Genomic DNA, 72089 nt, shown 5'->3' with positions numbered 1-72089 from the left:
TGTAGTAAGTTTTGAGAGGACCCATGAGCGTCTTATATAGAGTCCGTAGTTTGTGGGAGGGGGCAGAGTGATGATAGTCACATGGTGCTCTTTCGCCAAGTGAATCGCATCTGGATTTCGAACGTGGCGATAATGACCATCCAAGTTGAGCAGAAGAGGCGTTTGTTCAGTGAAGTGAACGAACCAGGTTCTAGAGATTACATTAGATTCAGTTTTAGTTCCAATGACCCAAAAGATGAGATGATTCTCGTTGGTATGGGACATGTCAGAAAGTATAACATAAAAAACATAAAGCATTTGAGTATAATACATATTACCCTGAAAATTTGTCAGGAGATTGTCGAAATTGGTGAACACAATACAGTATGGAATAGCTAATATTTACAGAATTAATATTGTGTCAGAATGAAACATTGTAATGCACTATTAATAAATTTATCATACACAAAATACCTAACCTTCACTGTTATGACCAAGTAATGTCAAAACCGACATATAATAGACATTTTTACTTAAGCTGGTCTCTCTTAAGATATTCATCTATAGAGTAGAAGGAGTTGCCTGTCAAAAAAATCTTTCAGACTTTGTTTAAGCAGTGCTTTACCTGAAAACAAGTTTTTAATGGTTGCTGGCAATTTATTGAAAATGCGTGTTCATGAATATTCGACCGCTTTTTGGACCAAGGTATGTGATTTTCGGTCTTTGTGTAGGTTGTTCTTACTCCTAGTATTGATACTATGTATTGAGCTATTGGTTGGAAACAGAGATATATTACTTGCAACAAATTTCATTAAGAAATAAATATACTGAGAAGCAGTGGTTATAATACAAAGTTCCTTGAACAGGTTTCTACATGACGTTCTTGAATTTACACCACAAATGATACTTATTAGACGCTTTTCCACGCTAAAAACTTTTGCCCAGTTTGATGAGTTCCCTCAGAATAAGATTGCTTATGACATAGTAGAATGAAAGTAAGCAAAGTATGAAAGTTTTTTTATATTTATGACTGCTACACCTAACATCATTCTCACTGCAAATACAGACGTATTTAGGTCTTAAGCAGTTATGTGGTATGTCCTTCCCAACTGAATTTATTATCGAGTTGTAATCCCAGAAATTTAACACTGCCAACCTCTTCGATCTGCATGTCCTCATATGTTATACACATGCTGGATGTAAATCTCTTACAGGTTTTGAACTGCATATAGTGGGTCTTTTCAAAGTTTAATGACAGTGAATTAGCTTTGAAGCATTTATTAATGTCAGTGAAAATTTGATTAGCAGCTATTTCTAAATCTGTACTTGACTTGCTGCTTACTGCAATGTTTGTATCATCTGCAAACAAAACAAACTTAGTATTTGCCACTGTAACAAACGAGAGGTCATTAATGTGCACAAGAAAAAGCAATGGAACCGAGATGGAATCTTGAGGAACACCACATGTAATTAATTCCCAATCAGAGAAAGACTGACTGCTTACTGCACAGGTATTTTGTAACGACACTCTTTGTTCCCTCGTAGTTACAGAAGACTCAAACCATTTCACAGCACTGCCGTTGACACCACAATATTCTAATTTACTTAAGAGAATGCTGTGATTCACACAGTTGGTTGGTTGGTTTTGGGGAAGGAGACCAGACAGCGTGGTCATCGGTCTCATCGGATTAGGGAAGGATTGGGAAGGAAGACGGCCGTGCCCTTTCAGAGGAACCATCCGGGCATTTGCCTGGAGTGATTTAGGGAAATCACGGAAAACCTAAATCAGGATGGCCGGACGCGGGATTGAACCGTCGTCCTCCCGAATGCGAGTCCAGTGTCTAACCACTGCGCCACCCCGCTCGGTGATTCACACAGTCAAAGGCTTTCGACAGGACACAGAAAATGCCAGTAGCCTATAACTTGTTTTCTAATGAATTAAGTACATTCTCACTGTACATGTAAATAGCCTTCTGTATATCATAACTCTTAAGAAATCCAAACTTATTTGCAGTCAGATGGTCAAGGATACGCTTGAACACAACCTTTTCAAATATTTTTTGAGAAATCCGGTAAAAGTGATATTTGGTCAATTGCTTGATGGTATCTCTTTATCCCCCTTCTTGTAAAGAGGCTTGACTTTAGCATATTTTAGCCAGTCTGGAAATATTCCACTGATAAGAGGTTGATTACACAAATAGCTTAAGATAGAAGTCAACTCGCATGAACACCGTTTGATTAAGTTCGTTGATATGTTTTCATGTCCACTGCAATACGTAGACTTTAAGGATTTAAGATAATATTATTACTGGATGGACATAATGCCCTGAAGCACTCTGGCATGCGATAATTGTGATTGTAGCCCCTCTTTCTGTGGCCGTTAGACGTGAACTATTTTTTCCTTTCATCCATGTCACTTTAGGATTTTTGCTCTGTACACTGGACAGGCCTGTCCACGTTATACACTCGGTCTGCTGGGTATGAGTGTTTGCTGAAAGCGTATGCCAATAAATGAAAGAAAGTCATCACATTCTCTAGCCTCTAGCATATGATATTCCATAGGGTTTGCGAACTGACTACAGATCCTGGTGTCTATCAAGAAAAATGGCAGCCCAAGCTCGTCCTTGTCGTCCTTCTTTGGACGAGGATGTCAAGCTATATCTCTGCCATTCTTCTCAAATCCAACAGCTTGTAACCGAAGAATGTTTGCTCCCTGTCTCTGAAGTGAGAAACTAAGAGATTTTTGAGCACTGCATTCAAAAACGGTTTCGTTGAAAATATTGTTTCTTGAACCGCTTGCTCGGGAGTATAATAAAGTTCAAGAAATTGCAAAGTGGTTTGAGGAACTCAGAACGTTTTTGCAGCACTTTGCTTTCACAGTTGCTGTGACACGTATCAGCTGAGATTTATCATGCTGATGTTTCTGGTTCTTGCGTTGATAATGCTTGTCCGTTCTCGGAATTCTGCAAGTATCAGGAAAACATTGTTAGTGCAGTTTGAAAAAATCTATTCTTTTGTTGTTGTGTGAGTTGTAAATATCAAGTTCAAACAAAATTCGACTAGCCATATGCCTATAAAAATTACTGAAATGTTTAGTGTTGTTCAAGAGAAATGACAGTGTGATTATAGACTCCCCTTTAAATAAGTACCCAACCACACAGGTCCACATTTACATCAACCAAACTTAAAGAGCATGGTCACTACCACAACCAACCTAAAGGGATGTGTGACTAAAAACGTGCTTCTAAACGTCTCTTAAGATTAAGTTTTTCTGGCTATCACTGAGAGTATATTTAAAACTAATGGCAAGAACGTGAAAAAAAAAGAAAAACAATTTTACATATCTGTCAAACGTTTGAACTCCAGAACCAATACCAGTTCGCACGATAACCGGCGCAGTAACCACGCAGCTTGAAACAATGGTTGCAACTGCTCGCTGCTGTCTTGTGTCACTAGGCACCATTTATAGCACTTATTACCAAACTGTAGCACTTCGCATATCCTTTTGGTGAGTGCGATAGTACTTAACGGTTACTGCTGAGTGCAGTTGGTCTTCCAAACGGCAGTCCATACAAGCAAACCAGTTGTGTCTGAGCAATGCGCGGCTAGCGGTTATGCCGTTTATTGCTCGTCATTTGTGTGGTTCTGTCGCCTCGTTTTTCGTTTAATTCGGTTTACTGGCGTCACTGGGTTTTGCTGGTTTGCTTGCCCGTGAGTGGCAGCAGCAGCGCTTATTGATAAGTGCGCGCTCGTACCATCTCTGGAGCGACCGCTAGTATTTCCGGCTCGTCGTGTGTCGGGAGTTCAGTCGGGGACGGAGCGCCAGGGAGGCGCGGACAGCCAGTACTTGCCGACCGCTGGCCACACACATGGACTGTCCGACGGAAAGAGATTGGAGCGGGAACGACCGCTGGTTGGTAGTCTCATTGGGCGACGTGTATTTGGTCTTTTGACCGTTTCTGGGCATCGTCAGTTGGTCATCTTGCCGGACGTGGGTCGATTCCTTCCTTCTGCAGAGATTTCGTGGCCAATGCGCAACAGTTACCTCTGCATAGTTGGGTCCGACCCAGTGTGCCCGGGTCGCTGTCTCTCCGAGTTCCGAATGGACATAGAGTTGAGTTGGGTTGGAGCGACAGTCAGCTCCGGACAGCCAAGACATGCCCGACCGTTGCCGACACGCATAATTTGTTTGGGGACGACCTTGGTTGGTCGTTCGGTCAGTCGTCTCATCGGACGATGTGTATTTGGTCGCCGACCGCTTGTGGAAACTCTGCGCGTGTCGACTTGTCATACTGATCTCCGATCGGTGTTACGCCGTCGGGTCTTTGGGATGTGGGCAGACGAATGGCGCACTCTGTCTGTACCCAACAAGTTGCGGCGTGTAAAGGAGACCACGACCGTGTGGGGTTCCTCCATGCGGGCCTCTCGCAGGGATTCTGTTATTCTCTGTAGGCTCCGCATTGGTCACTCTTGGCTGACGCATGGTCATCTGCTGCGTCGGGAGGACCCCCCTCATTGTCGCTGTGGTGAAACCATGACGGTGGCCCATATATTGTTGGAATGTCCTCTTTTAACCGCCCTCAGGCGAACTTTTAACCTCCTGGGTGATTTGTCGCGTCTTTTAGCTGACGATGTCTCTATGGCAGATCGTGTTTTAGGTTTTCTTCGAGCAAGTGGCTGTTATAGGTCCCTCTAATTTTATTGCGTCACCCTCTTTTGTGCTGTATCTTTTACTTTGTTTTGTGTTGTAATTCGACTCCACCCTAATCTTTTAGGCTGGAGGTTTTAACGTGTTGCACAGTGGCTGGCTCGTCCTATTATTTTCGTGATCGGCCAGCCACAGTCCTCTGCTGTGCAGTTTTAATTCCTTCTGCCTTTGTTCTCTGTGTTGTTTTTGTTGCTGTGCTCCGTTTTCCGTGTTGTCTTACCATTGACCATGGGGCTTTTCTTCCCCCGGAATTATAATTTTAGTGCTTCGCTTGACTGGTGGATGGTTTCACTGTGCTGTGTGTGTTTATGAAACAAGGGACCGATGACCTCTGCAGTTTGGTCCCTTTAATCCTCAAACCAACCAACCAACCTCGACTTTTCATTTTCCTCTGTTGTTCCTCGGTGATTGGTTTGAGGATTGTCGGAGTTCTTGGTGGAAGTGTTTACGTGGAACTGTTTGTAGCTTCTGTGATTTCCTCTGTTGGTTGTTGGCTGGTTCTTCGGCCGTCCCTAGGTCGTGCTACCACTCGATTACTTAGTGATACGCATGGCTGTCCTTCTCCTCCCCAGGCCGACCCTTGGAACACTTCTGAGTACCACTGTTCTGTTCTTTGTGATTGTGATTTTTTTTTGTCACAAGTACTGTGCCGGGCCTTTAGCCGTGTATTAATTTTTGTGTTCAGTATATGGCCTTCAGCCGAACCTTATGTGAAGTATTTTAAGATTAGGCCTTCAGCCGTGTTTCATTTAAAATTCTTGTTTGCTCTGTATTTAGGCCTTCAGCCGCGTTTGTTTTAAAATCTGAGGCTTTCAGCCGTAATGTGTAAATTTATGTCTGTAAGGTTTGTCTTTAATTATCTTGAGTTCTTAAAATGTCCTTCAGCCACACTGTGTAAATGCTTATCGTAAGGTTTGTCTTTAATTATTTTGAATAATTGTTTGGGCCTTCAGCCGTCAAGATATTTAAAGTTTTCTTAAGATGGTTTTCTGTTGGACTGTGTAAATGCTTGTCTTTAAAGGATACCTTTTACTATGTTAAAAAAATGTTGGGCTTCCAGCCGAGGAATTAATTTAAATTTTCCTTAATATGGCTTATAGCCGGGATTTGTAAATCCTTGTCTTTTAAAGAATTTCCTTTGCTGATCTGAAATATTATTATGCCTTTAGCTGAGAAGATATTTTAATTTTACTTAAGGCTTTCAGCCGTTTGTCTAAATTCTGGTGCTTTAAAAGGAATTATTTAAGGATATTTTAATTTTGCTTAAGTAAGGTCTTTAGCCGTTTCTCTAAATCGTTGTGTTTTAAAAGGAATTATTTAAACTTTATTATTGAGAAGTTACTTGGGCCCTCAGCCGTGAATTGATCCTTGTTGTTTTAAAGACAAAACTGTGCATTGATTTTCGAGCAATAAAGTTGTGTGTTCTTGTGCAATTAACAGTAACTGGTCTTGGCCCCTTTCCACAGCCTGACCCGCGCTGTCCTGCGAAACCACATTCCAGTGTCCTTACCTAAAGCTACTCGTAATTTACGTACTGGGGTTATGCACGGGTCTGTTTAAAAAGATGATGATGATGATGATGATTGGTTTGTGGGGCGCTCAACAGCGTGGTTATCAGCGCCCGTACAATTACCCAATCTTTGCTCAGTCCAATTGCGCCACTTTCCTGGATGATGATGAAATGATGAGGACAACACAAACACCCAGTCATCTCGAGGCAGGTGAAAATCCCTGACCCCGCCGGGAATCGAACCCGGGACCCCGTGCTCGGGAAGCGAGAACGCTACCGCGAGACCACGAGCTGTTTAAAAAGAATAGCTCGATGTAGTCATAGGGTAGAGCTGCGCACGTCTACTTTCATGCCCCCCACAGCTAATTCGCTGCAAATAGTAACACGTAGCTGTGATCTCGCAGTGAGATAGCCTTTGCATTGGCTAGAATTGCGGATTAATAAAATAAACAGAAATATAACAGATAAACAAATAATTTAATAAAAAGGTTTCTATTATAACGTCTATAATTGATGAAGACGACAGAGAATTATGCTGAATAATGTTTATCCGCGAAAGGACATCTCAGATAAATGGGAAGTAGTCCTATGATATTCACAACATGATGATTCACAAATTAACACACACTATAGACAGAATGTCAGCGGGTTGGCTTGAACATGAACCTTTCCAAAACAAAAGTAATATCCAACAAATGGGTCCCAGTTGGAGATGTGAAAGTCAAGGACAGTCTACTAGAAGAGGTCAGTGAATATGTCTACCTTGGCCAGATTATAAATATGAAGGGAGACATAAGACCAGAAATCTATCGACGCATCAAGCTTGGTTGGCAAGCATTTGGGAAGAATTCAAAAGTATTCAGATCAAAAATGCCAGTAAATCTGAAGAAAGCAGTATTTGATCAATGCATTCTTCCTGTGATGACGTACGGATGCGAGACATGGACACTGAACTCATTCACAAAAGGGAAACTTAGGACAGCACAGACAGCTATGGAGAGATCAATGCTGGGCTATACAAGAAAGGACAGGAAAAGGGCAGATGACATCCGGTCTGTGACGAAGGTTTATGACATCTTAGAGAGAGTAGGTTCCTTGAAATGGCAGTGGGCTGGCCACGTCGCAAGAAGAAAAGACAACAGATGGACGAAGCTAGTACTGGAGTGGAGTCCGAGAGAGCACCGGAGGCCTAGAGGAAGGCCACCAGACAGATGGGACAAAGATATCAAGGAGACCGCTGGTAACACCTGGCAGAGAACTGCCCAAGACCGTCCCACTTGGAGAAGACTTCTGAAAGCCTACCTGAATCCACGACTCGAAGAGGCCACATCATTTAATGATTGAATTGGCTGATGATGATGATGATGATGATAGACAGAATAGCTCTGGAGCACATTCAGACCTCTCGAAATATAAAGTCCCTCGAAAAATTACAGTATGGTAGCGGCAGTTCACTTCCCACAATTTCAGTTAGAAGTCCGAACGACGCATGTTACACAGGCAGGTCTGTCTTCTTCCACCTCAAGTGTCCAGAATCGCTATCTTGAGCTCTTCACTCCAAAAGTCACAGTCTCCACTTGACTCCTGCAGTGTTCAGATATTGACTGGTTTTCCATTGGCTGAAGACCAAACCCATCAAAAATACAGCGTTCTTATGTGCTACATACATAATTAATTAATGTCGTGTGACGAGGGCCTCCCGTCGGGTAGACCGTTCGCCTGGTGCAGGTCTTTTGATTTGACGCCACTTCGGCGACTTGTGCGTCGATGGGGATGAAATGATGATGACTAGGACAACACAACACCCAGTCTCGGAGCGGAGAAAATCTCCGACCCAGCCGGGAATCGAACCCGTGCCCTTAGGATTGACATTGTGTCACGCTGACCACTCTTTTTTTTTTTTTTTTTCATTTTGTTCGTTGTTAAACTTTGTGTTCGGTCGTTCGTTGCGGACGTCACATGACATCCGTTAAAGTTCGTTTGCTGATCGTCCCACTCAGTTTTTTTTATTACAGAGGCCAACCAGCTCTCTGACCATCTACATCCATACTCCGCAAGCCACCTGACGGTGTGTGGCGGAGGGTACCTTGAGTACCTCTATCGGTTCTCCCTTCTATTCCAGTCTCGTATTGTTCGTGGAAAGAAGGATTGTCGGTATGCCTCTGTGTGGGCTCTAATCTCTCTGATTTTATCCTCATGGTCTCTTCGCGAGATATACGTAGGAGGGAGCAATATACTGCTTGACTCTTCGGTGAAGGTATGTTCTCGAAACTTTGACAAAAGCCCGTACCGAGCTACTGAGCGTCTCTCCTGCAGACTGTTCCACTGGAGTTTATCTATCATCTCCGTAACGCTTTCGCGATTACTAAATGATCCTGTAACGAAGCGCGCTGCTCTCCGTTGGATCTTCTCTATATCTTCTATCAACCCTATCTGGTACGGATCCCACACTGCTGAGCAGTATTCAAGCAGTGGGCGAACAAGCATACTGTAACCTACTTCCTTTGTTTTCGGATTGCATTTCCTTAGGATTCTTCCAATGAATCTGTCTGGCATTGCTTTACCGACGATCAACATTATATGATCATTCCATTTTAAATCACTCTTAATGCGTACTCCCAGATAATTTATGGTATTAACTGCTTCCAGTTGCTGACCTGCTATTTTGTAGCTAAATGATAAAGGACCTATCCTTCTGTGTATTCTCAGCACATTACACTTGTCTACATTGAGATTCAATTGCCATTCCCTGCACCATGCGTCAATTCGCTGCAGATCCTCCTGCATTTCAGTACAATTTTCCATTGTTACAACCTCTCGATACACCACAGCATCATCTGCAAAAAGCCTCAGTGAACTTCCGATGTCATCGACCAGGTCATTTATGTATATTGTGAATAGCAACGGTCCTATCACACTCCCCTGCGGCACACCTGAAATCACTCTTACTTCGGAAGACTTCTCTCCATTGAGAAACACGCTGAGCTACGGTGTCGGCAGCACTGAGCTACCGGGGGCGGACGTGCTACATACATGATTTGACTCAATCTTGAAAGTCTCCTCGGGTTTGCTACCGGATCTTAGAACCAACTCGATTCGATATTTCGGCGATCCAACTGGTCGCCATCTTCAGGAGAATGCTGCATCTGCTGATGAGTCCCGCTAAGAACTGACGCCAGACTGCAAATCGACGTCCTATATAGACCACCGTACCGTACACGGCGCATGCGCCGTCCATTACGATTGCTGCCGTCCAAAAGTGGACAAGCGCCGCCTCCCTTAGTAGAACACTGGCGGCAACGGTTCATATGTTTGAATGCTTACACAGGTGACTACAGAAGCACGAGGAGGGTATATCCATTGCCTACCTGAAGTCAGGAGCAAATTTGGCAACGGTTGAGGACTAGAAGAGGAATCAGAGATAGACGCGAGGTTAGAATTTTGTTGTACGATAGCTGGTCAGGCCAAATGCGTCCTTTCCCGCAAGCACTCTTTCTAAAAAGGAGGCGTTTCTCAGTGTCTGTAGTGATCCTCCTCCGGCTGTCATGTGGCAAGTTGACAGACATACTCTGTAGGGCTGTCGTGTCTAAGCTACAGACACCGATATTAGTAGTAGAATAACCTAATTCTTTTGCTTTCAATACAGGGCATTTCCAAGGCGACTTTACAACTTTAAAAACTCGTATAAATTTATTGAAAAAAAGATACAGAGCTGGGTTTAGCGCTATTTTGTAGGGAAGCACATGTCGTTTTACCTTAAACTAAAGATGTTTTATGTGGCTTCCGTTGGTTACCCTGCACACACACCCCATCGAAAGTCAGTTCCTTCCCAAACTCGATGTAGCATTGCACGCCTAACTTGCTCAATGGCGGCGTAAAGTCTTGCTCTAAGTTCAGGTAGAGAAGCCTGCACAGGAAGTACAGACACGATATCCTTGACGAATCCCTATAAAAAAAAATCGAATGATGTTAGGTATGGTGAACGTGGGGTTCACGCAAATGGCGCATCATGGCCAATCTATTGACCTGCAGAACGGTCACTGAGAAAATACCGGACGTCAGCCCAGCCACCTAGCTGGGTGGTGCACCATCTTGCATGGAGTAGACACTTCATTCTTGGTCATCCTCATCTATCTGTGGTATCAAAAATTGTTGTAACCTATCCAGGTACACTAGCCCATTGATGCTTCTCTCACCGAAAAAAGGGCCGTACACTTTGTTCCTGCTCAGTACACAGAAAACGTTCTGTTTAAGGCTATCAGGAACATGTTGCAATGTTTGATGTGGATTTTTACTGCCCAAATCCTACTATTATGTGTGTTAACCTTGCCACATAAGTGAAAAGTCGACTCGCCAGAAAAGATGATTTTTTCCTCATGTAATCGGTTTAACATATCCGTAAGTTCTTGCGAGTCAGTTGGAGGCGGTGTAGGTAAGGTAAGCGGTCTACATATTGCACTTCAGTGATCAGATCTCGGAATCTTTCTGAAAGTACAGAGTATCCGTAAAATATAAATTTTAATAGTTTCAGCTGCAATCATTGTATAGTGTTGGTTCTAGATCACGATTAAACCGTAACTGAGAGTTTTAGATAAGCGCAAGTTCTGCTTTGTTGTTTTCCCGCGTGCAGTGCCTCATACGGAAATGTCGACTCCTGAGCGTAAAGCGTTTTGCGTTCTATTTGCTAAGCTAGAATCTGTAACTACATTTCAACGTGCTTTTCGGTTAATGTTTGATTGTGATCCCTCGTGTGGCAAAAACATCCGTCGATGGTACAGTCAGTTCGAAACGACTGGTTGTGTGTGTAAAGGGAAAAGCATTGGACGTCCAAAAGCGGTTGAATGATGTTGATCGTGTCTTAGCATCTTACCTTCGTAGTCCTAACAAGTCAATTCGGAAAACAGGTCTTTAACTTCAGTTTGCAAAAACGATACTGTGGAAGGTTTTAAGAAAACGCTGACCAGGTGCAGGGTGCTGTGTCTAACGTTAATCAAAGAATGTATAAGGTAGCACGTAAGACGTCTGGTAAAGCGCAACAAATCGTGAAGAGCTTACTGTCAGAAAACGTGTCACGCGAGCCGCATTAAAACGATTAGACACACGCATTGAAAACAGTCTCGAAAAAAATCAGAAACAGTATGAAGACCTTCGTACACAATTCAAACAGTGTATCGAGAATCGTACAGAAAACAGTAGCGATGTGACGGGGTCGGTGGTATCATCCGACATAGTGATGGACAGAAATGCAGAAGTAAACAAGTCAGTTGTGCAATCTTCCGTAGTAATAGCGGGAACACAAAAAAGGAATTAAATTCCAGTCATATATCCCCAAGAGGTTGCGTCCTCAATTACGGACGCGAAACAAAATCAAATAGGAAAAGAACAGCTAACACACGTGAGCGAAGCAGATAATGTGCGGTCACAGCAGACAAGGGAGCGAGGAACGGTAAACGCACGCGTTCCACCATAGCGGCAGCCGACCCTCCGAACGTACGCGAGTGACGCGAGGACAGAGCAAGTTGCGGCGACACATGTACCACTTCTGCAATTTCCAAATTACAGCACAACAGGTTATAGACCCCAAGACAATATGAACCTAATAGAAAGGCAAAACAGTGAACCATTAACGGGAAATGTAAACGAGTCCTTCAGTCCGATACACGAGGAACGGTACGGTGTAGATAACTGCACACCACTGCGTAGATACGTTGCCAAATGGACATAAATATGTCGTCTCAAGACCCAAATGTGGTAGAAAGAGTACAAGAAAATACGAGGGGAGTTCAATAAGTAGTGCAACACATTTTTTTTCTCGGCCAATTTTGGTTGAAAAAACCGGAAATTTCTTGTGGAATATTTTCAAACATTCCCGCTTCGTCTCGTATAGTTTCATTGACTTCCGACAGGTGGCAGCGCTGTACGGAGCTGTTAAAATGGCGTCTGTAACGGATGTGCGTTGCAAACAACGGGCAGTGATAGAGTTTCTTTTGGCGGAAAACCAGGGCATCTCAGATATTCATAGGTGCTTGCAGAATGTCTACGGTGATCTGGCAGTGGACAAAAGCACGGTGAGTCGTTGGGCAAAGCGTGTGTCATCATCGCCGCAAGGTCAAGCGAGACTGTCTGATCTCCCGCGTGCGGACCGGCCGTGCACAGCTGTGACTCCTGCAATGGCGGAACGTGCGAACACACTCGTTCGAGATGATCGACGGATCACCATCAAACAACTCAGTGCTCAACTTGACATCTCTGTGTCTTCACTTCACCGTGTTCGTAGGCACAAAAATCAGAACGAACTTCTCCTTCTTCATGACAACGCAAGACCTCACACAAGTCTTCGCACCCGAGAGGAGCTCACAAAACTTCAGTGGACTGTTCTTCCTCATGCACCCTACAGCCCCGATCTCGCACCGTCGGATTTCCATATGTTTGGCCCAATGAAGGACGCAATCCGTGGGAGGCACTACGCGGATGATGAAGTTATTGATGCAGTACGACGTTGGCTCCGACATCGACCAGTGGAATGGTACCGTGCAGGCATACAGGCCATCATTTCAAGGTGGCGTAAGGCCGTAGCATTGAATGGAGATTACGTTGAAAAATAGTGTTGTGTAGCTAAAAGATTGGGGAATAACATGGTGTATTTCAATGCTGAATAAAACAACCCCTGTTTCAGAAAAAAAATGTGTTGCATTACTTATTGAACTGCCCTCGTATGACACAACTAAAAGAAACGGTTCTTGTTGTGCAAACACAAACGCCGTATGGTGGAAGAGAAAAATTTGACAATGATCACGTTTTGACAGTCAGAAAATTCCAACATTACAAACAAAGCGAGAACGGCTTACATTCACGCACATTTATAAATCAATTTTAGATCGCTTTGCCAGAGCATCGTCCTCTTAGCTATAAATTCGACTTCATTTGTAGGCACATGGGCGGTGCAATAGCGGAAACCATGCAAAGAGTAGCAGCAAACTGACAATCGTATGAGCAATTTAAATCCGCATCCTTGGAGCGATACTGGTCCACAGAAACAAAATATAATAAAGTAGGAGTTATTACAAAAAGAGTGGATCGAAAATTCAGGAGAAAAGAAACCAGTTCGATTTTTCGAAGAAATGGCAAAGAAAAATCAGTTTAGATAATCCATACAGTGATGGGGAACTGATAAGGATGTGCACAATGAAGTTACCGTTACGTTATCATCAGTCATTGGTTCGTAGGACAGGAGATAATATACACTCATTTAAACAAATTCTAAGAGAACTTGAACTCGTTTTCAGTGAAGATGACGCGAAGAAACAACGTATAGTGAGAGAAAACAATAGTAGGGAGGATAACAGCTACCGATCAGGCTTTAATAATAATTACAATGACAATAGTAACGTAGAAAAGGTAATCTTTTTGGAAGGAGTGGTAATCGCCCTTGGGATAACAATAATAACGATGGTTTTAAAAACGCGCAGAAGGCAAATAACAATTATGGTTTTGGTGGGACGCGCAATTTCAATGGTGGATTTGGTACTAGAAACTACGGTGATAACTATGATCCGAGATACAATCACCGTGCAAACGAAGCAGGAAGGTTTAGAGGTTTTCAGCAACAAAATCCAAGTTATTCAGGTGGAAATGGATTGGGCAGTACACAGAAAGGTTGGAAAAATAAAGCTTCAGCGGGACAAAACACGCGAAATGAAACGGTAGAGGAGGTCGATTTGAGATCATCAAACCCAGGTAAAGGACAGAATTGACGAGATGAACTGTACGAAGACCATTCACAAGTGATTCGATCGAATAATCAAGTTAATTTTATAATCAAACATGTAAATAGTCTTAGTTTTATTAAGCAAGATTTTGAAGGAGACCGAATACAGACACCAGCATGCTGGGAGTCAATTGCCTGGGAATCGACCGACGAACATGAGGAACAGGAGTTATTAACGGAGAATGTAGACAGGAATACAAAAACTGATGACAGCCAAATGGTAAAATATGTAGCGTATTTATACGAAACGGGAGGGAGAAATATTATGCCATGAGGCTAATGCAGCATTGATAACACCTATAGTGATGCCTAAGTTAGAAGTGAAATCCCACCAGTACCTAAAGTAAAACAGCGATATTTTCTAAAATTAGCACACAGAAATTTCCGGTCGCAGGTTCGAATCCTGCCTTGGGCATGGATGTGTGTGATGTCCTTAGGTTAGTTAGGTTTAAGTAGTTCTAAGTTCTAGGGGACTGATGACCTCAGTGTTAAGTCCCATAGTGATCAGAGCCATTTTGAGAAATTTGGAAGCTGCTACGTTAAAAAGAATGAACCGAGCGGAGAGAACGGCAAACACACGAGTATTTTCACTAGGACAAAAGGTACTAGTGAAAACCCACAATCTCTCTAGCAAGAGAAAACACCAGAGCCATAAATTCTTTTCTATTTAAAAAGGCCCCATGGAAGTAACTAAAGTATTACATGATAATGCAGTCGAATTGATTAATCCAAAAACAGGGAAATCATTAGGTTTGCACCATGTGAGTCATTTAAGAGAATATCAAGGTTAAACAAAAGAAAAAAGAGTAGCTCCACACGAGAATTTAGTTGTATTATATGTCCAGAAATCAGAGCATGAAAGATAGCCAAACGCACCCAGCTGAAACTTTGAACTTACACTTATCTCTGTTAACTAAATAAAATAAATTTCGTAGGAAGGTAAAAAAATAGTGATGGTGAAAAGATAGAAAAGTAAGAACTAAAGTAACTCTTCTACAAAGGAAATGTGTTCTGGGGAAAGAGGTGAAAGTAAGGAGAAATATAAAGATCAGCATGTGGATACTTCGACGAAATAAATTTTCTCTTAAAGATCTAGTGTGAATGAGGAGGAAGTTGATTTTTGTAGACGAAAGGAAGTGACGAAGTAGGAAGGAAATAGATAATTAGGTGGGAAGGAGATAGGCATTTTTAATTTGTTCCGTCGAGGACGGTGAACAAATAATTGAGGAAATATTTTTGGGAAATACGTGAAGTATATACGATTTATGGAAGGTACCACAAACCGATATGGAAATAGAAATATGAGGGAAATAAATATAAGACGTCGTTAGGAGGTAATAATTAGGAAAGAGAATTGAAATATTAAGCTAAGCGAGAAACATGTTATTTCGTGGAAGGAGGTAAACAGTGGGAAGAAAAACTCCAGAATCATTGTCATAGAGTAGTTATGGGCAAAGTTTAAACATAAAAAGTTGTCGGTTTACTTTCCGCGTCAAATCCCGATCTTTCGATGACTACTGTAGTGTAACGACGTAAGTTTTGTATAAATGATTTTCTTTTGACATATGACCATGTGCAGACTTCGTCACCTACGTCAGTTACAAAACACTTCAAAATTATTTAAATTCTTTTTAAAGTTGTCTCTGAATGGTTCTTGAACGAAACTGTAATTAAAACATCATCATTTGAGTCGTATGCGCAGAATTACGTCACTCAGTCCAATTGGTTTGCGCAAACCTTTTTTCAATTTAGATGTCGTTTCTATTTCTCAGAAATTATATTAATGCAAGTCATCTGCTTTAATAAATATTAAAACCACATTGAATAAACTTTTAAGACTCAAACTCGCGATGAACGTTGTCAAAAATTAATAATCTTATCAAATAAATCAGTAATACTTCTTCCTTAATATAATTCTTCATAAATAAATTCTCGGAACACGTATTTAAACTTTTGTAGTATACAATAGTTTATTATCTTCATATATACTACATATAGACATGAACATGAGCCTTGAAAAGATAGGACTCAACAATTACAACATCATTAAACTTTCTATGACGTCATTGTTGTAGAAACATTAAAAATTCTTATTTTTTCGGTTTTTAGAAGCACGACGCAACAACTCGGTTTCAGGATCTTCTGTTGCTCTTTGGCTGTCGACCTGCGACGAATAGTGACCAGCAATTTTCTCTCTGCTCCCGGCAGTGAAGATGCTGTCTCCGTTCGTTGCGCCGCCCTCTCCGTACATGAAACATAAAAATAAACACAAAACTTTAGATAATTAACAAACATTCCAAATATCACACAATATATAAACAAAACACTAAATTAAACTTATATTCACCTGCAAACTGGGCTGAACTGGTGGATGGGTGACGCTTCAGTTTCGCGTCCCACTACACTTAGTATCTGCTGTTGCAGCTACAGTGTAGTTTAATTTCTCCTTTTGATTTTTTAAGTTTGGCAAATGCTGATAACGGTCATGCTTTTGACTCTCTTGTTATATATCCTCAATATTAAATTTTATATCTTTTATCTACTGGTTCTAGTGCCTTTACAGGTTGTAAAAAAATAGGTCTACAAAGTCTGAGTGTTTAGAGGATATAAAAAGAAACACTTTTCTGTGGCAAAAATGTCACTGGAGCACCGTTTCCCCACGAGGGCTCCATGCAGGTGTGAAAGTTTTGACGCTAGTGGTATTCAGACATAGTGTTCACGTGTTCATGCTGCAGTGTAATGAAAAATGTTTTAGAGGTGTTGCTGAAAACGTCATCCGTTTAAATTACGCTCAAGAATACTAAGTGTTTCGGGCAAACGGGCAGCCCCCAGCTCTTCTGGAGTGGCCTATTTCTATCTCGTACAGCAAATGCTTCATCCAGCCCCCCTCCCCCCTCCCCCCACCCCCCCAAAAAAAACAAGAAAAGAAACCAACAGGAGTTGGTGGCCACATCGTTGTCTGACTGCCAGCAGGGCATTTCCAACATTTGCGGTAGTGCTTCACTGAATGCGATACGGTAATTTGCTCAACCGCCCGTGTGAGGCAGAAGATACGGCCCAATCAGATAGCCGTGAACAATATCAGACCACACATTTGTGTGAAACTCTGTTGATGAAGGGACACAGACAAAACTATTGCGGCTGTTGAATGAATGTTACGTCTCTTGTGCAGTCACCCTCATCAGTAAACCAAACACACGTTTGGAAGTCAGGGATGTTTACAGTTTGTTGTACATACCACTGGCAGAATTTCACGCGCTTGGTAAAGTTATCTGCTGATAGGTGTTGTAACTTTTGATAAGTGAATGGATCCATGCCCGTCTAGTGCAGGACGTACCACGCTTTGGCGTTGCAGGTATTTCGCTCTTTGGCTATTGATCAACTGGTGTTGGGACTCTCCTCAGTTCGCTGTAACACAGCTTCCTGAAACTGCAAGGCCTACCAGATATCCGTCGGTCTGGTCTAAGATAACCTGTTTCGCGAATATCACCATCAAGTCTTAGTAATGTGACATCCCTGGAAATTGTTCTGCATACACGCTTCTTGCTGGTTGACTGTTGTCGTGTCTCCCCATGAATGATGTGCTTGTCAGTTGACTCGATTATAGTGTAATCAGAAACTGTAAACACAACACAATCTCAATATAACATAACAATAATAATGTCATTGCTTACCTAACGACGTGCATATTGGTAGCAGTAATGATAATTCACCCTTCCTAGCAGTAAGACGTAGTTGCGTTGCAGATGAGATTCAAATACCAACGGATACCATGCGAAGCAGCCGAAACCACCGTGACCGTTGGCCTAAGGGAAGTCCAGTGTTGAACCCTTCAAGGGCCCCTAGCCGGGGAACAGTGCTCTTGTGACCTCTGTATGAGATAACAAAAGCGTTTCTTTTTATCTCTTCTACTAACTCTACAAATTTGTAAATGTAATTTTTTACGCCCTCTACATGTTTACGTGGTTTTAGAAGTTTCACAAAAGCAGAACGATGGGTTTTTATATAGTCAGAATTTGTAGTTCATTTGCACACGGCTGCGGTAACATTCTTTTCTTGTGTACTTGGTTGATAATTTTTGGTTCCCTATACTGTTGTCTATTTCGTTGCGCGAGTGTAGTGTTTTAGACTCAACACAGCGTCCTTCTTAACTTCACAATAGAAGTGTTAATTTTACAGCTGCCCAGGGGGAAAGATATATGTGAAAGCATTATAGTCTTGATATTGTCGTTAGTTGGTCGATTATGTAGCGTTAGTTGTTTTCTACTTCATATACACTTTAAGAAAAAGAAAAAAAAGGAAAAACTGACGCACAGCGAAGCAATTGTCAGAATGGGACAGAAATTGGTAGATATTATTTACATGTACAGACAAAAAAAAATACGTACAATTTCAGAAAAATTGGATTATTTATTCAAGAGAAAGATCTTCACAAACTGAGCAAGTCAATAACACGTTGCCCACCTCTGGCCCTTCCAACCAGCTCGGGGTGTTGACGACGTCATGTGCCAGTTGGACAGAATTTGGTACAGTATTCCCCAGGAGGGCATCCATACAACTCTTTCAATCGAAGTCAAGCCGAATAATTCTCGCACAAGGACAAGACGTGGACCAACACGTTACTGAATTGCTCAAATTGTGAAGCTCTTTCTCTTGAATGCGTCACCCAATTTTTCTGAAATTGTAATCATTTGTTTGTCTTTACATTTTGCTTACATCTACCGATTTCCGTGCCATTTGGATAATTCCTTGGTGGTGTGTCGTTTCCTTTTTCTTATCTTAGAGTATACAAGGCAGGAAGGCGTGCTGTAATGTACGCGCACTATGTTACGAACAAGTATCGCTCTGCTGTGATCTGTTGGCCATATTAGTCTAGCTAGTGTTGCTCGACCTACCTGCCGCACTGGTCCAGCAAAAGTTGTGTATTCACATATAGTGGTTGCATTAGCAGACGCATGGTTCAAATGGCTCTGTGCACTATGGGACTTAACTTCTCAGGTCATCAGTCCCCTAGAACTTAGAACTACTTAAACCTAACTAACCTAAGGACATCACACACATCCATGCCCGAGGCAGGATTCGAACCTGCGACCGTAGCGGTCGCGCGGTTCCAGACTGTAGCGCCTAGAACCGCTCGGTCAACGCGGCCGGCGCGGACGCATGGAATTCTTTTATCATGCATTAGTTTAATCTTCTGAATAACGTGACCGAAGCTAATCTTAAGCCCGAGATATTTGTGTAGGTGTACCTCCAGTGTCCAAAAGCGTCTGTCATATTTAAGAGTGGTTAGCACCAGCAGAAACTGAAAACGGAAGGATCGTTCGCCACACATTGGTGGATTGCCTTCCGGGAATAGATCGGTCGTCAATTTGAGCTATGTATTGTATTGTGTATTGAACTGGAGACCTAGAAACGACGGTGAAGCTCCGTCGCGCCTTGGCCCTCAGTGCTCCGCAACCCGCAACAGGCTTCAGCAGTTCACCCACCCCACCGGAGCCCCAAACGGGGTTGGGTTGTTTGTGGGAAGAGACCAAACAGCGAGGTCATCAGTCTCATCGGATTAGGGAAGGATGGAGAAGGAAGTCGGCCGTGCCCTTTCAAAGGAACCATCCCAGCATTTGCCTGGAGCGATTTAGGGAAATCACGGGAAACCTAAAACAGGATGGCCGGACGCGGGATTGAACCGTCGTCCTCCCGAATGCGAGTTCAGTGGCCGCACCAAACGGAACCCAGGGCTATTGTGCGATTTGGCCCCCAGTGGACCCCCCCCCCCCTTCCATGGGAAAGTCTCATACCAGACGAGTGTAACCCTAATGTTTGCGTGGTAGAGCAGTTATGGTGTACGTGTACGTGGAGACGGTGTTTGTGCAGCAATCGCCGACATTGTGTAACTGAGGCGGAATAATGGGAACCAGCCCGCATATGCCGAGGCAAATGGTAAACCACCTTAAAATCCATCCACAGGCTGGCCGGCACACGGGGCCTCGACACTAATCCGCCGGGCGGATTCGTGGTGGGGATCGGCACGCCTTCCCACTCGGGAAGAAGCGTGTTGGACCGCGTGGCTAGCTGGTCGGGCAGAATTTGAGTTACTCCGAGACTTTGAACATGGAAAACGCTTTTTTTTTAAGTGCAGTGGCCAAAGAAGTATTTAAGGATGGTATTGTGGATTACTAATCAGCAATGGCGGTCGATGACTTCTGGAATAAGAAGTCGCTATCGTTCTGCCAGCGGCGTTGTCAAAGAGGGCGGAGGAGCGGACAGAGGTTCAAGGCACTCTCTTGTCCTAGGGGTGGGAAACTGCCCGTAAAAGCAGAAGAATCAGCAGTGATCAACGGCATGAGGATGCAGAAGGCAATGGAAACCACTGCATTAAAGGCACAACGAGTATCCACAGGACGTGTGACCTATAATTCAAAAGTGTCATGATCTCTCCACTGGCAAAAGATTCCGCAATAGTTCTCCATTCTGGGAGGGGACTGCCAAGAGGGAGGTGACCATGAGGAAAATATTGATTAATCAACGGAAGGATAATATTCTACGAGTCGGGGCGTGGAATGTCAGAAGCTTGAATGTGGAAGGGAAATTAGAAAATATGAAAAGTGAAATGCAAAGGCTCAATCTAGATATAGTGGGGGTCAGTGAAATAGAATGGAGAGATGGGGAGGATTTATGGTCAGATGAGTATAGGCTAATATCAACAGCAGCAGAAAATAGTATAACGGGAGTAGAATTCCTTATGAATTGGAAGGTAGGGCAGAGAGTGTGTTACTGTGAACAGTTCAGTATCAGAATCGACAGCCAACCATCACCGATAACGATAATAATAAGCGTATGGCACTGGTGGCCGGCAGACCCCACGCGGGGCGGTTCGGCAGCCACTCCACAAGTTTTTAAACACCACTACGGCGACTTGCTAGTGAATGAGGATGAAATGATGATGAAAGACACACAACACCCAGTCATCTAGAGGCAGAGAAAATCCATGCCCCCCCCCCCCTCCCCCGGGAATCGAACCCGGGACCTCGTGCTCGGGAAGTGAGAACTCTACCGTGAGACCACGAGCTGCAGACCCCGATAACGATTGTTCAGGTATATATGCCCACGTCGCAAGTTGAAGATAAAGAAATAGAGAAAGTATATGAGGATACTGAAAGGGTAATACAATACGAGGTGCATTCAAGTTCTAAGGCCTCCAATTTTTTTTTTCTGCAGACTGGAAAGTGATGGAAACATGCGCATTGCTTTAAAATGAGGCCGCGTTCATTGTCAATATGTCCCAGAGATGGCAGCACCATACGGCAGATGGAATTTTACCGCCAGCGGCGAGAATGAGAACTGTTTTAAATACTTAAAATGGCGACGTTTTCCTTACTTGAACAGCGTGCAATCATTCGTTTACTGAATTTGCGTGGTGTGAAACCAATTGAAATTCATCGACAGTTGAAGGAGACATGTGGTGATGGAGTTATGGATGTGTCGAAAGTGCGTTCGTGGGTGCGACAGTTTAATGAAGGCAGAACATCGTGTGACAACAAACCGAAACAACCTTGGGCTCGCACAAGCCGGTCTGACGACATGATCGAGAAAGTGGAGAGAATTGTTTTGGGGGATCGCCGAATGACTGTTGAACAGATCGCCTCCAGAGTTGGCATTTCTGTGGGTTCTGTGCACACAATCCTGCATGACGACCTGAAAATGCGAAAAGTGTCATCCAGGTGGGTGCCACGAATGCTGACGGACGACCACATGGCTGCCCGTGTGGCATGTTGCCAAGCAATGTTGACGCACAACGATAGCATGAATGGGACTTTCTTTTCGTCGGTTGTGACAATGGATAAGACGTGGATGCCATTTTTCAATCCAGAAACAAAGCGCCAGTCAGCTCAGTGGAAGCACTCAGATTCACCGCCACCAAAAAAATTTCGGTGTCCATGTTCTGGGACAGCGAGGGCGTAATCCTTACCCATTGCGTAGCAAAGGGCACTACGGTAACAGGTGCATCCTACGAAAATGTTTTGAAGAACAAATTCCTTCCTGCACTGCAACAAAAACGTACGGGAAGGGCTGCGCGTGTGCTGTTTCACCGAGACAACGCACCCGCACATCGAGCTAACGTTACGCAACAGTTTCTTCGTGATAACAACTTTGAAGTGATTCCTCATGCTCGCTACTCACGTGATCTGGCTCCTAGTGACTTTTGGCTTTTTCCAACAATGAAAGACACACTCCGTGGCCGCACATTCACCAGCCGTGCTGCTATTGCCTCAGCGATTTTCCAGTGGTCAAAACAGACTCCTAAAGAAGCCTTCGCCGCTGCCATGGCATCATGGCGTCAGCGTTGTGAAAAATGTGTACGTCTGAAGGGCGATTACGTCGAGAAGTAACGCCAGTTTCATCGATTTCGGGTGAGTAGTTAATTAGAAAAAACATCGGAGACCTTAGAACTTGAATGCACCTCGTATGTAAAGGGAGACGAAAATGTAAAAGTCATAGGCGATTGGAATGCAGTTGTAGGGGAAGAATTAGAAGAAAAGATTACAGGAGAATATAGGCTTGGGACAAGGAAGAGAGAAAGACTAATTGAGGTCTGTAGCAATTCAGCTAGTAATAGCGAATACTCTGTTCAAGAATCACAAGAGGAGGAGGTATACTTGGAAAAGGCCGGGTGATACGGGAAGATTTCAGTTACATTACATCATGGTCAGATAGAAGTTCCGAAATCAGATACTGGAATGTAAGGCGTATCCAGGAGCAGATATAGATTCACATCAGGATATAGTAGTGTAGAAGAATAGGTTGAAGCTTAAGACATTAGACAGGAAGAATCAATACGCAAAGAAGTGGGATACAGAAGTACTAAGCAATGACGAGATACGTTTGAAGTTCTGTAACGCTATAGACACAGCATAAGGAATAGCGCAGTAGGCAGTACAGTTGAAGAGGAATGGACATATCTAAAAAGGGCCATCAGTTGGGAAGGAAAACATAGGTACAAAGAAGGTAGCTGCGAAGAAACCATGGGTAGCAGAAGAAATACTTCAGTTGATCGATGAAAGAAGAAAGCACAAAAATGTTCCGGGGAACTCAGGAATACGGAAATACAAGTCGCTTAGGAATGAAATAAATAGGAAGTGCAGGGAAGATAAGACGAAATGGCTAGAGGAAAAACGTGAAGAAATCGAAAAAGAAATGACCATCGGAAGGACAGACTCAGCATCCAGGGAAGTGAAAACAGCCTTCGGTGATATTAATAGAAAGGGTGGTAACATTAAGAGTGCATCGGGAATTTCACTGTTAAATGCAGTGGAGAGAGTGGATAGGTGGAAAGAATACGTCGAAAGCCTTTATACCGGGGAAGATTTGTATGATGTGATGGAAGAGGAAACAGGAGTCGATTTAGAAGAGATAGGGGATCCAGTTTTACAATCAGAATTTAAAAGAGCTTTGGAGGACTTAAGATCAAATAAGGCAGATGGGATAGATAACATTCTCTCAGAATTTCTAAAATCATTGGGAGAAGTGGCAACAAAACAGCTATTCACGTTGGGGTGTAGAATATGAGTCTGCGACATACTTTCTGATTTTCGGAAAAATATCGTCCACACAATTCCGAAGACTGCGAGACCTGACAAGTGGGAAAATTATCGCACAATCAGATTAACGGCTCATGCATCCACGTTGCTGACAAGAATAATATACAGAAGAATGGAATAGAAAGTTGAGGATGCGCTAGATGACGATCAGTCTGGCTTTAGACAAGGTAAAGGAATGAGAGAGGCAATTCTGACGTTGCGGTCTTTCGCCCCTAGTGTTCAATCTATGCATCGAAGAAGCAGTGATGGAAATAAAAGAAAGGTTCAGGAGTGGAATTAAAATTGAAAGTGAAAGGATATCAATGATGCGATTCGTTTATGACATTGCTATTCTGCGTGAAAGTGAAGAAGAATTACATGATCTGCTGAACGGAACGAACAATCAAATGAGTGCAGAATATGGACTGAGAGTAAATCGAAGAAAGACGAAAGTAATGAGAAGTAGCAGCAATGAGAACAGCGAGAAACTTATTAGGATTGATGGTCACGAAGTAGATGAAGTTAAGGAATTCTGCTACCTAGGGAGCAAAATAACCAATGACGGACGGAGCAAGGAGGACATCAAAAGCAGACTAGCAATGACAAAAGCGGCATTCCTGGCCAAGAGAAGTCTACTAGTATCAAACATGGGCCTTAATTTGAGGAAGAAATTTCTGAGGATGTACGTCTGGAGTACAGCATTGTATGGTAGTGAAACATGGACTGTGGGAAAACAGGAAAAGAAGAGAATCGAAGCATTTAAGATGTGGTGCTACAGAAGAATGTTGAAAATTAGGTAGACTGATAAGGTAATGAACGAGGAGCTTCTGCGCAGAAACGGAAAGGAAAGGAATATGCGGAAAACACTGATAAGAAGAAGGGGCAGAATGATAGGACATCTGTTAAGACATGAGGGAATGATTTCCATGGTACTAAAGGGAACTGTAGAGGGCAAAAAGTGTAGAGGAACACAGTGATTGGAATACATCCAGCAAATAATTGAATACGTAGATTACAAGTGTTACTCTGAGATGAAGAGGTTGGCACAGGAGAGGAATTCGTGGCGGGCCGCATCAAAGCAGTCAGAAGACTGATGACAAAAAAAAAAAAAATATTTTCTAGAAGAGGAACAGAAGAGATCACTCGGCTGCTTGCCAAGCAGACGATATAGTATCCGTCTGCAGCTGGAACGGCACCCGAAAAGTAACGACTTGGCGTCCCAATAGAGACTGCCGAAAGAATAGACTCAGGATAAACTGGTTCACTGCGAAGTTCTTTATTTCTAGGGTACATAGCGTAGACACTAACATTAGGAGACTGTACAGTAGTCTAGCAGAATCAGTGGCAATAAAGTAACAGGAATGGTGATAGTTCTTCTTCAAGGATATTTCTAAACCTTAGTGGAGTTGTAAATGAGGTGCTGAATTGAAGTATAGTACTAAAAGAATGAAACGAACTTTTACAGTAATAACTTCTTAAGCAGAGTAAACGCTTTCCAGTGGCTGTTTATGTCTAAAAGGAAACCTGTTAAGAATGTCTGGAGAACTAATGCAGACAACAGATTGCAGAAAGATTCTACTAGTTCCTAACCACATCTTCTGCAAAGAACGCTAGGACCAAATTAGAGAAATTAAGGTTGACGTAGAGAGATAATCATTTTTACCTTGCATCTACTCGTGAGTCAGAACAGGAGAGAGAACGACAAGCATTTACACAGTACTCTCTGCACAGAGAGTTCCGGTATGTGTATAGAGATAGTGACCGTAGTACTAGCATAAGATGAAAATGTCTCCGTCTAGCACTGAGATACTCTTGATATCCATGAAATTCAGAGTAGTATTGATACACGTTGTGAACAGAAGTAGGTGTCAAATTGGTCTGAAGAATAGTTTTATTTGTAAAATGCTTGCATTTCTTCAAATGGATGGACTAGCCTACCGTATCATAATAAAATTCTTTGTTTGGATTGTTTATCGTCAATGAGAAGTATCCCAGAGTGGACGAATATTAACAGGAAGTCCGCTCATTTATTTTTTGTAGTTAAGAAATGTGTAGTTAAGTTTAAATATTTCCACTCTTGTCTTGAAGATAATGAACATTAAGCGTAGCCCAAAAGTAGTACCTTCTACCCTAAAGTTCGCCTATGTAAAAACTGAACTGTTGGCGTTGAGAGACATTGTGAAATAGTAGACGATCTAATCATATCGCGAATAAAGTACATTTTACATGAAGGATGAAGTATGACAAAGCTTTGGGCGGGATGTACGAGTATTACACATTTTTTAATACGAAAACGAAGTTCTCATCAAGGTTTGGACAGTTTTAAGAAGAATCCAGAAGATATTATGTGCTGACTGATTACTGTGAATGAGATGCGGGTACATCACGACACATCAGAAACGAAACAGCAGTCATTTCGGTGGGCTGAAAGCGGTAAGCGTACTTGTAACGAGGCTAAGTCGATTTTACCTGTCGGAAGCAGATGGCCAACGTCGTCTGGAATTGAAACGGAAGAAAAGAAATATCAACATTTCTTGAAAATCATGCTCCTGCCTACGTAACTATTCTGGCAATGGGAAAGCTAAGGAATTTGAAGTACGAATTAATGGACCAGTGTTCTGTTCAGTAGGCGTGGGAATCTTTATCTTCCATCGCTTCCCACATCTGAAGACATTTTTTGACGGAGAACAATTTGAGTTCAATGATAAGGCCATACCAGTTGTAGTTCGAAATACGAAACAATGTTATGTAACATGGAAAACTGTAAAATGAACGACCTGCTTTTTAAAATACATAATACGTCTTTCAAAATGCAATAAATGTAATGGAAAAAAATGAATGTCAGCCGTAGTTGTGTATAATGCGGACCCAACAGGTACAATCTACGGAGGTGGGGCCTAATCATTGGAAAAAGTTGTATTATTGTAAAAATGAACTAGTCGAAAACCAATTGCTAATTAAGAGAAAAGTAATTTTCCACTACCTCTTAAGGAATTTATTCTTATTAATATATATTAAGCCAATTGCTTAATCTACTCATTGCGAAGTACGGAGGACGTTTCATCGAACTTTGCAAGCTTACTTTCCTTGCTGTCTGTTTCACCTGTCCACTCTCTCTGGCAGTAGAACGGGAGTATGTAACAGTGTAACGTCCATCCGTACATTCTACGCTTCTCGCTGTAATTTTTAGAACACTCTGACTCTCTATTTTAACGAGACAAGTGACTTGCATTTCGTTAGCGTGTTACTTTTGTGTCGGCATCCGCAAAGTGCTTTAATATTTATATGAGCGATGGCAGGCCGGATAATTAAACTAAAAGCATGACGGCGTGAGCCGCGGGCAGGCGTCGGATTTGTGTGACGTAGAGAGTCCTCTAGAAAATTGCCCGGTTTTATTTCCAGCAAAAATCCACGTCCTGTCGGGAGAGGCCAGACGTTTAGAGCCGCGGCGCTGTGATGAAAATTCTGTCTTTGGCAGAGAGGGAACGGTGCTGTGCTGGCACAGAGCCAGTAGAATTCTTTAGTTCTGCAGTTGCCTCGCGTTGATTTTCCCTCTGAGCCACACAGTTTCGTGAAATACCCATCCTTCCCTCGAGGTACCACAGTGAAGCAAAACCTTCGCTTCGAGATTCCGTTTTTACTGAGAGTCTGCCTTTGCACAAATGGGTCTCAGATAGAGTCGGGGTCAACGTGACCTTAAATCTGTGTTATTATACAACCAAACCAATTATAAGGTGTTACATTAGTTAATACATGCACTGTACTTTAAACTCGCACTAAACGTTTTGGTTTACAGTTAGTTAATTAAACAAAGTTGTTTCGAAATCTGTCATTACTAATGTCGTACTGGACATTTACAAGTCAGCAGTCAGCTTGGGTGCATGAACCAGGCACGTGCTGAGGGGTCCGTACGCAGCAATTTTCGCTGAACGGCCATAGCGCAGACACAACTGGCAGCCCCTTGGTTCATCTGGGTGGTCAGTTGTTCAACAGTTGCAGGTTTATTCATCCGTACACATCTCACGGTACAGCCAGAACCAACCAGTCATCCAAAAGCAGTGGAGTTTTAACCGTTTTTTGCTTCCCTGCATTTCTAGTCTCTTCTAAACAATTGTTTTTGTGGTCGTCAGTCCGAAGAATGGTGAGTCTGCTTTCGTCGTTCGTCTAAGCCTCGCGCCTCAGTAGTGTGTTTACATTTTGCGGCGTGCACTGCAGCTGTAGCGGTTATAAGCTAAGTACTGACAAGCTTATTTGTGCTCTGTAATACAGTTATTAAATTTAATAGATTTCAGCGGTGTTGCGTGCCGTTTGTGGCGAAATAACGACTTAATAAACTTTTGTAATCGTTCGCTCGCTGTGTTTTAGAGAGTTTTCAGTGTGTTGAAGTCGTTAGTAATTTTCGTGCTTTAGTTTTCAACTGACATTTATTATTCTTTCTAGTGAAATATTTCAGTAAAATTTTCATATAGTGTTTTAACTTCGCTTAGTGTTACAGTGGTAGTTCTAATTTTTTGGTTGTAGCTAATAATTTTGTGAAGTTTTGCTGGTATTGGTATCGGCTGTGTTGTAGTAGTATTAATACAAGTAGCTGCTTTCTTAGTAGGCAGAGAATTTCGAGACCATTATTGTTAGTTCTTAAATAGTTCTACTGGTGTAACTGAACTTTGGTAACGTAGACGTATAGTTTTTTTTTTCAGTAACTGTAAAATTTACCATGAGTGAAAAGTGTGGGCTCTGTCACAGGTTTGTGGGTAGTGGATTACGGTGTGGGATTTGTTCAAAGTATTTTCATTGGGGTGAATGCATTGGGAAGCCAGTGGTCATTTTAGGGAGATCCTCTCCTGGGAATGTAGAATCTGTAGTAGAAACAAGTTAATAGAGGAGCAGGAGCGTAAGATCTGTGCCCTTCAGGTGCAGTTACAATGCGCAAAGGAGGAACTACGTAGATAGGTTGATGAAGGTGAAGGGTGGTGGGGAATGGGAACTGGCAGTTGGCAAGAAGGTAGCTAGGAAGAGGAGGTACTCAGACAGTTTTACTTTGCATACATGCAATAGATACGACCAACTGTCAGAGTTGAGTGGAGAGGAGCCTCGTGTAGCCGTAGATATAGGTAACTTGCAGCAGTCCTCAGCAATTAGGAGGCCTAGGTTAGTTGCAAAGTCTAGCAGAATGAAGGTTCTGCTGCTAGGTATTTCCCACAGTAGATGTGTGGGCCAACAGTTGCAGGAAGTGTTGGGGAATGAGTACCAGGTCACCAGCATTGTGAAACCTAGTGCAGGATTGGCTCAGGTGACTGAAAGCATAGGGCAGTTACGTAACAATTTTACGAAAGAGGATCAGGTAGTGATAGTGGGTGGAGCAGGGAACAGTCTCGATAGGGACGGGGAATATGATGTCAGTGGTGACTTGGTTAAGATAGCTACTCAAACTGGTGGTACTAATGTGCATTTCGGGCTACTGTTTCAGCGTCATGATTGGCCTCACCTTAATGCGGCTGTTAGGCGCGTTAATGTGGGGCTGGGGAGGGCACTGATTGCGGAGGGCATGGATCACATCTCGGTGGTGCCAGTTGGGTCTATCAGTAGATGGGGTTTCACTAGGAATGGCCTGCACCTCAATAGGTATGGGAAGGGGAGGCTGGCTTAGCTTATAGGTGACAGTGTAGTGGGTGGTGGTGGTGGTAGTGGTATCACTCATGGAAAAATTCTTATAGTAGTTTTTGTTAGAGCTGCACCTTTTTTAGACTAAAGTCAGCTGACAGGTATACCTGCTTAAAGGAAGTGCCTCTAACTAAGGGCTCACCTCCAAAGGATGTAATGTTTCCAAGTAGAGAAGGAATTAGCATATTTCATCAAAATATAAGAGGTATTAGAGATAGTGAACTGCTAATAGATGTTAACTCTGAAATTATTGGTATGTCAGAGCACCACTTAAATAATTTGATCATTCAGAGGCTTCCTTTACCAGGCTACAGATTAGCTGGCTGTTTCTCAAGGAGTTCCTTGCGAGGTGGGGGAGTGGCTCTGTACGTAAAAAAACAGTATTTCATTTGAGTCCATAGACGTATCACGACACTGCACTGAACAGAAATTTGAATGTTGTGCAGCATTAGTTGAATTTAGTGAAACTAAACTTCTAATTGCTGTTGTTTATAGGTCCCCTATCTCCGACTTCAGAGCATTTTTGCTTAAGCTAGAGAGGGTTCTTGATTCACTTTGTAGGAAGTACCAGAAAGTAGTTCTATGTGGTGACTTCAATATTAATTTTGTACATGATTGTACAAGAAAAAGGATGTTGGTAGATCTCCTAAATTCATATGTCTGATGCGAACTGTGTTTTTTCCAACTAGGGTGCAGGGGAACAGTAGCACAGTCATAGACAATATTTTTATTCATTCTTCATTACTAGATGGGCATTCTCTTAGTAAAAGGGTGAATGGCCTTTCAGACCATGATGCACAAATTTTAACACTAAAATGTTTTTGTACTCTAACCAACGTCGTATTTAATTAGAAACTACGTAGGAAAGTTAATCCAACAGCAATAGAGAATTTTTCAAAACTTGTCAAGGAACAAGAGTGGCAAGATGTTTATAGTGCCGATAATATAGATGATAAATACAATGCTTTCCATAACACATTTCTCATGCTCTTTGAGAGTTGCTTTCCATTAGAACATTCTAAACGGGGTACTAGCAGTAATGGACAGTCCGGTTGGCTGACTAGTGGGATAAGGATATCGTGTAGAACAAAGCGGGAATTATATCAAAATGTTAGAAGTAGTCACAATCAAGCTACAGTAGCCCATTACAAACAGTATTGTAAGGTGCTTAAAAATGTTATTAGCAAGGCAAAAAGTATGTGGTATGCAAATAGAATAGCTAATTCACAGGATAAAATTAAAGCCATATGGTCAGTTGTGAAGGAAGTGTCTGGTCAGCAGCACAAGGTTGACGATATAAAGTCAGTTTGCAGTAATAATATTTCTGTTGCTGATAAATCAGATATATGTACAGTATTTAACAATCACTTTCTGGGCATTGCTGATGAATTAAATAAAAATTTAGTATCTACAGGAAATCATATAAATTTCTTAGCAAATGCCTTTCTTAGATTGACGTCTGAAATACTACTCTGTGATACAGACAAGAGGGAGACTGAGACAATAATCAAATCACTGAAGACTAAGGACTCTCATGGTTATGATGGTGTGTCTAGTAGAATATTAAAGTACTGTGCTGCACATGTTAGCCCTGTATTTAGCCATATTTGTAATTTTTCCTTTAGGAATGGTCAGTTTCCTGAGCGATTAAAGTACTCAGTAGTAAAGCCGCTTTATAAAAAGGGACAAAGGGATAATGTAGATAATTTTAGACCTATTTCTAGGCCATCAGTGGTTGCAAAAGTTATCGAAAAGGCTGTGTATGTAAGGTTAATTGATCATTTTATATCACACGATTTGCTATCAAATGTAAAGTTCGGCTTTAGAAGTCGTTTGACAACTGAAAATGCTATATTCTCTTTTCTCTGTGAGGTACTGGATGGGCTAAACAAAAAGTTTCGAACGCTTGGCGTATTTTTTGATTTAACAAAGGCATTTGACTGTTGATCACACAATATTGCTCCAGAAGTTGGACCGTTACGGAATAAGGGGAGTAGCTCACAATTGGTTCACCTCTTACTTTAGCAACAGGCAGCAAAAGGTCATTATTCACAATGTTGATAATGGCTGTGTTGTGGGATCTGAGTGGGGTGCTGTCAAGTGGGGGGGGGGGGGGGGGGTGCCCCAGGGATCAGTGTTGGGGCCGCTCCTGTTCCTCGTTTATATAAATGATATGCCCTCTAGTATTATGGGTAACTCTAAAATATTTCTGTTTGCTGGTGACACTAGCTTGGTAGTAAAGGATGTTGTGTGCAACATTGACTCGGTTTCAAGTAGAGCAGTACATGACCTCAGTTCATGGTTTGTAGAAAATAAACAAACGTTAAATCACAGTAAGACTCAGTTTTTACAGTTCCTAACACACAATTCAACAAAAACTGACGTTTTAATCTCATAGAACGGGCATATGATTAGTGAAATGAACAGTTCAAATTCCTAGGTGTTCAGATAGATAGTAAGCTGTCGTTTAAAGCCCACGTTCAGGATCTTGTTCAAAGACTTAATACTGCCATTTTCACTATTCGAACGGTATCGAAAGTGAGTGATATTTCGAAACGTTAATTAGTCCACTTTGCTTATTTTCATTCACTTATGTCGTATGGTGTTATGTTTTGGGGTAACTCTTCCCATTCTAGAAGGATATTTTTGGCTCAGAAACGGGCGGTTCAGGCAATAAGTGGTGTGAGTTCACGAACCTCTTGTCGACCTCTTTTCACGAGTCTGGGTATTTTGACATTGGCCTCTCAATATGTATATTCCTTATTGTCGTTTCTTGTTACCAATATTAGTTCATTTCCAACAATAAGCAGTTTTCACTCGGTTAATACTCGGCAGAAATCAAACCTCCATTTGGATCGGACTTCCTTAACTCTTGTGCAAAAAGGTGTGCAGCATACTGCTGCATCCATTTTCAATGACACGTTCCATGACCTTGGAGATTTGCTCCTTAATTTGGTCCTACGGATCTTGACGTGTAAATAAATAAATGCTTTGATGCACCTCTCCACACCACTCTATCTCTCTGAAGCCTCTCCATCTGAAAACATATATTGCAGTCTTCATCTGTTTGGACGTTTTAACTGTATCCATGCCTTGCTCTCCCACTACAATTTTTAATCCCCCCTCCCCCCAGTCACATACACATAGTACACTTCCACCCACTGCCAAATTTACAACCGCATAATACCTCAGGATATCTCCTGTTAACTTACTCCTTCGTTTAGTCAAGTTTTGCCATGAATTTCTTTTCTCCCCAATTCTGTTCTATACCTTGTTACTCGATCTATTCATCTAATCTTTAGCATTCTTCAGTAGCACCACGTTTCAAAAGGTTTTGTTCTATTCATGTCTGAAGTGCTTAACTTTCACTTCCGTACGAGGCTACACATCAGACAACTACTACTAGAGATGACTTCCTTACACTTACATTTATGTTAGCATAGGGACCTGTCCCGGCTTCGTACCTGTAGCACAGTGGATCTCTACTATAGCGGGACTCGTCTGTCGTAGCGGTAATACATTATACAGCGTGCTTGACTACTATAGGTACAAACGAAAGAGACGACTATAGGATAGTGAAACAAGTAAATAATCCTTATAACTACAGGTCCGGAAACCAAAGGTTCACCCGGTACGACATACTACAGCTCAGTACATGAGCACGTTACTTCACAGTCCCCGAATATCCACATGCAGATACGATCTTGACGACAACTAAGTATTGTACATGAGCAGGGCACCCATGTGAAGGCCGCGCGACTGCTACGGTCGCAGGTTCGAATCCTGCCTCGGGCATGGATGTGTGTGATGTCCTTAAGTTAGTTAGGTTTAAGTAGTTCTAAGTTCTAGGGGACTGATGACCTCAGATGTTAAGTCCCGTAGTGCTCAGAGCCATTTGAACCATCATGTGAAGGCATGCTTCAGAACATCCCCTCATCGAGGTTTAAAAATCCCAGCCGTGTTCCGGATGCACTGACGACGACCCAAAATGCATTTCTGGAATTCATCGACTCCACCAACAGGGCTGGAATACGCCAAAGCTCATAAATATCCCTACACGAAAAAATTCAACGCGTACAAGCCGGGAACCTGTTAGGCCAGAGTACCGACGAGTTACAACCGATGCACCTAAATGATAATGAAACCAAACGGGGGCAGTTTATGACGTTGTAATTTATGCCTTAGTTTCGGTGTTTCGCAGTAAACGCGGGCTTAGACATTAAGAGTGTTGTAACATTGGCAAGACTGCACTTGCGCATACGTCATATCGAAGAAACCGCTGTTTTCCGAATCTATGTTTTTTAGGGTCACTTGTTTGTTTCATTGTCCTCTAATCGCCCCTTCCGTTTGCACCTGTAATAGTCAAACATCATATATACACATATCTTCATCGCGAATCAGTTTACCTGCTAGTGAAACCCAAGTTAAGATTTTTGCAGTAGTTTCTGAAATTAACCTTCACATACAGAAAGGAAAACGCTATGGTAGGTTTTAATTTATAATATGTGTACATATCAACATATTCCATTTTTATAGAAGTGATTTTATTGCTATAGCCAGTCTGTGTTTCATATCTTTTCGACTTCGGCCATCATCAGTTACTTTGCTTCCTAAATAGCAAAATTCGTCTACTACATTCAGTGTTTCGTTTCCTAATATAACTACCTCCCCGGATTTACTTCGTCTACATTCCATTCATCTTATTTACTTTGGTTCATGTTTATCTTATAACCTCTATTCAAGGCACTATTCTTTCCGATCAGCTGCTCTACCAAGTACTTGGCTGTCTCTGGCAGAATTACAATGCCGTCGGCAAGGCTTAAAACTTTTGTTTCTTCTCTTTGAACTTTAATTGCCCTTTGCAAATTTCTGCTTGGTTTCCTTTATTGCTTGCTGAATATACAGTTTGAATAGCACCGGGGATGGGCTACAACGTTGTCTCACCCCTTTTTCAATCACTGTTTCCCTTTCATGTTCCGCGACTCTTACAATTGCAGTCTGACATCTGAACAAGTTATAAATAATCTTTCTTCCCTGAATATTATGCCTGGTACCTTCAGAATTTCAAGGAGTGTGTCTCAGTAGGATACAGATATGAAAACCCCTGAAGACTTTCGAATGAAAATGTATAAAAAACTTCTGTCAAAACGGAGGTCAGTCAGTTGGATGCAACTATTAGAACATCCCGCATTTCCTGTGTATCCACAGGTAGTCATAGACGCCGAGTCATATGGCGAGAATCCACCTACTCTGGAAAATACTGTCCGTAATCATCATTACCGGCCATTCTTACTAAAAGTGAATAGATACTGCTGCGCGAAGAGCCGACAGTACACTTAGAAAGTGGCAAACTGAAGACTAAAATCCCAATATGACTGTACAGGTAAATTTCACATTTAATGCGTCATGAAAACGAAATGGCACTAAGAGCAAATCCGTTTGCTTTGTATACCTCTATTTTGTATCTTAACTCGGAGAACCAATTCTCAAATTCAAGAACTTGGTAGAAGTCGAGAAATCTGCTCCTAGTAGACCACAGCTATTACAAACAGTTCTTTCAATCGTGGAATCCTGCAAGCTGTTACGACGTACAATGATGTGAATCTTGCTGCGTCACTTGTCTTCACTTTTCTCTCCTTCGGCAACACTACTATCAACAGAAACCATCACTGACCACAACTCTGTTTCGAGAGTTTACTTCACACCAGATCAAGTTGTAACGCCGGAAATACATATCCTCCTATTTTCATCTAATGTACTATGAATTTTTTCCTTATTTTGTTACCTGAAGATATGACATTTCTGTGTCTTTATATATTGTAATTGTTTTACTATTTGTATATATATATACATATTTATGCATTTATGTCGATGTATAATTGGTTTGTTTTGTAAATATTATTTGTATTTTTACGCTGGGTCTTGCCTAGGGAAAATTATGCTATCGAACCATTACATCGATAGGTCGTGTGGAGAACCAAAGTGTTTGGGATCTTTGGTAGTGTTAACTCTGCCGCGCGGAGCGCAAGCAGAGGGGAGTCTGGCTGGAGTAGTGCGTTTGAGCAGGTGTGTTGTGTGACGCTCCCGCGAGTTGCCGCGCTTTCGGGGTTTGACAGCATGTAATTGCGCTCGACTTGCTATGATAGTTTCTGACACGGTGTCGCGGACGGGAAGCACTAGCTGGCGCACATCAAGAGCCCGTTTCGCCTGGTGACCGTGTCGAGAAGAAGGCGCGCCAACATCCAGCTTCTGCAACAGCGACGGCCGACAATGAGTGCCAGTCGCCACCTCCTCGACCGACGACTTCAAGCCTTCGATCAACCAACAAGGAAGACTGGAAGCACGTAAAGTTTTAGAACTTATTTCTAAATTGCGTAGATTCAAGTAGCTTTTAAAATGATTGTTGAGGTAGCCTAAGACTAACCTTATTTCATTGATTTCGTAGTGTTACAGAAACAATGTTCACTATTAATTTCAGTCACTAAATTAACTTTCAATTTTCCGGTTTTATTAATTCCTTTTCTAAATTAAGTGAGAGTGTAGCGAAATTTATTACTTCTGGCAAACATTCAGCTTTCACACAATACGTGTCAACCTTCAGTTGCCACGCTTTTAGTGCTAAATATATGTGCGTTATCTTCCATTTTCAGTTATTATAATAGTTGTCCATGGGACTGGCGACCGTAATTTTCCCAAAATCTCAAATATCTAATTAACTCCAATTAATTGTTAACGTAACGACCTCACATTTACTTTCTTTATTAATTTTACCCTTTTCTCAAAATTAATTTCCACCAATTTCATTTGCATTTTTCCTTTCATTTAGATGTAACCCTTTCCTCCCTCTTTACCGACAGATTAACGTCGGTGACGATTGCTTTTCTCAAATTTCCATTAGGTACACGCGGTTTAATTTTTCACTGTCATTAAGGTCGATAAGTGAGGGGTAGGTTACAAAGTTTCCCACTACACGTGACTACTTCCTACTGAATCATTACTATGCAGGTTGTCCCACTTGTCTAGATCCCCCCCCCCCCTTTCCTCAAAAAAATATGTTTTAGTCCAGAGGCAATATAAAAAAAAAATTAATCAAACAAATGTCGTTTGTCTATGAGAGGGACATTAATCAGCGTGACTACCTTTCATATAACTTTGCTCGTAATGAAGAGATGAACGTCAGTATGTCGTTTTTACACAACATACCGTATTTTTTATTAGGTAACCCACTTCCTTAACTCAACAGCTATTCAAGAAGGTGGAGAAAGTATAAATGCTGCTCCTCTATGGAGAACGTAAATTAGCTTGAGCGCAATTGCATAATGTGTTCTTATCTGCAAAACAAGTACATGTAGTACAGTACAGTAGTAGTTTTAAGCAGCCTGCTTCTCATTGGTGTGCCGACCGGGGTGGCCGAGCGGTTCTAGGCGCTACAGTCTGGAACCGCGCGACCGCTACGGTCGCAGGTTCGAATCTTGCCTCGGGCATGGGTGTTTGTGATGTCCTTAGGTTAGTTAGGTTTAAGTAGTTCTAAGTTCTAGGGGACTGATGACCTCAGACGTTCAGTCCCATAGTGCTCAGAGTCATTTTTTTCTCATTGGTGTACACTGTATCCACATAAACTTTCAACTGAAGACGGTTGACTTAATGACGGGAGCGCATTTTCCTACTATTTCTATCTTCTTACTGTCAACTCTATAGGGCGAGTTCCGTTAGTCCGGGAAACTGCATCTACATCTACATCTACATCCATACTCCGCAAGCCACCTGACGGTGTGTGGCGGAGGGTACCTTCAGTACCTCTATCGGTTCTCCCTTCTATTCCAGTCTCGTATTGTTCGTGGAAAGAAGGATTGTCGGTATGCCTCTGTGTGGGCTCTAATCTCTCTGATTTTATCCTCATGGTCTCTTCGCGAGATATACGTAGGAGGGAGCAATATACTGCTTGACTCTTCGGTGAAGGTATGTTCTCGAAACTTTGACAAAAGCCCGTACCGAGCTACTGAGCGTCTCTCCTGCAGAGTCTTCCACTGGAGTTTATCTATCATCTCCGTAACGCTTTCGCGATTACTAAATGATCCTGTAACGAAGCGCGCTGCTCTCCGTTGGATCTTCTCTATGTCTTGTATCAAACCTATCCGGTACGGATCCCACACTGCTGAGCAGTATTCAAGCAGTGGGCGAACAAGCGTACTTTAACCTACTTCCTTTGTTTTCGGATTGCATTTCCTTAGGATTCGTCCAATGAATCTCAGTCTGGCATCTGCTTTACCGACAATCAACATTATATGATCATTCCATTTTAAATCACTCCTAATGCGTACTCCCAGATAATTTATGGTATTAACTGCTTCCAGTTGCTGACCTGCTATTTTGTAGCTAAATGATAAAGGATCTATCTTTCTGTGTATTCGCAGCACATTACACTTGTCTACATTGAGATTCAGTTGCCATTCCCTGCACCATGCGTCAATTCGCTGCAGATCCTCCTGCATTTCAGTACAATTTTCCATTGTTACAACCTCTCGATACACCACAGCATCATCTGCAAAAAGCCTCAGTGAACTTCCGATGTCATCCACCAGGTCATTTATGTATATTGTGAATAGCAACGGTCCTATGACATTCCCCTGCGGCACACCTGAAATTACTCTTACTTCGGAAGACTTCTCTCCATTGAGAATAACATGCTGCGTCCTGTTATCTAGGAACTCCTCAATCCAATCACACAATTGGTCTGATAGTCCATATGCTCTTACTTTGTTCAATAAACGACTGTGGGGAACTGTATCGGACGCCTTGCGGAAGTCAAGAAACACGGCATCTACCTGTGAACCCGTGTCTATGGCCCTCTGAGTCTCGTGGACGAATAGCGCGAGCTGGGTTTCACATGACCGTCTTTTTCGAAACCCATGCTGATTCCTACAGAGTAGATTTCTAGTCTCCAGAAAAGTCATTATACTCGAACACAATACGTGTTCCAAAATTCTACAACTGATCGACGTTAGAGATATAGGTCTATAGTTCTGCACATCTGTTCGACGTCCCTTCTTGAAAACGGGGATGACCTGTGCCCTTTTCCAATCCTTTGGAACGCTACGCTCTTCTAGAGACCTACGGTACACCGCTGCAAGAAGGGGGGCAAGTTCCTTCGCGTACTCTGTGTAAAATTGAACTGGTATCCCATCAGGTCCAGAGGCCTTTCCTCTTTTGAGCGATTTTAATTGTTTCTCTGTCCCTCTGTCGTCTATTTTGATATGTACCATTTTGTCATCTGTGCGACAATCTAGAGAAGGAACTACAGTGCAATCTTCCTCTGTGAAACAACTTTGGAAAAAGACATTTAGTATTTCGGCCTTTAGTCTGTCATCCTCTGTTTCAGTACCATTTTGGTCACAGAGTGTCTGGACATTTTGTTTTGATCCACCTACCGCTTTGACATAAGACCAAAATTTCTTAGGATTTTCTGCCAAGTCAGTACATAGAACTTTACTTTCGAATTCATTGAACGCCTCTCGCATAGCTCTCTTCACACTACATTTCGCTTCACGTAATTTTTGTTTGTCTGCAAGGCTTTGGCTATGTTTATGTTTGCTGTGAAGTTCCCTTTGCTTCCGCAGCAGTTTTCTAACTCGGTTGTTGAACCACGGTGGCTCTTTTCCATCTCTTACGATCTTGCTTGGCACATACTCATCTAACGCATATTGTACGATGGTTTTAACTTTGTCCACTGATCCTCAACACTATCAGTACTTGAGACAAAACTTTTGTGTTGAGCCAACAGGTACTCTGAAATCTGCTTTTTGTCACTTTTTCTAAACAGAAAAATCTTCCTACCCTTTTTAATATTCCTATTTACGGCTGAAATCATCGATGCCATAACCGCTTTATGATCACTGATTCCCTGTTCTGCGTTAACTTTTTCAAATAGTTCGGGTCTGTTTGTCACCAGAAGGTCTAATATGTTATCGCCACGAGTCGGTTCTCTGTTTAACTGCTCAAGGTAGTTTTCAGATAAAGCACTTAAAAAAATTTCACTGGATTCTTTGTCCCTGCCACCCGTTATGAACGTCTGAGTCTCCCAGTCTATATCCGGCAAATTAAAATCTCCACCCAGAACTATAACATGGTGGGGAAATCTACTCGAAATATTTTCCAAATTATCCTTCAGGTGCTCAGCCACAACAGCTGCTGAGCCAGGGGGCCTATAGAGACATCCAATTACCATGTCTGAGCCTGCTTTAACCGCGACCTTCACCCAAATCATTTCACATTTCGGATCTCCGTCAATTTCCTTCGATACTATTGCACTTCTTACCGCTATAAACACGCCTCCCCCTTCACTGTTCAGCCTGTCTCTGCGGTATACATTCCAATCTGAGTTTAGGATTTCGTTACTGTTTACGTCTGGTTTCAGCCAACTTTCTGTCCCTAGTACTATATGGGCGTTGTGATCGTTTATTAATGAGAGCAGTTCTGGGACCTTTCTATAGACGCTCCTGCAGTTTACTATTAGCACATTAATATTGTTATTCCCTGTTGCATTTTGCCTACTCCTATCTTGCCGCGTCTGAGGAGGCGTCTTGTCGGGCCTAGGGAGGGGATTCTCTAACCTAAAAAACCCCCATGTGCACTCCACACGTACTCCGCTACCCTTGTAGCCGCTTCCGGCGTGTAGTGCACGCCTGACCTATTCAGGGGGACCCTACATTTCTCCACCCGATAGCGGAGGTCGAGAAATTTGCACCCCAGATCTCCGCAGAATCGTCTGAGCCTCTGGTTTAAGCCTTCCACTCGGCTCCAAACCAGAGGACCGCGATCGGTTCTGGGAACGATACTACAAATAGTTAGCTCTGATTCCACCCCGCGAGCGAGGCTTTCCGCCTTCACCAATTCCGCCAACCGCCTGTACGAACTGAGGATGACCTCTGAGCCCAGACGGCAGGAGTCATTGGTGCCGACATGAGCAACAATTTGCAGTCGGGTGCACCCAGTGCTCTCTATCGCCGCCGGTAGGGCCTCCTCCACATCTCGGATGAGACCCCCCGGCAAGCAGACAGAGTGAACACTGCAGTTTGTGTTAGTACAAGAGAGTCAGTCATTTTTGTCTTAAGTTTTTAATAACGCCATGTTTACGTGAATGGTACACTGTGATGCGTTTTTGAACTGGTTATGAAGAGACGAAGTGGATTACCAAATACAAAATACACGGTGCTATTTGAAAATCACGTAATGCTTTTCCTAACGAATCAAGTTACAAGAAAGGCAATCATAGTGGCTGATGCCACGGGTAACTAACCAACGTTGCTTTTTATTTTATATTTTGGTTCTATACAAAAAGTAATTTGGAGTGGTCAAGATCAAAGAGATACCCTGTATAATACCCTCTAACGAAGCGATAGGAGGAAAGCTTGTATCATATCATACGACGCAAGGTTCAAAGAAAACAAAAATATGCACTTGTGCTGAACTGTAGCGAAAAAGCTATCTATTACAAAAGCATTTAACTTTATGGTATGAGGTGAACAAGTTTAGCCTTTTTTCGCGTCCAAATATTTATTGTATTACAAAAATGTTCAAATGTGTGTGAAATCTTATGGGACTTAACTGCAAAGGTCATCAGTCCTTGGGTTCCCGGGTTCGATTCCCGGCGGGGTCAGGGATTTTCTCTGCCTCGTGAGGGCTGGGTGTTGTGTGCTGTCCTTAGGTTAGTTAGGTTTACGTAGTTCTAAGTTCTAGGGGACTGATGACCATAGATGTTAAGTCCCATAGTGCTCAGAGCCATTTGAACCATTTGAACCATCATCAGTCCCTGAGCTTACACACTACTTAACCTAAATTATTATAAGGACAAACACACACCCATGCCCGATCGAAGACTGGAATCTCCGTCGGGACCTGCCGCACAGTCCATGACTGCAGCGCTCAAGACCGCGCGGCTATTGTTTTACATCACATAGCTACTAAAAAGTAGATTGTAGAGCTGTAAGCTAAAGTGGCATATTTTGTTGCTATATTTTTTCGACATTCATTACGAGATAATTACGGGTGTACTGTAATTGAATATTTCGTCCACTAAACTATCTGTTTAAAATTTAACATATTCTGCTTTCAAGAAATGAGTGCAGTTTACTCTTTGACAGTGGCATTTGAAATTTCATTTGTCTGTCTTTGGGACAGAATTTTCATTAATTGATTATGGCACTGAATATAGAAAGTAGCACTTCGTAAATCAGTATAATAGGAGCCACTGAATTACTCATAAAACATCAACTCATATTTAGTGGCCACGTTACTCTCCTACCCGTGGTTCGTCTCCCAAAGCAAAGTATGTGCTCTCAACTTCGTGAAGTACGGGGTGTACAAAATTAATGAGGCAAAACGCTTTACAGAAACGGAACGTGCAAAAGTACATCATAAGAAGTGAGAGGCCACTGCATGAACCCAGTTAGTATGGCGAAGGCTGCTGCACCAAACACGGGAAAGTTCGAACATCAGACTCATCGAAATGAAGGCCTTAAATTAATGAGGGGGAATCTGGAGAGAGAACTTCTTTCTCTTTATGTACACGGTTTCAGCACTGTAGAAGTCACGTAGACGCGTAGCTGGTCTGTGCTAGAACAGACTGGTAAATAAGTTCATTTCGTTTGGAGGGGAAATTTGATAACACTGTGCCGTTGCTTATAAGCGTGATTGATGTTTACTTTATTGATAGTTCCTAAAAGAGACTATGTACAGCACACTGCTGAAAACTAATTGAATTGCGTGTGAAGTGTGTGACAGAGAAAATGAAGAAGAATAAACATTTTCTTTTGGTGGATTAACAGTTGCACTGATCAAAATCGAAGTAGATCGAGTTCATGAGGACTCTACTATTATTTGAGACTAGTTAGATTTGCTTTAATCAGTCTCCACATGGTAGCAGAAGAACCAAAGTTCGAAAACGCTGTAACAGAATAGAACAGAATCTCCATATACTAAACTATTGCAAAAGTTTATGATATGTTAATGTAAAATCGGAAAATGAATGTACTGTTCATGATGTGGGAAACGCAAATTAAAGAGTACAGTATACCGTTCAGACAAAAATGCACCTAATAATTTCAAACGTGCCTACGAGCTGCGATTACTGACTTCTGGCCAAATACGGTTGCACAGGACTGTTATAAATCCATTAAATTCATTGTGTATGAAGAGCTGTAACTGTGTTTTAATTTACCGCTCTGTATAAGTCTGATATCCAACCAGTAACTTTTCGCATTTGATATGATTTGTTGAACCATTAATGATTTTTGAGCCACTACAGGGTCATTAGGAGGGGGCATTGCAGGGACATTTTATGGACTGAGTGCAGCTAGCCACTAGAGTCATGCTGCTGGAGAAAAGACCGAAAATTTAGGCATAAGTTAAGGGAATGCGTGCGGAACGAAAAGACCTCTGCCTCAGCATACTTACGGGGGCTGTTCGCAAATTAACCTCTAATTTGCTGTTAAAAAAGAAAAATAAGATAATTTTAATGCATAATCTGCATTTACATGTTGACCATACTTCTTCACATAGATGCCACCCCGTCTGCTGCTACAGCCAGTTGTTGAGAGCATTCTTGAGTTCATTGTCGGTCGTGAAGTGCTGAGTTGTCAGCCAGGCATTCTTCTTGGGCTACACATGAAAGTCTCTTCGTGGCACGTCCAGAGTATAAGCAGGATACTGAAAAATCTCCCACGCAAAAAGTTTGAGTTTTTACTTCGAATCGCAGTAGGGGGTAGCGGACTGTCGTGAAGGAAACTATTCCTTCAGTAATCACCCGGTACTGTTCCTTTTATTGAACCTTGGAGTTTAGTAAGAGACTCACTACGAATCTGTGTCACGTTATTCTCTAGCGTTACTCTCATAAAATCTCCCGTGAACATTTATTTGCTATCTCAAAAAATTATAACTTATTTTTGCGGTTTGGCAGTTCCTGCTTGAATTTTTTGAGACTGTTGGGAAAATAATACACTGTTTGGACTGTTCCTTAGTTTTAGTGTTCACGTGTTGCACTCGTGTTCCCAGTTAAGATTCTGTTCAGCAGTTCCTCTCCCTCTCCGTAGTAGCGACGAACGCCAGTCAAGGCTGAACCTATTCTTTCAATTTTGTGAGCATCGGTTAGACGTTTTGGTACCCAACGTAAACAGTGCTTAGGTAACATAATCTCTCTGTGACAGTATTAAAGAGGATTGTCCTTGAAATCTCAGGCATATCTTTAGAAAGTTCAGAAACGTGAACCAAAGTTTCACATGTACAACTTCGTCAACATGTTGCACAAGTTCATCTGTCACATCTAAATGCCTTTTTTGACCGCTTTCATCATGCACATCTTTCGCACCATCATTGAATTCTCTGCAGTACTCGCCCACAATACAGTCAGTCATAACTCCCTCCTCATACACACGACACAAACGACGACGAATTACGGCAGCGCTGGCTCCTGCTTGCAGTAAGCAAATGACAGAAAGATACTGATGAACGCAACAGAGTTACTCACGTAGCGTAAATATCAATGTCTCCTTTTCCAACCATGCAGGCGCCATGATGCTACAAATAATAAGTGTAGAATTTTTCAACATGATAGAGACATCTTGTAAAGACCTTTTTTATGCATTATTGTAGCAGACTCTGCTATCTTATGAAGCTTTATTGAAGATTTTTACAAGCAGGTCATAATATTTCAGCTACATTGCCATTTTCAAGCGATATGCAATTATATGTTATAAACCTGTTTGGTTTGTAGCCGTGTGTCGAATACTTACTTCCATATTTCGTCGTTGATGTAGTAGCTGTCAAACGTTTCTGCGTGTAGTATCTATAGCGCAGATTGAGTTGTTTCTGTTTGTACGTATTTTTCTCAACAGTAGATGTAGTGGCTGAGTAATTTATAGGAAACGAAAATTTTTACAAAAGTTACCAATCATCATCTCCCGTTGAGAAAAAATATATACAAACAAAAATAATACGCAAAAATATTTGACAGCTACAAAGTCAACGGTGTGATATGGAAGAGTACTCGACACTCTGTTGCAGACCAATCAGTTTTAAAGCGTAAAAAATGTGCATGCTAATAGCGCTGTATAATAGCAGATCATGGTCATTATTTTTAGCATCTTACCAAGACTTGCGGTGTATTTAGCGTATGTCGTGATTTTCCGGTGTTCGTTTCCAATGTATGAAAAAACAGTTTTAGTACGTTGCTGCTCAGCGATATATATGTGACAATATGCGCGGGCATCCAGATTGCAGTGTTGTTTCTTGTTCTCGTGGATCTGAGTCTTTATGGTCGTATCAGTTCCTTACATCTTCATTTGCTGGGATTGTCCTGTCGATAATTGCCATTTTAAGACTTTGTAAATTAGAAATCACTTGCGTGTTCACTAACAAATCTATGGATTAATTTATCAATATTTCTATATAGAGGGTGCTTCCTGTTGATGTTTAAAAACCCTCGATGCGACGTAGATGACGCCGACATAAGTAATTTAATATAAGAAACACAGGTTTGCAAATGTCAGGAAACACTCCAAAAGTAGATGGCAGATGCTGAACATATGACGTCATCAGGTGGCGTCCCTCGCATCACGTGCAGCGATTGGGCTTCCCGAGCCTAACTTTGCCGGTAGGGGCAGTGCTATACATCGCTCCACTAGGATACTCTGTTTTCGAACGCCTGTTATAAATGTTATCTGTCCCATACGTATAAGTTAAAAAATTATTATCCTAGGTGTAACCAAGCAAAAACTGTTCTTATTTTGCGTGTTCCCCCTTCATTTTTTGTTTACAGACTTAATGCATGTGGGAAGGACATCCTTATTTACTTATGACGCAATACGGTAGGTTTTTGTTGCACTGTATTTCACAATGAACCAGCGAAGACCGCGAGATCAGTGAAGAAAATAATAAATTTTACATCAATGTGAGCACATAAGTGCATAACGCAATGCAAAAAAATACTGACTGTCCGACTCAAGACTCGAACCCTGGGCCCCACGCATAAAAATTGTACACTTAGGTCCGTAGCCACACCAAGGTGAATATTTGTTTTAGGATGATGAAGTGCAACAAATCAATGCACGTGCAGCGAGGTACTTCATATGGTGACGTCATATGTTCAACAGCTGTCATCCGCTTTTGGTGAATTTCCCGAAGTTTGCGGTCCCATGTGTCTCACACTAAATTACTTGTCTCAGCGTCATCTATGACACTTTCGGATTTTTTAAACTTTGCGGGCAATCTCCCTACACAATGCATTCGTCGGTCTAACTAAGATGTATTTTGCGGAAATTTTCATTGTAGTGACTTTGTCATTGACGATGACGTACCATTTAGATTTCACGAAGGACGTGAGGGTGAAAGTTGCACACATTTCTCCAGACGATATCCCGTTTCGATCACCCGCCCGGATAGCTGTACGTGTTCAGGCGCCATTTACGGGACGCGAAGGTGCGCTGGCCCCAAATTGAAACAGTCTGGGGAATTAACGACTACGGTGTTCTGTCCAGCCTTGATATGGTTTTTTAGCGGTTCTCCACATCTAACTAGGTGAATACCTGGTTTCTACCTAAGTCCCGTCTCAATTACACATTTCGTAAACATTTCGAAAAACTGTCGTTCATTTTCACATGAAAGACACTACGTGAAGGCAGTTCGGGTAGACATTTCTTGCTGGCGGATAATGGGGTGGCCACAGGAACAGCATCGGGCCACTACGAGGTGCATTCAAGTTCTAAGGCCTCCGATTTTTTTTCTCCGGACTGGAAAGAGATAGAAACATGCGCATTGTTTTAAAACGAGGCCGCGTTCATTGCCAATACGCCCCAGAGATGGCAGCACCGTACGGCAGATGGAATTTTACCGCCAGCGACCAGAATGAGAACTGTTTTAAATACTTAAAATGGCGACGTTTTCCTTACTTGAACAGCGTGCAATCATTCGTTTTCTGAATTTGCGTGGTGTGAAACCAATCGAAATTCATCGACAGTTGAAGGAGACATGTGGTGATGGAGTTATGAATGTGTCGAAAGTGCATTCGTGGGTGCGACAGTTTAATGAAGGCAGAACATCGTGTGACAACAGACCGAAACAACCTCGGGCTCGCACAAGCCGGTCTGAGAACATGATAGAGAAAGTGGAGATAATTGTTTTGGGGGATCGCCGAATGACTGTTGAACAGATCGCCTCCAGAGTTGGCATTTCTGTGGGTTCTGTGCACACAATCCTGCATGACGACCTGAAAATGCGAAAAGTGTCATCCAGGTGGATGCCACGAATTCTGACGGACGACCACATGGCTGCCCGTGTGGCATGTTGCCAAACAATGTTGACGCAAAACGACAGCATGAATAGGACTTGCTTTTCGTCGGTTGTGACAATGGATGAGACGTAGATGCCATTTTTCAATCCAGAAACAAAGCGCCAGTCAGCTCAATGGAAGCACACAGATTCACCGCCACCAAAAATTTTCGGGTAACCGCCAGTGCTGAAAAAATGGTGTCCATGTTCTGGGACAACGAGAGCGTAATCCTTACCCACTGCGTTCCAAAGGGCACTACGGTAACAGGTGCATCCTACGAAAATGTTTTGAAGAACAAATTCCTTCCTGCACTGCAACAAAAACGTCCGGGAAGGGCTGCGCGTGTGCTGTTTCACCAAGACAACGCACCCGCACATCGAGCTAACGTTACGCAACAGTTTCTTCGTGATAACAGCTTTCAAGTGATTCCTCATGCTCCCTACTCACCTGACCTGGCTCCTAGTAACTTTTGGCTTTTTCCAACAGTGAAAGACACTCTCCGTGGCCGCACATTTACCAGCCGTGCTGCTATTGCCTCAGCGATTTTCCAGTGGTCAAAACAGACTCCTAAAGAAGCCTTCGCCGCTGCCTTGGAATCATGGCGTCAGCGTTGTGAAAACTGTGTACGTCTGCAGGGCGATTACGTCGAGAAGTAACGCCAGTTTCATCGATTTCGGGTGAGTAGTTAATTAGAAAAAAAATCGGAGGCCTTAGAACATAAATGCACCTCGTATTTAAATTAACCACGCCAAACCCGTAATAACAATTTCGAGCCTGCGACGATGCTGGACAAAGGGACGAGCAAAAGAAGAAGTAGATAGATATTCCAATTCGATGTAAGATATTTTTCTTCGATTCAGTTACAATGGGCTTTTGATGCAAGGATATCGTAAATGTCTTTTTGGGTAAGTAATTTCGGTTTCTCCTCTTTGGTGTTTGTACGCACATCATGAAAAGTTTTGAATCACCCCAGTTCCCAGAACTCCTGAAGATAGACGTCGACTGTGGATATTGTTTCACAGACACAGTTCCTTTTACTGTTCAGAGATGTCACTAAACCCGCCCAAAGGTGTAAACAACCATGCATGAGTTGTTCCTATTAGATGTAGGGTGTCCGACAGCCGATCAGTTTGTCATTCCATCAGGAAGGAGGTACACGGGTAGAGTTGTCTGTAGTTCAACCATGCCTAGACTGTCAATACCGCGGTTCGATTGCGTCCGCATTGTTACTTTGTGCCAGGAAGGGCTCTCAGCAAGGAAAGTGTCCAGTCGTCTCGGAGTGAACCAAAGCGATGTTGTTCGGACATGGAGGAGATACAGAGAGACAGGAACTGTGGATGACATGGCTCGCTCAGGCCGCCCAAGGGCTACTACTGCAGTGAGTCACCGCTACCTACGAATTATGGCTCGCAGAAACCCTGACAGCAAAGCCACCATGTTGAATAATGCTTTTCGTGCAGCCACAGAACGTCTTGTTACAACTCAAACTGTACGCAACAGGCTGCATGATGCGACGTCCATGGCGAGGTCCACTTTGTAACCACGACACCATGCAGCGCGGTACAGATGGGCCCAACAACGTGCCGAATGGACCGCATCAGGATTGGCATCACGTTCTCTTAACCGATGAGTGTCGCGTATGCCTTCAACCAGACAATCGTCGGAGACGCGTTTGGAGGCAACCCGGTCAGGCTGAACGCCTTTTATCCACTGTCCAGCGAGTGCAGCAAGGTGGAGGTTCCCTGTTGTTTTGGGGTGGCATTATGTGGAGCCGACGTACGCCGCTGGTGGTCATGGAAGGTGCCGTAACGGCTGTGCGATAAGTAAATGCCATACTCCGACCGATAGTGTAACCACATCGGCAGCATATTGGCGAGGCATACGTCTTCATGGACGACAATTCGCGCCCCATCGTGCACGTCTTGTGAATGACTTCCTTCCGGATAACTACATCGCTTGACTAGAGTGGCGAGCATGTTCTCTAGACATGAACCCTATCGAACATGCCTGGGATATATTGAAAAGGGTTGTTTATGGTCGACGTGATCCACCAACCACGCTGAGTGATTTATGCCGAATCGCCGTTGAGGAGTAGGACATTCTGGACCAAAAGTTCATTTATGAGCTTGTGGATAGTATGCAACGACGAATACAGGCATGCATCAATGCTAATGCGCGTTAGAGGTACCGATGTGTACAGCAATCTGGATCACCACCTCTGAAGGTCTCGCTGTGCGGTGGCACAACCCGCAGTGTGGTTTTCGTGAGCAATAGAAAGGGCAGAAATGATGTTTATGTTGATCTCTATTCCAATTTTCTGTTAAGGTTCTGCACCTCTCGGATCCGAGATGATGCAAAACTTTTTTTGGTATGTATAACTGAACTCATGGTAATATTGCTTGGTGTGTTGATATGAAACGTTAATTTCAGCTGGATTTATCAACGTCTTGGTACTTCCTGGCTTATGTTTGTGTACTATATTTTGGATTAGACCTGGAATGTGCTTTCTTTTTTCATTCTCTGTGCGGTTAGTTGAAAGTATGCGGCACTTACGTCCCTGGCTCACAAGATTAAGGCGTACGTTTTCATATGGTAGTCAGGCTATCGAATTGGATTTTAAACATGTTGCCCTTCGATAAGACCCATCAAAAGGCTTGATGGCTAGTGGATCTAGGATAGGCAATATCTGCGCCATGTACCATAGTTTTCTATCTATTGACATACAGGGTGACAATTATTGAACTGTATGAAAAAACGTAAATCAGTTACAAACTATGTGGTGCTCACACTTTATTCAGCACTTAAACGTCCCTACAGATATTCGGATTTAGGCTATGGCATGTTAGAGATGCCTGCCATCATTGGCAACGATGTGGCGCAGACGAATAGCGAAATTCTGCGTTACCCGCTGAAGTGAAGTGTAGGAATATCGTTGCTGCCGAAGACCTCCTGAATGGCTGTTCTCAGCAGTGCTTCTGGGGTTATTGCTATACACCTTGTCTTTAATATAGCCGTACAAAAAGGAGTCACATGTTTTCAGACCCGCAGAATATGGCGACCAATCGAGGCTCATGCAAGTGGCCTCTGTGTACCTCAGAGCCAGAATGCGGTCCCCAAAGTGCTCCTCCAGGATACCAAACACACTCCTGCTTCGACGGTGTCGATCTCAGTCCTGCATGAACCGCATCCGGCCGAAATCAGGGTCGCTTTGAATAATGGGAACGAAAGCATCTTCCAAAACCTTTACGTGCATTACGATAGTCACCGTGCCGTCAAGGAACATCGCACCGATTATTCCGTGACTGGGCACTGCACATCACACAGTCACCGCTTGAGGAAGAAGACTTGTCGATTGCGAAATGCGGATTCTCGTCCCCCAAAATGCGACAAATTTGCTTATTGACGAACCCATCCAAATGAAAGTGGGCTTCATCGCTAAACCAAACCATACATGAGCATACTAATTCCCATCATGCTCCGCGGCCAACCGTTCAGTTTGAACGTCCTAACGCAAACCGTTCAGAAGTTACGAAGATTTTATTTCATATAGTTCAGTAATTGTCACTCTGTATCTATGGTCTATGTCGTAAGACTTGTTCCCTGCAAGAGTGAATTTTCAGAACATTTCTTATTGTTTTTAGTGTTTCTATCCAGCGGACGCTCTTGCCTCACGGACTGGCCAACTGAAGCATCTTTACTCCCATGTCCGATGAGTAAGATCTTGGATGGAAGTAGCTTTCGTGATTAATTTCCTTCTGAAGTCTATCATAAAATCTCAGCAACCCATTTTCTGGAACGTCTGTTGTAAGATTCCGATCGAAAGCTTTTCCAAAGTTGTTGAAGTACAAGCCAACTTTGATTTTACTTTCTGCAGCTGTGCGGATGTCATCTCTGGGTGTACATGCTGAAATAGTAATGCTTCGCTTAGGTACGGCGCCGTTGTGATACGTTCCAAGGTATTTACCGAAAACGGAGTTCATTATCTCAACGGTAGATTGATTTCTGAGTAGCCGTCGTACGTTCCATCGGATCGCATCTTGATATCGACGACAAATTCTTTTACGTTACCGAAATACTCCGAAACGCCAAAGAAACTGGTATAGGCATGCGTATTCGAATACAGAGATGTGTAAACAAGTAGAATACAGAGCTGCGGTCGGCAAGACCTACCGGGTGATCAAAAAGTCAGTATAAATTTGAAAACTGAATACATCACGGAATAATGTGAATAGAGAGGTACAAATTGACACACATGCTTGGAATGATATGGGGTTTTATTAGAACCAAAAAATACAAACGTTCAAAAAATTTCCGACAGATGGCGCTTCATCTTATCAGAATAGCAATAATTAGCATAACAAAGTAAGACAAAGCAAAGATGATGTTCTTTACAGGAAATGTCCGGAGTTATGGCGAGGCATTGGCGTCGGATGTTGTCTTTCAGCATCCCTAGAGATGTCGGTCGATCACGATACACTTGCGACTTCAGGTAACCCCAAAGCCAATAATCGCACGGACTGAGGTCTGGGGACCTGGGAGGCCAAGCATGACGAAAGTGGCGGCTGAGCACACGATCATCACCAAACGACGTGCGCAAGAGATCTTTTACGCGTCTAGCAATCCTTTTTTGTTTTCTTTTGTTCTAATAAAACCCCATGTCATTCCAAGCATGTGTGTCAATTTGTATCTCTCTATCTACATTATTCCGTGGTTTATTAAGTTTTTCAAATTTATATTGAATTTTCGATCACCTGGTATATAAGACACAGTATCTGGCACAGTTGTGACATTGGTTACTGCTACTTTAATGGCAGGTTATCAAGAGCTAAGTGAGTTTTGAACGTGGTGGTATACTTGACGCACGAGGGATGGGATACAGCATCTCTGAGGTAGCGATTATGGCTCTGCGCACTATGGGGCTTAACATCTGAGGTAATCAGTCGCTTAGAACTTATAACTACTTAAACCTAACTAACCTAAGGACACCACACACATCCATGCCCAAGGCAGGATTCGAACCTGCGACCGTAGCGGTCGCGCGGTTCCAGACTGAAGCGCCTACAACAGCTCGGCCACTCCGGCCGGCAGGTAGCGATTACGTGGGGATCTCGTACGAGCATTTCACGAGTGTACTGTGAATCTCAGGAACCCGGTAAAACATCAAATCTCCGACATCGCTGCGGGTGGAAAAAGATCGCACAAGGACGGGACTAACGACGGCTGAAGACAATCGCTCAGCGTGACAGAAGTGCAACATTTTCGCAAACTGCTGCAGATTTCAATGCCGGGCCATCAACAAGTGTCAGGGTACGAACCATTCAACAAAACATCGATATGGGCTTTCGGAGCCGAAGGGGCACTCGTGCGCCCTTGTGACTGCACGACACAAAGCTTTACGCCTCTCCTAGGGCCGTCAACACCGACACTGGACTGTTGATGACTGGAAATACGTTGCCTGGTCGGACGAGTCTCGTTTCAGATTATATTGACGGGTATGGAGACAACCTAATGCATCCATGGACCCTGCCTGACACCAGGGAACTGTTAAAGCTGGTGGAGGTGTATACAGTTGGAATGATATGGGACCCGTGATACGTCTAATTCGACTCTGACAGGTGACACGTACGTAAACATCCTGTCTGATCACCTGCATCCGTTCTTGTCCGTTTTGCATTCCGACGGACTTGGGCAATTCCAGCAGGACAATGTGATACTCCACAAATCCAGAACTGCTACGTAGTGGCTCCAAGAACACTCTTCTGAGTTTAAACACTGCCGCTGGCCACCAAAAACCCCAGACACGTAAATTATTGAGCATATCTGGGATGCCTTGTAACGTGCTGTGCTCCGCCCCCTCGTACTCTTATGGATTGCCCTGCAGGATTCATGGTGTCAGTTCCCTTAAGCACTACTTCAGACGTTAGTCGAGTCCATGCCACGTCGTGTTGCGACTCTTCTGTATTCTGGCTTGGGCCCTACACGATTTTAGGCAGATGTACCAGTTTCTTTGATTCTTCAGTGTAAGTCTGTCATGGATACGAAGATGAACTGCAATGTGTGTGTGTGTGTGTGTGTGTGTGTGTGTGTGTGTTTGTGTGTGTGTGTGTGTGTGTGTGTGTGCGCGTGAAACTGGCGGTAAATGGAGAAACCATTCCGAGGTATTCACCGTCAGTCACATTCGGTGATGGTAGTAACAAATCACTCCTCTATCCTATCATCTTTTTATATTTCTTCTTAAAAACAATATAATTTTATTTATATTTCAACCTTAAATTATTGTTATTTTGAAAAGTATCATTCTTTGTAAATGTTGTAGATAAAACAAAAGAAAAGAAAACTGTAAAAAGATGAAAAACGAAAATTGTAAGATGTATGACCTGTTTTAAACATGTGGTAACAGGTCTGTAATTTGGCAATGAATAATGTAAATAAAAAAATGTGATTACTTCTTGCTAAAACAGAACGCTCATTCATTATCGCACACTTCCGTTACCTAATGCCGAAATATCCATTATTTTCGCGAGCTCCACGACCCTAGCGTCTACCTGTACATGACCTGGAATATAAAGTTCCTGTAAAACCTCTATCTGTTGGTGAGTGTTTAGGGGCTCGAACGGTGTTTAATTGTATAACAAATCGTATCAAATACAAAAGCGACCTACATAGACATCCAGAATGTTTTAATACTAAATCGCTCCGTCGCAGGTTCGAATCCTGCCTCGGGCATGGATGTGTGTGATGTCCTTAGGTTAGTTAGGTTTAAGTAGTTCTAAGTTCTAGGGGACTGATGACCTTAGAAGTTAAGTCCCATAGTGCTCAGAGCCATTTGAACCATTTTTTTAATACTAAATCTCTCAATGTTGTGAGTGCACTAAATATCATTGTTTTGATTATTGTTTTCAGTCACAGTAGTTATTTTATCCAATGATTCAGTATTTTTTTTATTGAAGTATGAGCATTGTAAAGCCCTGTAAAACTATTGCCAGCAGGATGAAGCCTCTCATTAGGGCCATGCCCGTTCCCACGATCTTCGAGCCTCAGACCGTCCACAGTCGATCATTTGGCGTTTGTTCCAGCCTGGGGATGCTGGAACCGGATTACACCTGGACGAACACTTTCAGGGTAACATACATCAGTATATCTGGAGAAACGGAGGAGAGGCTTCGTCCCGCCGTAGCCCTCAGTGGTTCACAACCCCACAACAGGCCACAGCAGTCCACCCACCCCACCGTCGCCCCACACCGAACCCAGGGTTATTGCGCGGTTCAGTCTTCAGTGGACTCCCCCGGGAACATGTCATACCAGACGAGTGTAACCCCAAATGTTTGCATGGGTGAGTAATTATGGTGTACGCGTACGTGGAAATGGCGTTTGCACAGCAATCGCCGACACAGAGGCGGAATAAGGGGAACCAGACCGAGGCAGATGGAAAACCGCCTTAAACACCATCCACAGAGTGGCCGGCACACCGGACCTCGACGCTAATCCGCCGGTCGGATTCGTGCCGGGGACCAGCACGCCTTCCCGCTCGGGAAGTAGCGAGTTAGATCGCGCGGGTAGCCGGTCGGCACATACACCAGTGATAAGGCGCAAAAGATACTTTAGTTTACAACATACTTTTCGCCGTCAATTTAAAATGGCCAAACAAAGCAATAAATTGCCGAAGATGCATGATAAACTGCAATATTTCGCGCCCTGAAACATTTCAGTTGCCACACGGATGTTAACGTAGCCAATTCTCCACGCTTTTGTGTGGTGCATATTTCTGTGTCTTGCAATTAATTAATTATATTTACAATTAACAGTAATTCTGAATTGTACTGGTGACTGTGAATAAAGTGTAAATGAATGTTGTACACTGAATACAGGCACGGGTATAATTGTTGTTGGAAAAACACTTAAATCGCTATAAATATGCTTACGATAACGCAAATGTCAGTGAACATTTTTTATCTTTTTTCACGCACTGTTGGCCCATTATTTATGATTAGTGTTACATTAATACGCTTTCGTCTGAGAGGGAAACATACATTAATATTTCAAGTTGAGCGTAACTTTACCCAGCGCAGATTCTTGGAACAAGATTTTGCACGAGCTACCCTCAAGGGATCTAAGAGCACGTTACGGAAAATGTGATGACTTCAGGCCACAGACTGGCTAATCGGGTCCGACTGATCGCCGTGTAATCCATTAGCTAATGGTCTCATGTGGATACATTGTGGAGAGGCTCACTGTTGTCGGCTTAGCAGGCATGATGTTGCAAGTTCTCATTCAAGTAGCTTTTCAGCTGGGATCACAAGGCTGAGTACATCCTGTTGCAGTCCACATGCCGAAGATAAATTCGTGCTGGGACCGGGAATCGAACCCGTGCTCTCCTCACTGCAGACATTTATGCTGATCTCTCATCTATGGAAACACTCTGATCCTTCATATACATTCGCAATAACAGTTGAAGCTCTGTTGATTCTTTGATGCCTGAGAATGTTTCCTATCAACCTTCTAGTCACGCTGTGTCATAAATTTCTTTTTCTCCAGTTTCATTCAGTACTTCTTCATTCTTTATTCGATCTAAACGTCCATTATTCAGCATTATTTTGTACCATCACATTTAAAAATCTTCTATTCTCATATGATCTGAATTGTTTACCATCCACATTTCACTTTTACACAAGGCCACTCCAGGCGAATACCTTCAAAAAAGACTTCCTAACATTTTAAATTTCTGCTCCATATTAACAAATTACTCTTTTCTCGCAAACATTTCCCTCGTTTCGACCATCATAATTTTTGTTGCCCAAATCGCAAACCTCATCTACTACTCTTAGCTCTCATTTTCTAATCTCTTTCCTTCACCATCGCCTGATTTCATTCGACTACATTTCATTACTACTATTTCACTTTCGTTGTTGTTCATCTCATACCTTCTTTTTAAGACACGATCCATTGCATTCAACTGCTCTTTCAAGTCATTTGGCATATCTCACGGAATTACAGTGTTATCAGCAGACCTTAAATTTTTAATTTCTTCTCCGTGAACTTGGGTACCCTTTCCAAATTTCTCCCTGGTTTCCTTCAGAGCTAACTCAATGTACAGATTGAGTAACATTGGGGATTGGCTATACATAACTCTGTCGCACTTCCTTCTTTGCTAGCTATTCCATTTCATATCTTTCGGCTCTTACGGCTGCTACAGTGCTGGTTCTGTACAAGTTGTAGGTAACCTTTCAATCGCATTTTATACTAAACACCTTCAGAAGTTCAAAGAGTGCATTACAGCCAACATTGTCAAACGCTTTCTCTCAGTGTACACACGTTATAAATGTAGGTTGCTTTTCTTTAACTTCGAATGTGGCGACCCTTTGAACAAGCCATCCTTCATCTCTTATTTATTACTTATTAACTGATTAATTAGTTAATTTCAGAGATCCCAGCTACGTAGAGAGTCATCAGGGGATGACAGTGTTCGTTGGCCGCTAGCAGTAATAGTTGTGACACTAGCTTTTTTTCTGTGTCAGTCAGGGCGGCAAGGAGACGTGGTCAGAGCGGCAGAAGTGGAAGAAACATGCGTAGGCTCTTCCAGGAAAGCTTATGGGCCTCTACAAAACAGTGACCGCTTTGCTTGTGAGTGCAGGCGGGAGCATCTCGGCATAAAGTCGGCCCATGAAGGCGGTCTAGTCCTCAACAAGAGAATGGCCAGCGGCGTGTACTGCGCAGGCGTAATGTGCACCTCGGATGTGCGATCGACAGAGCTTTATGATCTGCTCTGGGAAACAGAGCATTGTCAGTCACAGGTGTGAAATATACTCGCGTTTTTCTGGCCCCAATTTTAGCAGACTCATCAATGTCATCGGATTTGTAATAATCGTAGTCTGAAAAGGCCAATTTTTCACTTCAGTACCCTATTCATCCTGACTGAATTATAATAAATTTTTTATAAGCTGAGGCTACGTGTTAAGATATTAAACCTTACATACCTGTCTTCTAAGATAATTTTGCGCATTTTCTGGAACTGGAAATATTACACACTTGTTGATGTCTGAGGATATTATGCCTGTCTGCTAGGTGACTGGAGTGACTCTCTCAAGGATATCAACGATTCTGAGGAAATGGATCTGCTTCAGGGACTTTGTTTCGAGTTAGGTCTTTCAGTGCTGCATGAAACTTTTCTCACAGTATCACATATCCCCTCTCATCTTCATTTATTTCCTCTTGCCTTCCTATAACGTAAAGTTCATTTTACTTTTACGCTGGGTGTTCAAAAGGTCTCTCTGCAGTGCCGTGTGACTGTTATCCGCGCATGCCGTATGAGGCAGTGAATATACCGAAATGAAACTCAGTGAAATACAGGTTATTAATTTATTGAATATTCATTTTTACTTACGGATTTTCGCATTTAATGTTGAAAGTGTCCCCCCTGTTGTTGAATATACAATTCAGTTACTCTAATCATGTTTCCAAACACAAGCTGTAACATTTCTTCTGTAACAGAAGCAGTCAAAGTGGATATTGCAGTTTTCAATTCATCGATGGATTTTGGACGATTTTTATAGACAGTTGCTTCACTGCACCCCAGAAGAAAGACAGGTGGTGCTAGGTCAGGCGATCGTGGAGGTCAAAGTCCCTTTGAAATTATGCTATCACCAAAAACATCAGGAAGCAGTAACTCTGAAATGCGAGCTGTATGCCCAATTGCACCATCTTGTTGAAAATAGCCGTTCAGTATTTCACTTAACACAAGTTTTCCTATGAATGGGTACACCATATCACTGCAGTATCGTTGTGTTTTTATTGTTTCGTTGAAAAACCCAAACAGGCGAACAATCATACGGCACCCCCCCAGGGGGTTCACAACTCTTTTGTGGACACGTGCGTAGCGAGCACGGGACCCTGAGCTACTGTGGCCCTCCTTCCTTTCCGGGCTGCATACCTTCCCTTTCCTCATCCTTCCCCCTCCCCCATCTTCGCCCCCCCCTCACCTCTGGCTCTTTCCTTCCCTTTCTCCCCCTCTGGGAGTATGGTTTGTGCCTACGTCCGGAGACGGACGCTCTAAACTGTTACAAATTCCTTGCTTTCTATACTTGCAAGTCTTCGTCCTTCCTCTGTCCTTCCTCTGTCCTTCTCTTTTCCTTCCCGCTTCTCTCTGCACTTTTCTCCCTTTCTCTTTTTTCCTCCCTGTGCGTGTCTGAAGGCCGACCCACGCACTTCCATGCGTAGCCGGTGACGGGGTAACGCGTAATTCCGCGCCCCAGGTAGACAGGTAGGACAAGGGGGATTCTTCCGCAATGGTTTCCTCACCTTCCACTATGTCTGCTCACAAACGTAAGTATACTGAGTCTCAGCCACAGACGGTTCTTCCATCGTTGCCACAGTTCCTTGTAGTTTCTCGGTCTGACGAAGGTCACGACTTCTCCACGGTCAACCCTTTCATTATTCAGAAAGGTGTCGACGCAATTGCAGGTCCTGTAAAGTCTTGTTCCAGATTACGGAATGGCACCCTGTTGTTAGAAACAAACAGTACCCTCCAGGCACAAAAATTGCTGCGTACTTCTCTGCTCCACACCTTCCCTGTCCGGGTGGAACCGCACCGTACCTTAAAAGTCCTCACGTGGAGTCGTTTATACACGATCCCTCGATGGATTGTCTGACGAAGAAATTCAGCACTACCTGTCTGACCAGGGCGTAACGGCTGTTCATAGAGTTATGAAAAGGGTTGACACTAACATCATTCCAACCCGCACTGTCTTCTTGACGTTTGACAAAGTTCAACTCCCATCGAAAATCAAAGCGGGCTATGAGATTATTTCCGTTCGCCCTTACGTCCCAAACCCTACGCATTGCTATCGATGTCAGCGGTTCAATCACACCAGCCAGTCCTGTTCCAATCCGGCCAAATGTGTTACGTGTGGCAAGGATGCCCATGAGGGTGCTTGTCCACCTCCATCCCCTCGCTGCATCAACTGTATGGGTGACCACGCTGCTTCCTCTCGAGATTGCCCCGTTTTTAAGGACGAAAAGCTCATCCAGGAAATACGAGTGAAGGAAAAGGTGTCGACCTTTGCTGCTCGAAATTATTCGCCAGTCGACAGCCCACCGTGCCTCAGGCAGGAAAATACAGCACTGTCCTTGCTTCTCCTCGGCCAACAAAGGAGGCGGCCACGCAGACTTGCGACCTCACCTTTAGTGCCACGGTCGTCAGATCGGCCAGCGCAAAGATCGCCCGTTCAACCTCACCACTTTCGCCTGCCCACTCTATGGTTCACCCTTCGTCGGGTTCTGCTAAATCTCGGGCCCAAAAGTCAGACGCCAAGTCTTCGAAAAAAGAGCATACTCGTGAAGAGATTTTACGTTCCGCAACTTCACAACCATCGGTTCCTCCTTCATCTAAACATCATACTTCCAAGAAGGCTACAAAGAAACCCAGTTCCTCTCCTTCTCCGCCAAGGCGTGTCCCATCTACAGCACCACCTGGCGGAAATCGCCCTCGGCCGTCTTCTGTGTCGCCGAGGCGCACTGCTGGTGGCCGGTCAACCGGCCGATCGCTGGTGGCAGGAGCTGCTCCTGACCAACCTATGGATCAGGATCTTCTGCCTACGGCTGAATGCCACTCCATGCTGTCGGTCGCAAGCTCTGAGCAGTCGTTGAGTTGACAGCACCCTTGGTCACATTCCTTCACTTTCTGTTCACCCTATGTTCATTATCCACTGGAATATCCGCGGCATTCGAGCCAATCGGGATGAATTGTCGATCCTCTCACGATCCTACTCGCCGGTCATCTTCTGTCTTCAGGTAACAAAGCTGCGTCCCCATGACCGCTTTGTTCTCCCTCATTTTCAGTCCGTCCGATATGACCTCCCCTCTGTTGAAGGCACTCCCGCCCATGGAGGACTCATGAATCTTCTCCATGATACTCTCCATTATCACCCAATCCCCTTAAACAGTTCCTTCCAAGCTGTCGCCGTCCGTCTTTCCCTCTCTGGATACACGTTCTCTCTTTGTACTGTATACATTCCATCGTCCACACCAATGGCACGAGCTGATCTCCTTCCTCTTCTTGGTCAGCTTCCGCCCCCCTATTTGCTGGTTGGTGACTTCAATGCCCATCACCCGCTTTGGGGATCTCCACATCCTTGTCCACGTGGCTCCCTATTGCTAGACGTCTTCCACCATGCGGATCTAGTTTGCCTCAACACTGGGGTCCCCACATTTTTGTCTGCCTCCACGACAAATTTCTCTCATTTGGACCTTGCGGTCGGTACTATTCCGCTAGCTCGGCGCTTCGAATGGTTCGCCCTTGATGATACACACTCGAGTGACCACTTTCCATGTGTCCTTAGACTGCAGCCTCCACTGCCATATATGCGCCCGCGACGCTGGAAGTTTGCCCAAGCCGATTGGACACTTTTTTCGTCTCTCGCGACATTCGATGACTGTCGCTTTCCCAGCGTCGACGATGAGGTCACACATATAACCGACGTTATTCTTACAGCTGCGGAACGTTCGATACCACGCACCTCCGAATTGCCCCGGCGCCCCCCCCAGTTCCTTGGTGGAACGAGGCATGCCGTGACGCAATACGTGAGCGGCGACGAGCTCTTCGCATTTTCCGTCACCATCCTACTTTGGCCAACTGTATCCGCTATAAGCAGCTCCGTGCGCGATGCCGTCGTGTCATCCGCGATAGCAAGAAGGCAAGCTGGAAATTCTTTATTAGCTCATTTAACACCTTCACTCCCTCCTCGGAAGTTTGGAGTCGGCTTCGACGGTACTCAGGAGCGCCTAGTTTCTCCCCGGTCTCTGGGCTCACTGTTGCGCATGATACATTAGTGGACCCCGTCGCAATTTCTAACTCATTGGGTCAGCACTTTGCTGAGATTTCGAGCTCTTCCAATTACCCGCCAGCGTTTCTCCCGAAGAAACGTGCAACGGAAGTGCGACCTCTTGCTTTCCCCTCTCAAAATCGCGAAAGCTATAATACTGTTTTCTCTATGCGGGAACTCCAACATGCACTCTCTTCTTCTCGCTCCTCCGCCCCAGGACCGGATGGTATCCACGTCCAAATGTTGCTGCATTTATCAACCCATAGTCTGCATTACCTCCTTCGCCTTTATAATCGAATTTGGACCGTCAGTACTTTTCCCAGACGATGGCGGGAAGCTATCGTAGTTCCCGTTCCGAAACCTGGAAAGGACAAACATCTCCCCTCTAGCTATCGCCCCATTTCTCTCACGAGTAGTGTCTGTAAGGTTTTAGAGCGTATGGTGAATTACCGTCTAGCGTGGTGGCTGGAGTCCCGCAGTCTTTTAACACCTGCCCAATGCGGATTCCGAAAGCATCGTTCTGCCGTTGACCATCTTGTTGCTCTCTCCACTTATATCATGAACAATTTTCTCCGGAAACGCCAAACAGTAGCAATATTTTTTGATCTGGAGAGAGCATACGATACCTGTTGGAGGACGGGCATCCTCCGCACACTGTTCTCTTGGGGCTTTCGAGGTCGGCAGCCCCTTTTTCTTCGCGAATTTATGGCAGAGCGCACATTTAGGGTGCGGGTGAACACTACTCTCTCCCGTACTTTCTCCCAAGAAAACGGGGTATCCCAGGGCTCCGTGCTGAGTGTTGTACTGTTTGCCATTGCCATAAATCCAATTATGGATTGTCTCCTTCCTGATGTCTCGGGCTCCCTCTTTGTGGACGATTTTGCGATCTACTACAGCTCTCAACGGACCAGCCTTCTTGAACGGCGTCTTCAAGGATGTCTCGATCGCCTCCACTCTTGGAGCATCGAAACTGGCTTCCGTTTCTCTCCCAGTAAGACCGTTTGTGTTAATTTTTGGCGACGTAAGGAGTTTCTTCCACCCTCCTTACATCTAGGACCTGTCAACCTTCCATTTTCAAACGTCGCTAAATTCTTGGGTCTTATGTTTGACAGGAAACTATGCTGGTCCTCCCACATTTCGTATCTTTCGGCTCGCTGTCTGCGATCCCTCAACACCCTCCGTGTCCTGAATGGTACCTCCTGGGGAGCAGACCGAGTGGTCCTTCTCCGCCTCTATCGCGCCTTAGTGCGCTCGAAATTGGACTATGGAAGCATAGTCTACTCCTCTGCCCGGCCGTCTATTCTTCGGCGTCTCGACTCTATCCACCACCGTGGATTACGTTTAGTGTCTGGAGCTTTTTACACCAGCCCTGTGGAAAGCATTTATGCTGAGACTGCTGAACCTCCGCTGTCCAATCGGCGAGCAGTCCTTCTGAGTCGTTATGCCAGCCATCTGTCTTCCATGCCTGCTAATCCAGACCATGACATATTTTTTGACGTCTCCTTTCATGTAGGGTATGCAGGCCGCCCCTCCTCCCTACTACCACCGGGAGTCCGTTTCCGTCAACTGCTCCATTCTCTTTCCTTCCGCTTTCCAAAAACCTTCTTGACAACTTGGGGTACAGCACCGCCTTGGCTCCGTCCCCGGATCTGCCTGCTCCGTGACCTTTGTCGATTTCCCAAGGATGGTATCCCTTCACTTGTTTAATCGTCGGGCATTTGCTGCTCTATGTGCACAAATGACGGACGCCACATTTATTTACACCGACGGCTCGAAAACATCGTTAGGTGTAGGGAGTGCCTATGTTGTTGGCAACACCCCAAATCACTTTCGGCTTCCCGACCAGTGTTCGGTCTATACTGCGGAGCTTTACGCTGTTCTCCAGGCTGTCCACTACATCCGCCGCCACCAGCGGATACAGTACGTTATCTGCTCCGATTCTCTCAGCTCTCTCCTCAGTCTCCAAGCTCTTTACCCTGTGCACCCTCTGGTCCACCGGATTCAGGACTGTCTGCGCTTGCTCCACCTGGTGGGCGTCTCGGTGGCGTTCCTCTGGCTCCGGGGACACGTTGGTATCTGCGGAAATGAGGCGGCCGATATTGCAGCCAAGGCTGCAGTCTCTCTTCTTCGGCCAGCTATTCCATCGATTCCCGTCGCCGATCTACGGAGCGTTTTATGTCGTCGTGTTGTTCATTTATGGCACGCGCACTGGTCGACACTTCCCCAAAATAAATTGCGGGACGTAAAAACTCTTCCTTGTGCTTGGACCTCTTCCTCCCGAGCGCGTCGTCGGGAGGAGGTAATTTTAACTAGACTCCGGATAGGGCACTGAATTTTTAGCCATCGACATCTTTTAAGCTTCGAACCTCCCCCACTCTGTCCCAACTGCTCTCAGCTGTGGACGGTAAGACACCTTTTAATTGAGTGCCCCTATTTTAATCCGTTACGCGCCTGTCTACAGCTGTCGCCTGATATATCGTCAATTTTAGCAGATGACACGCGATCGGCCGATCGCGTTCTAGAGTTCATTCGTGCCAGTGAAATGACGTCAGTCATTTGATTTTTTTTTTTTTTGGGGTACCCAACCCCTTTCTGTAGTGGATTTTTAAGCCTTCCTTCTGCTTTTAGTTTCTCCACTTTTATGACTTTCGTACCCACTGCTGCTGGTTTCTATTTTCGATTTTTTACTGTTTCTTAAGTCCCGGACCGGGCGCTAATGACCAAAGCAGTTTTGCGCCCTAAAACCACAAGAAAAAAAAAATCATACGGCACGGGCGCCTGACAATCATACCCCTGCGGAGAGAGTTTTTGAACACCCCCTATTTCTGCTGTATAATTATTCCACATTTCTTTGCCTAATACTGGCTTTCCAATTGAGCTATTGATGTTCTTACTTCTTCATTATTCTCCAGAAACAAAGATAGATAAAATATTTGATCTATCCAACTTATAAAAAAACATTTTTTTTATTGATTTGACTTAATGCTGTGACTCGCAGGAGTACGTGAAAGGTAGTAAATAAACAGTATATAAGAAACTACGCACCATCAGAGGGCAGTGGGAGACTAAAAGGCTCTTGTAACCTCGAGAGCCTGCCGTCACAGCGGCGAGCGGTCCTCGCCAACCGCTGTTTACCCCTGCAGTTTGTCCTGCGGGAACGATGGTAATCGTATCTGTCGACCCCTTTGTGCGGCGAGCAGGCAACCCGCGCAGCGCCGCCGACCTGCGGCCGCCTGGGCCAGATTGGCGCTTTCAGTGTCTGCGGGCCGCGGTCTTTTGTGTGGACTGTAACAGAACCAGCCCCTTCCTTAACACGCCCCTCCTTACGGGCGACGGGCCCAACTGAATAGCCAAGAACGCCTCACGAGTGCGCTTCGTCCCGTGAGTCTTATCTGGATACTGCCGATTTTTATGAGCCGCAAAGAAAAGGAAGAGAGACCCTGCAAAAATAAGATAATTCACATCGTGAAGACTGTGCTGACCAGCAGTTCAGTCTCTCTTTGTCAGATGCGAGTTCGTCAGATGTCTCACCACATCACCTAGAATTACAGTCTTTTTACTTAATCTATCCTTCTTTCTCTTTTTCTGTATTATTCTTTCTGTTTTTGTAATACATAATCTTTACACTGGCAGAATATTACTATTATATTTTGAAGTACAGAGGGAAAAAGAAAGCTACATAATAATGCAGCGCATTGGATAAGAGAACTGATAGACTTCACGTGTTCTAACTTCTTAGGGGGGTCTAAAGAGAAAATTATTCTACCTTGAAAGTTTACCGTCTAACCTCCTTGCCTAGGGACGCCAGATGAAAGTTGATGTCGTCAAGCCCTGAGTGAAAAATTGCGCAATGGATAACTGGGGAGGGGAGCTTGAGAGCGCTACCTAGAGAGCGTGCCCTTTTTGTACGATACTAGACAAGGAGTTGCAGGGCTCACACGCTGATGTGTGGGTCCCTGCATTCTATATCTTTTATTTTAAATGAATTCCTATTACTGGACTCCTATGTGATTTTTAAGGTATGTTAAAGATTGATGAAAATTGATTACGTATTTATTTTAAACATTATCACTCGACTTTACAGCGATTGCAGCAATTGTTCCAGTTTACAGATATTACAATTTCACAACTTATAGCTCGGGTATATTATATACTAATCTGCATTCACATTTCTACGGGCAAGACGGAATTGCGTTGGCCAAATGTATACCACCAAAGTCTCCCAATATTTTACATAGGACATCCACTATGTGAGGAGGATAACGGGCAAACTGGGGACCAGATACATTAACACAGAGGGACAAATTTCCTAAATTAACGAGATCATTCAGTTCCTTACACAATCCGAAGCTGGAAATAAAAGAATTAGTACAAATATTCAAATACCTCTCTTCCATGCGTGAACATTGAGACAGACGCACTGAGGGCACGTCTGCTCACTTACCCGTCTTCTGTAACACTCCTAGAATATGGCGGGCACCCGGAGGTCTTCCTGGGCCCCGGTGGAGGGGGTGGTCGAACCACTTGGCCGTGACCAACCTCTCCACCCCAAATCTTGTGACACTGGAACGTCTTTGACTTTTACCTGCCTGTGCTGTCTCTCTGATCCCCTACCCAGGAGTAAGGTTGGCACTACTATTCTACATAACTACTTCCCAACTAACATTTAGCCACGCTTTACGGAAAGGTGTGAGGAGGATTAGGAAAGTTCATGTACAGATTCACATTCACGTACAAGAAATGCATAATGCACACATATAAATACGTATTATGAAGCCTCACACATTTCTTTCGACCCGTCCACATGAGTTCTGTTGCACCCGTGGCCGGCCGCGTCGTGTAATAAAATTGGCTGCGGAGCCGCCTCTGTTTCTATTTCCTGGTGCGAGCGAGCAGCGAAACCTGCTGCTTATAGAGCGAAAACTACTGTACGTTTCATCCTACCTGAAAAATGATAAAATGTTTGTAATTCTGAAATAATAAGTATTTAAAAACAAAGTAAATAGGCGGCTGATATTGCAGAATATTATTTTTTGGGCATGATAAATTTCTAGATGCAAGGAATGTAAGCTTTGTGTACTAGGATAAATTCGTTGAAGTGATTAAATAAGGAAAGAAATTACAAGAGTCCTATTACTTGAGTTATGAAGTGATATTTTTGTATATTGGTGGATGACATGTGAAGTAAGACACATACATATCTTGAAGGAGTACGTTTCGCTGGACATTAATTTTTTAATCTTTCACAACTGGCCAGTTTCGATGGAAATACAATTATCGTGTGCTAAGTGCAATGAGATACAAAAAGTTGTACTTAACACTAATTAACAATTTCGTGTGCCTCAACAATGCGGTGCAAGTCTTTCAATTGGACGCAGCCTGATTGACATGCATCTTCCAAACCTACCCCTGTAATGAGGGGGAAAGCTTACCTACAGTTTAAAGTGGAATCCGAACCACGTGTCGCTCCTCTATAATCTTCATATCATTGAGAGGTGAAGACTAGGTTCAAGCCACACTGAAATACTATGTGGTCTGCCAGGAATTCGATACTACAATCCTGTTTCCTCAGTAGCATATTCTTCAGTTTTTACCACTAGGTCACTAAGTCTAACAGTTTTATGTGAATGTGGAAAACATGAAAGAGGAAACATGTACAGAATGGCCAAAATAAAACATGCCCGGAAAATACCTACAATGAGCTTGACGGGGAATTTCTGATATTTGAAGTCTTCAGTAGAGCTAAGATTAATTTCCCACTAGGGTCCATTTCACACCATTTTTCGATTACATTTTGTATTGAAGACTTTGCTGGAAGTTCTGCCAAAACACTTCCAGTCTTTAATTCTTGCAAAAAAAAAAAGTTCTCCACACCATTTTTACGAACGTTGCCTTGCGTAACATTGCACAATGAATATATGCTGTTTTATCGAGAGCACCATTAGGTGTTGCATAGCTGCTCACTGAACACGTCTGGTCATCTCACTCGAATGTATTGAGACAGCGAAGTGCTCAGGGCGGAGCATGCGGGTGATACTCATGTGCAGACATTTGGCAGCAGCCGACTAACGCATCGAAATCACGGATTCAAACATTTTATATGGTGGGCAATACTCCGTTCATTGACAAAATATAAGTTTTTTTCAGGCCAGTTTTTTTGTCAAACCCTGTATAAAAGTGGGAAACACGAGAGAGAAAAGCCTCTAAATCACCTTAGGTAAAGTAGTCTAACATCTAAGATTTACATCATGTCCATGTCCGCTCCCGCTAGCTGAGTGGTCAGCACGACGGAATGTCATACCTAACGGCCCGGGTTCGATTCCCGGCTAGGTCGGAGATTTTGTCCTCTCAGGGACTGGATGTTGTGTTGTCCTTATCATCATCATGTCATCACCATCGACACGTAAGTCGCCGAAGTGGCGGCAACTCGAAAGACTTGCACCAGGCGAACGGTCTACCCGACGGGAGGCCCTAGCCACACGGCATTTCGATTTTATCATGTGCGTGAGCAGTGTCTACCGTACAGTGGCTACCAAGCGTAGAGCTTGCAAATGATTGGCACATATTCCACAAATACGAGAGGCATTTAATAAATAAAGCAACACGTTTTCTTCTCGGCCAGTTCGGGTTGAAAAATGTAGAATTTGTTGTGGGACATCTTGTAACTTTCTCGCTTCAGCCCTTATAGTTTCATGAAGTTCAGATAGGTGGCGCCACAGTACGTAGCCTTCAAAACGTCGTCTATAACGGAGTTGCGTTTCAAGCTGAGAGCTATCACTGTGCTTCTCTTTCCGGAAAACCAGAGCATCGCGTGCAGAATGCCTACAGAGACCTGGCAGTGAAAAAAAGTGTGGTGAATCGGGCGGTTTATCATCACGCCGAGAGGACCACACAGAACTTCACTAGATAGTTCTTCCTCATGCACCCTACAGCCCGGATCTCACACATGTTGACTTCAATGGTCCAGTGAACGAGGCACTCATCGGGAAGCAGAACGTGGATGATGAGGTGGTTATCGATGCAGCAAGACGTTGGCTCCGACATCGATGGTAGTGGAGTACCAAGCGGACATACAGGTCCTCCTGGTAAGATGATGTAAGGCCGTCGCATTGAACGGAGATTATGTTGAAAAACAGTGTTTTTATAGCCAAAAGAGTCGGGAATAATAAAGTGTACTGGAATCCTGAATAAAACCAACGTGCTTTCAGGAAAAAGGTGTGGTGTTACTTGTTGAACGCCCCTCGTATTTAAGTAGAAAGAAAGTTTGAAAATGTATGAGAATCACGTGTGCTAAGTTTAGACGAGGATATAAAATAGAGGACTAACATTAGGCACATAGTACAAGGGTAAACGCTGGTTGAGACCAATACACGATGTCAAGACCAATGTACACAGTTAACCGACGTCTAACGATTTACAGGAAGCAGTAGTTCTTGGCAAAAATTATCTGCATCGAGATTTCACATGATCTAAGAACGAAGCTGGGAGAGACGACTACAGCGTGATTTCTGTTACAAATACGAAATGTATGTCTGCCGTGTACAACATGTAAAATGTACGTAAAACATTAAACGCATACCATTATTACTAAAACGAAATATTACATGAATAATTCCTGATCTGAGAATAATTGCTTCAATCCCTTGAGTCACAGACTGAAACCGTAGCTTAGAAAAAAAGGTATTAATCTTGCTCAAGTAAAATATCAGTAACGTTTTTCAAAAGCCTCCCATGACACAGATCAGATTGCGCACTTAAAAGACCTTCAGGACCTCTTCCCAGTTGATCAATAGATTTCAAGCTCCTTCAGAGCGTTCATTTAATAACGTCCCTTAACTGTATGCACTATTCGTTATGAGTAATCTCGATTTCCTAAAACACACTCAGATGCGTAGCTACTGTAAAGTGATTATTCTCTGTACTTCTAACGGACTCCTCAAACCTAATATTGAGCGAGTGGCTTATGTGTATCTCTGGCAGTTAATTTTATACATCCCTGATTTGTTAAGTTGTTCACTTTTCGCACTGTTGTGGCCCATAATCCGCTGAAGAATATTTTCGGTTCGATAGCTAATTTCTATCTTGGTGCTCGTGCATGTGTTTCGGATTTACTGCCAAATCATGGGAGAGACGCAAGTCTACACTTCCTTTTCCCCCTCACGTCTTTTAATAAGTGCAATTGTTAATAGTATTTTTTTCTTTAGAGTGCATTTCTGTAACAGTAGTAGCCGAAAAACAATTTTTTATCGCGACTTCCGCAATGCGATTAGTACGTTTTTCACTTCATCTGGGGCTAGGGGAAACTGAACCGTGCTATGTAGCATGCAATGAATATGTCCTTTCTTACATGGGAGTGGGCGACAGAATTAATTATCTATAAGATGCCGTGGCCTTGATATGGATCCCAATGGAATGCCAAACTTGGGTATTAATTACCATGCTGTCCAAGGATAAAGTCGATTTATTATTTTTTACTTCCTTTGTAAAATTTAATTTGTCGTGCTCGCTATTAAGTTCTACTAACATAATCTAAATTTCTTTACGTGTGCTTCTGAAGAGAATCAGAGCATCCTTAAAGCATCAGTAATGATAAATGGTCTTCTCTGCTGTGCCTTTCAAAAACGCGAAAAAATATTCATCTAACAGTTTTAACAGTCTTCGCGAAAAGTATTCCGTCAAGACATTTAGTTTAGTTGTAGCTGCCTAGCAAAGTAAATTATGACATACATAGTTAACGAATCCTTACTCATTAAGATCACATTTTCCCTACCTGCTTCGTATCGGATATATTGTTTTTGACTTATACGGGCATCTCGCCATCCATGACTGTACCCATAACCTGCATCAGTCTACCGGTGCCTAGATAGATAATGCAGTTGTTACGGCCCGCGGTGTACATTTAACAGCGAAAACAGGCTCAGACATGGTAATTGGATGTCTCTATAGGCCCCCTGGCTCAGCAGCTGTTGTGGCTGAGCACCTGAAGGATAATTTGGAAAATATTTCGAGTAGATTTCCCCACCATGTTATAGTTCTGGGTGGAGAGTTTAATTTGCCGGATGTAGACTGGGAGACTCAAACGTTCATAACGGGAGGCAGGAACATAGAATCCAGTGAATTTTTTTAAAGTGCTTTATCTAAAAACTACCTTGAGCAGTTAAACAGAGAACCGCCTCATGGAGATAACATATTAGACCTTCTGGTGACAAACCGTTTAGTGAAAAACGTTTAGTGAAAAAAATACGAGCTTACGGAATATCGGACCAGGTTTGTGATTGGATTCAGGATTTCCTAGAAGAAAGAACACAACATGTCATTCTTAACGGTTCAAAATCTGCAGATGTAGAGGTAATTTCGGGAGTACCGCAAGGAAGCGTGATAGGACCTTTATTGTTTACAATATACATAAATGACTTAGTTGACAACATCGGTAGCTCCGTGAGGCTATTTTCAGATGACACGGTTGTCTACAAGAAAGTAGCAACATCAGAAGACTCGTACGTACTCCAGGAAGACCTGCAGAGGATTAATGCATGGTGCGACAGCTGGCAGCTTTCCCTAAACGTAGATAAATGTAATATAATGCGCATACATAGGGGCAGAAATCCATTCCAGTACGATTATGCCATAGGTGGTAAATCATTGGAAGCGGTAACGACCGTAAAATACTTAGGAGTTACTATCCGGAGCGATCTGAAGTGGAATGATCACATAAAACAAATAGTGGGAAAAGCAGGCGCCAGGTTCAGATTCATAGGAAGAATTCTAAGAAAATGTGACTCATCGACGAAAGAAGTAGCTTACAAAACGCTTGTTCGTCCGATTCTTGAGTATTGCTCATCAGTATGGGACCCTTACCAGGTTGGATTAATAGAAGAGATAGACATGATCCAGCGAAAAGCAGCGCGATTCGTCATGGGGACATTTAGTCAGCGCGAGAGCGTTACGGAGATGCTGAACAAGCTCCAGTGGCGGACACTTCAAGAAAGGCGTTACGCAATACGGAGAGGTTTATTATCGAAATTACGAGAGAGCACATTCCGGGAAGAGATGGGCAACATATTACTACCGCCCACATATATCTCGCGTAATGATCACAACGAAAAGATCCGAGAAATTAGAGCAAATACGGAGACTTACAAGCAGTCGTTCTTCCCACGCACAATTCGTGAATGGAACAGGGAAGAGGGGATCAGGTAGTGGTACAATAAGTACCCTCCGCCACACACCGTAAGGTGGCTCGCGGAGTATAGATGTAGATGTAGATGTAGAAACAGACCCGAACTATTTGAAACAGTTAACGCAGAACAGGGAATCAGCGATCATAAAGCGGTTACGGCATCGATGATTTCAGCCGTAAATAGAAATATTAAAAAAGGTGGGAAGATTTTTCTGTTTAGCAAAAGTGACAAAAAGCATATTACAGAGTACCTGACGGCTCAACACAAAAGTTTTGTCTCAAGTACAGATAGTGTTGAGGATCAGTGGACAAAGTTCAAAACCCACTGCTTGAATACTGCTCAGCAGTGTGGGATCCGTACCGGATAGGGTTGATAGAAGAGATAGAGAAGATCCAACGGAGAGCACCGCACTTCGTTACAGGATCGTTTAGTAATCGCGAAAGCGCTACGGAGATGATAGATAAACTCCAGTGGAAGACTCTGCAGGAGAGACGCTCAGTAGCTCGGTACGGGCTTTTGTTGAAGTTTCGAGAACATACCTTCACCGAGGAGTCAAGCAGTATATTGCTCCCTCCTACGAACATCTCTCGAAGAGACCATGAGGATAAAATCAGAGATTAGAGCCCACACAGAGGCATACCGACAATCCTTCTTTCCACGAACAATACGAGACTGGAATAGAAGGGAGAACCGATAGAGGTACTCAAGGTACCCTCCGCCACACACCGTCAGGTGGCTTGCGGGGTATGGATGTAGATGAGAACTGGATTAAATTCTCTGACCAGCCATCCAGATTTAGGTTTTGCACGGATTCCCTTAACATCTGAATCGTTAAAAAACGACTGATTTTCTTCCTCGTCCTTGTTCAGTCGAAGTTAGCGCTCAGTTTCTAATGGCATCGTCGTTGATGAGACGAGATACGCTGGTTTACCTTGATTTCTTGCTTACTATTAGTAAAATCAACTCGGACTTTCCTGGCCTCATTCTGTATCTCAACTCGGCTGCGCTCCCTTAATTTGATCGATCGTTCAGTAACGTGGTATCAAGGCTGCTAGATTCTTTTGATTTTGCTCGATACACTTGGGTGCTTACTCTCAGATTCTGGCAAATCTCGCTCTTCACTTTTTTTCATTGCTTGATTTTTCAATGTGACCATTTCTAATTTTTTGACAAATTTTTATTTTTTGTTACTTATAAGTTGGTCACTGCTTGTCTGTGCTCAAGCAACTGTACTAATCTCATCATGTACTACAGGTACATTTGTCACTCACACATCTATATTGAAGATCCTCAAACAACCAAAACAGAACAAAACTGTATTGACAATAGTTATAGCCATTACTAAAGAAGCCACTACACATAAGCAAACAGGAATAATAAAAATTTATTGTTGTTTCGAGGGCACAGCGGCATCTTTCATAATGACGCTGCAGACAGCTTAACGAAACGAGCAATTACCTTGGGTTGAACCTTAAATGGTAGACTTTCTGATAGACAAATAATTCGCTTATCAATTAAAAAGTGAGAACGACTGGTAGACACTATGGGATTGGACCAAGACGACAAAAAG

Source organism: Schistocerca cancellata, chromosome 6, assembly GCF_023864275.1.
Source record: "Schistocerca cancellata isolate TAMUIC-IGC-003103 chromosome 6, iqSchCanc2.1, whole genome shotgun sequence".
NCBI classification, from domain to species: Eukaryota; Metazoa; Arthropoda; class Insecta; order Orthoptera; family Acrididae; genus Schistocerca; species Schistocerca cancellata.
Note: the sequence above shows the minus strand (reverse complement) of the source record.